Source organism: Nicotiana tabacum, chromosome 15 (assembly GCF_000715075.1).
Source record: "Nicotiana tabacum cultivar K326 chromosome 15, ASM71507v2, whole genome shotgun sequence".
Taxonomy (NCBI): Eukaryota; Viridiplantae; Streptophyta; class Magnoliopsida; order Solanales; family Solanaceae; genus Nicotiana; species Nicotiana tabacum.
In genome coordinates, this window is record NC_134094.1 from 75,772,619 (window position 1) to 75,844,707 (window position 72,089).

The 72,089-nt window shown below is 37.5% G+C and overlaps 2 protein-coding genes across 3 annotated transcripts; both read right to left on the bottom strand.

Annotated features, from left to right (window-relative positions):
* Nucleotides 1–19,523: 19,523 nt before the first annotated feature.
* Nucleotides 19,524–24,701, bottom strand: LOC107828121 (pentatricopeptide repeat-containing protein At3g04130, mitochondrial). 2 transcript variants are annotated; one of them, XR_012699312.1, is made up of 3 exons: nt 23,050–24,701; nt 20,382–22,617; nt 19,524–20,234 (listed from the first exon to the last, which is right to left on the bottom strand). XR_012699312.1 is itself a non-coding variant. In XM_016655378.2 (2 exons), the coding sequence occupies exon 2, from the start codon at nt 22,301–22,303 to the stop codon at nt 20,735–20,737; it is 1,569 nt and encodes a 522-aa protein (XP_016510864.1). In that variant the 5' UTR covers nt 22,304–22,617; nt 23,050–24,696; the 3' UTR covers nt 19,524–20,734. The 2 variants fall into 2 exon arrangements, 1 of the variants encoding a protein (XP_016510864.1); XM_016655378.2 differs by having other exon boundaries at nt 19,524–22,617; nt 23,050–24,696.
* Nucleotides 24,702–27,016: 2,315 nt separating this feature from the next.
* LOC107828122 (glyceraldehyde-3-phosphate dehydrogenase, cytosolic) lies at nt 27,017–29,989 on the bottom strand. The gene is made up of 10 exons (XM_016655379.2): nt 29,798–29,989; nt 29,612–29,712; nt 29,387–29,502; nt 29,196–29,295; nt 28,543–28,750; nt 28,357–28,454; nt 27,698–27,840; nt 27,530–27,613; nt 27,357–27,446; nt 27,017–27,275 (listed from the first exon to the last, which is right to left on the bottom strand). The coding sequence occupies exons 1-10, from the start codon at nt 29,832–29,834 to the stop codon at nt 27,230–27,232; spliced, it is 1,023 nt and encodes a 340-aa protein (XP_016510865.1). The 5' UTR covers nt 29,835–29,989; the 3' UTR covers nt 27,017–27,229.
* Nucleotides 29,990–72,089: the final 42,100 nt, after the last annotated feature.

A 72,089-nucleotide genomic window follows, 5' to 3' on the forward strand; every position in this document is an offset into this window, starting at 1 on the left:
TAATAATATATTGCTTTGGAATGTGTGTTGTAATATGTTCAATGAATTATCAGACCCCCTATATATAGTAGAGAAGTTCTACTTTAGGTACAATTCTATAAAAGGTAAAAAATCTCTTGATTTGCTGATTGCCGGTTCCTTATTGATACGTGCCGAGATTCCCTCCGCAATATCCGACCGGTCACGGATATTTCGGTCTTCTATTGGTCATACTAGCAACGTTTCTTCGAGCTCGATCAGGGCTAAGGTCGACCCTGGGGTTACGGACTTAATGTTCCCGAAGGCAGGCATTCCGACCTTGGGTTCTAGCTCGGTGAGACTCGAGGTTGATCTTCAGTCTCGATTTTGACCGTACACACTCTGATTTAGTGAAAAGACAAGACAAAAAAATCATAATATCAAAAGTAGCATGCATCTTGTACGTAGTTAAGGAATCTATATATATATATATATATATATATATATATATATTGGTAAGGTATAGCCTGTGCAAAAGCACGGGCCCAATATAAATAGTCATAAACTAAACTTCTAACAATTCTTGTACTCTGGTACCTTCTCAAACAACTTTAACATTATGAAATCCAACAAATTCATTGTATCATCAAGAACAATGGGAACATTATGAAATCCAACAAATAACATGAACATGCTCAGCAGAACAATAGCTTAGCCATTAATGTATTGAGGAGCCTTAACCAAAAGTTACAACCTATCACTCTAAAAGGTGTTCTCAACTCCTATCCAAATCTGGAATGCAAGTTGATTTACCGAAAGAGAAAAAGGAGAAAAAAACTAATGCATTCATTGTTCAGACAGAGGCACAATCCAATATAGCAATTCCCACGATTTTTGCATGCTCACCACCATTTAAACATAAGAGGCACAACTCTTGTTCCTGCCTTCGCTATAAGGATTATTCTCAAAGCTTTGGCAGTTGCAGCTTTCACTCCCTACAACAGAGTTAACTTCATTAAAATATGCTACAGAACAAAAACATAAAGAAATCAATAAGGATTTCCAGTAGCAGTGCAACTCACCAGAAAATAGGACCCTAGGCAACCTAAATCTTGGGAACCTCCACTTCCATACTCTCTTCAGCCAAGATCATAGTTGTCTTATGCAGCAGACTTGTATTACTGAAAGTAGAATTTATTTAAGGAATACAGAAAATAAGCTTTGAAACATCTAGCACTTTAATGTTACAGATTTTGATTTGTATAAAAGATACTTCTATTTATAAGGTGAAACGTATAAAGGAACTCTTTCTCAATGTAAGATATCTTAAAAGAAAGTCACAATAGAAGATTATAATACCAATAGAGATACCACTGCAGAATTAACAAATACAAAGAGCTTCTCCAATGAAACAGTGAAGAGCTTTTTGGCCAATTCCACCTTTAAAAGCTTGTTTACCAGGCAAATGTTTGCGAAAGTACCCCAACCATAATGTCATCATTGCCATGACAACTACCATATGAGTTAGTAATAGTTAAAATCACTTTGAATTATTTCATAATAAGTTTCGACAAAAAGATAACAATTCATATAGATGCCTCATACTATAAGATTCTTATAGGCATTTTCTGTGATAACATGCCCTTTTGAATAGCATACTTACTCTTACACCACAGTCATGTATAACAAATCATTATAATGCATTGCCTATCTATATGCATATAACATACTTTCTACGCATTTAACAACTTAGTCATCTTATATTAGCAGAATGATTGCTTTTGGTGTATATACTAATCAAATTTTTTCTTTCATTAATATAAAAACAAACCAAAGTGCCGTATAGTCTAAAATTAAACATCATTTTGAAAGACAGACAAATTTCACCGCAAAATTCTCCCCTTGGCATTAAGAATCAAAAGTACACATGATCAAATACAATGCATTCGCCTTTCAATGTGTTTTGCTTTTCCTTAGTAGACTGAATCAAATATTATCATCGCTGCGGCAATTTCAGAAGATCTGAGCTCCAAGATGCGTACACCTACATTAGATTAAATATTTATATTGTTCTATCATAGGATTAATTAAACACTCTAAAGATTTTTGGACCAAATGTTGCAATAGAAATCGACTCAACATATCCCAAGACTCAATGTAAGGTGAGACATTTTATTATATGATACATAGTAAAGTTGCATCGCATAAATCATGAAACGTGCATGTAGAAAGTAAATTGATACAGATGCATCCTCCTTATCAATCTGTCAACAGAGAAAAGCTAGTTGTTTGGGTCAGATCATCAATCACCTTGGCTGCATCAGTATGCCAAAGGAATCGAGTTACTCTAAAAATCAGAGTTTGTTCATCAATCATACAGAATCATACATCTAGGCATATATTCCAAGCAAGTTTACGTAGATATGCAAAAATTAATATGAAAAATATTATGGCTAAATTTTCTCTTTCACCTTTTAAATGCAGCATAAACATTGTTTACCCAAAAAAATGGATAGAGTTGAATTTATACGTAGTTCTAAGGATATGTGATATAGCTTAATACAAATCGTAAGGATAAAAAGAAATATCAAATATGGACTGCAGAGAATATAAAATAAACAAAGTTGTAAAGAAGACGATATGGTGCTTGAATTACAATGTGAGCTCTATCCCAAAAACTCCCCTTACAGAAATGATAACCCTCCACCTTTATAGTAGAGGGATCTTACTTTAAATATAATTAAAAATACTCAGTTGGAAGTTCACAATTCCTGCCAAGATTCTCTCCTCTAGTGGGATTGCAACGACTTTTGTCTGTGAGCTCGATCTTGATTCGAGCTCTCGATCTTGGCTTAAGCTCGATTCTGACTCAGACCCTTGAATTGATTCAGAGTCAATATAGGTCGGTCTTCGGATCATAAGCTTGATAGCTTTACTTTGCATCATAGTTCGATTTGGATTCGAGCTTGATAATGATATCGAACTCGACATTGATCAGCCCCTCGGGTTCGAAGCTTGTTTGTACCATATTTGGAACCCATCTCGAAGTCTCACTTCGATCGCTTATCTTTCGAACTCGATCAGACGTACGAAGACCAAAATTTATTTCGACCGTATATAGATAGTCCCCTCATTTCTCAGGAAGAATGTGGTGAGAAACGATATGATTTTTCAACGGCTTAATCGGATTATAAACTGACGTTTCCATCGGGCTCGATCATGATGCACGTGATAGCTGTCCCGTCGATTTAGTCTTTCAAGGCATTTAATGCATGTCATATGGTGGTCGACCACCGCTGATACTGAACCGCCATCGCTTAAACCTATAAATAACCCTTCATTTCATCATTTACCACTTTTACATCTCCAATCTTCCAAATTTTCCAAGTTCCTTCTCGTATTCTCTAACTTGCCCGCAAATCTGTGATTTCTCTTTGCAAAACACCCCTCTTCAATTTTACCAAATCTTCATCACTTTCTTCTATTCCTCACATTTGAATTCGAAAATGGCGAAAATATCACAAACCATTCCTCAGAAAGAGAAGGCTTCATTTTCACAGTGTTCCACCGATGAGACACCGGCAGAACCATGACCTGAGGAGTGCGTTCCCGTGGCGTATGTTCTTACTTCTGTTTTTAAGTCAATAAAGGCTCATCAGTCCCTGACCGATGCAAGCCAGTATCGAGGTACATGTGTTCGATAACCGAGAAGCACCTCAATCAGCTAAAGAAAGATTGCAATTGGGATAAAAAAGAAATAATAATTCCTACTTCTGACAAATATATCACCACTTACGTGAAAGGGTTTTTGAATGTGTATACTTGCCCTTTCACGTTAGGTCCCCTCGATTCCATTATTATTGACTTTTGTCGTCAATACCAAATAACCTTAGGCCAGGTCCGTCCTTCTTTTTGGTGGATCATTATCTTGATCCGATACTTTGTGAACAAAATTAAGGGGATGTCGTTCACCCTCGACCATCTTATCCGATTATACCATCCTCGACTTTTTCGAGGAGGGTTAATAAAACTTCAGCGTCGGGCTACCAAGGCTATGTTCTCGAGCATTGATGAGGACAGGGATCGGGGCTGGATGGGCAGGTTCATTCGAGTGAGGACTTCGGACCTGATTCCGACCGAAAAGATGCCCTTTTCCAAGGAGTGAAATATGAAACGTAAGTGTGATCCTGCTGTTACTTCCTTCTATTTTGTTCTTTCATTTCTTTTCTCATCGATACTTTTCTTTTTGTGATGCAGCGGTTCCCTAGATGCCCGGAGCAGTTCCCGATCTCAAGAACTAGGTACGAGCTCTTGTTTCGACCTCCACATACGCCGAGCGCTCATGGCGTGATTTGTCAAAGGGTCGGTGGGAGGGCAAAAATCATGGTAAGCCCCTTTCTCATACTCTTTGATAATTCAAACGAGATACTTTCCAAATATTTTAATAAAATTTTCCATATGCAGGTTTGGGCAAAGATGCGGTTTTGTGGCCCTTGTCCAACGAGGAAGAAACTTTGGCCTCCGTCCCAAAGCCGGTGAAGGAAAATAAAAGGAAAAGAGCCTATGTTCCCGAAAATCCAAAACTAAAGAAGAGGACGGCTCGTAACCCAAACAAGAATGTCATTCCATTGACCGTGGAATCAGTTCTACGTCTAAGGGATGAAGATGAAGAAGAATAAGAAAATGATGGGTCCGCGCTGGCGGCCTGAACGAAGAGAACCACTGATGCCCCATCGGCAGCTAGATCGATGATGCTTCATAAGGCTCCGCCTCTAACTGAGGATATACCGGAGAAAGATTCGGGCGGAATCCCTGAATTATCGGAGATCGAAGACGCATCCCATCGGAGCCAACGAATGGGGAATATGTATGAAGGGGCCCCTCTTGAATCCCTTCGAACCGAAGAGAATGCTCCAACTGATTTATTTGGGGCAGCAACAATCGAAGATTCGCCCACCTTCCCCGCTTTTTCCGCAGGGGTGATTCGGGAAGCCCAAGCTTTAGGGTCCCTCGATCTAGACAGGCCTCATGATGGAGAGGATCCCTTTCGTAACCTGTTTACCGGTATCGAGGACGGTGCTGGTACTAGTGATGAATCAGATCTTTTTCACGGGGGGTAGTAGGCTTTGAATCAGGTAAGCCTTAAAATTATTTTGTCGGTACTACCTTTATGTTTACTTTTCGTTTCTAACTTTGTTTCTTGTTTCTTTGCAGGCAGCGGCAGTTCATCGAGAAGCATGTTCTCGGTCCCAAAACGAATTGCGTCGATACAAGGCCGACCTTCAACGGGTTACTGAGGATAGGAACTCCATAAAACTTCTCTTAGGGCAAAGAGAAGAGGAAATAAAAGACCTCTGAGCTGAGTTGGCCAAGGCTTACCGAGATCAGACCGATCTGTCTGAGCAGGTAATGATACTTTTAAAAACCTAAGGACTTGATACTGGAACGATGGCTAATTTTTTGGTCTCACAGTTGCAGCAAAAAATTGAGATAATCGGGAAGCTTCGTAAGGAGGTCGACGTGATAAAAGCGGAGTCTTTGCAGTGGAAAGGAGGTATGGATCGCTTTGCTGCAGAGAAAGAAACTGCTCGAGCCCAGTTATCATCGGCCGAAACCCAACTTCAGAGAATGAAGGAAAAAGGCCTGGTTCAAGCAAGAAGAATAGAGGAGCTCGAGGCTCGGTTAGCCTCTGTACTTGCTAAGGCCGAATCTGATGCCGAAAAGGCAAAGGCCGATGTGGATGCACTCGTGCCCATCTATCGGGCTGATGCTGAAGCTGCCCAGGTCCAAGCAAGAGTGGCAGTCGAGACCGCCAATACTCGAGCACATTAGGTCGCTGAACTTGCTAAGTGTCGATCTCGCAGGGAAACCCTCGAGGAGATCCATGCTCGTGGTTTCGACCTCGTTGAAGAGATAAAAAAGGCTAAAGAACTCGAAGCCGATGCTGAAGCGTTGGTTTTTGATGCTGATGATAATGATGATAATGATGATAACGATGGGAGTAAGAGCGGATCCGAGATTGGGGGGGAGCCCGATAGAGAAGAGACCGCTCATGGGGATGATCAGGAAGCTTAGTCCTTAATTTTTACGTTGTAATCAATCATGTAAACAATTTTGTATATAAAAATATCCCATTTTTTGCCGACTTGATTCTGTTTTGTTTTCTATCTTGTGAAGACTTTATTCACGCCTTATGAATGTTTTCACAAGGATTTAAACAACTTAATCAAATTTGGACTTCGTAGCCTCTATAACCGAGCGAGCGCTTACTCAAATTTGAAGTGATATAGCCCTTAGGCTTATTAGTTGAGTCAATGATTCGAGCTTGAAGAAATGTAGCCCGTAGGCATAATGGTCGAGTGAGTGCTTGCTCGAACTCGAAATAAAAGTAGCTTGTAGGCTTAGTCGAGTGAATGATACGAACTCAAAGTAATGTAGCATGTAGGCGTAATGGTCGAGTGAGTGCTTGCTCGAACTCGAAATAAAAGTAGCTCATAGGATTAGTAGTCGAGTGAATGATACGAACTCGAAGTAATGTAGCATGTACGTGTAATGGTCGAGTGAGTGCTTGCTCGAACTCGAAATAAAAGTAGCTCATAGGATTAGTAGTCGAGTGAATGATTCGAACTCGAAGTAATGTAGCCCGTAGGCGTAATGGTCGAGTGAGTGTTTGCTCGAACTCGAAATAAAATTAGCCCGTAGGCTTAGTCGAGTGAATGATTCGAACTCGAAGTAATGTAGCACGTAGGCGTAATGGTCGAGTGACTGCTTGCTCGAACTCGAAATAAAAGTAGCCCGTAGGCTTAGTCGAGTGAATGATTCAAACTCGAAGTAATGTAGCCCGTAGGCGTAATGGTCGAGTGAGTGCTTGATCAAACTCGAAATAAAAGTAGCCCGTAGGCTTAGTAGTCGAGTGAATGATTCAAACTCGAAGTAATGTAGCCCGTAGGCGTAATGGTTGAGTGAATGATTGCTCGAACTTGAAATAAAAGTAGCCCGTAGGCTTAGTCGAGTGAATGATTCAAACTCGAAGTAATATAGCCCGTAGGCGTAATAGTCAAGTGAGTATTTGCTCGAACTCGAAATAAAAGTAGCCCGTAGGCTTAGTCGAGTGAATGATTCAAACTCGAAGTAATGTAGCTCATAGGTGTAATGGTCGAGTGAGTGTTTGCTCGAAATCGAAATAAAAGTAGCCTGTAGGGTTAGTGGTCGAGTTTATCTTAATTCTGTTTGCATAATAAATCTCCAAATAGAGGAATTTTTCTTGGATATAAGATATCGGTAAAGAGGAGAACTTTCTTTGCAAGTCATTATACATGTGTTCATGTTTCACGTCTGGGTTCGGGCCAACTACATGAGCATGGTTCGTTTTGACCATTTGGCTCTTACAACATTTCCTATTGGAACCCCGTTGTTGTGAAATGACTTTCTTGCATCAGAACTTGATATATTTGAGGGCTAATGCCCCCCCAGTATTCGAGGTCAATTGTAAAGAGGACTCGGAAACTGTTGTAGGTGCAGCACGATCATTGGTTGCCTCATTAAAAACTTTGCCGAAAAACCCATTTGTGATAAAATCGGTCTTAGGGAAAAAGAGTGCAACGCGTGCTTTCAGACCTAAGGCTTCGTATTGAAGGATCCATCTTAGCTCCTGATCGGACTTCTGCAGGGGTTAGTTTTGAAATGTAAACAAATACGAGAGGGTCGTACCTTAGCAGTAGTATCGTTTTAGATGTGACACATTACAATTGCTTGATAGTTGTTTGCCGTTTATAATGCCGAGTTTGTATGATCCCTTTCCGACGTTCTTGAGAACATGATATGGTCCTTCCAAGTTCGGTCCTAGTTTCCCTTCGTTCGGATTTGGGGTATTGAGGGTGACTCTTCTTAGCACTAAGTCCCCGGGCTTAAAATGGCGGAGCTTGGTTCTTCGATTATAGTATCTTTCGATTCGTTGCTTTTGGGCGGCCAATTGGATGAGAGCAGCTTCTCGTTTTTCGTCCGATAATTCGAGGCTAGTGTTCATAGCCTCGTTATTTTGTAGTTCTATTGTGTATCAAAATTTGGCACTAGTTTCGCCGACTTTGACGGGTATCAAGGCTTCGGACCCATATACTAAGGAGAACGGGGTTGCCCCCATACTAGATTTTGATGTTGTTCGATATGCCCAAAGGACTTCGGGCAGGATTTCTCTCCATTTTTCTTTAGTGTCGTTCAGCCTCTTCTTTAGGTTTTTAATGATAGTTTTGTTCATTGATTCGGCATGTCCGTTCCCACTGGGGTGATACGGTGTTAATAATATCCTTCTTATTTTGTGATCTTCAAAGAATTTCGTCACTTTACTGCCAACAAATTGTTTCCCAGTGTCACACACTATTTCGGCAGGTATCCCGAATCGACATACGATATGATCCCAGATAAAGTCTATAACCTCTCTCTCTCTTACTTTCTTGAACGCATGTGCTTCAACCCATTTAGAAAAATAGTCAGTCATATATAAAATAAATTTAGCTTTACCTGGGGTCGATGGAAGAGGGCCGACGATATCTATTCCCCATTTCATGAATGGTCATGGGGATAGGACTGAGTGAAGTTGCTCCCCGGGTTGATGGATCATTGGTGCAAACCTTTGACATTTGTCACATTTTCGAACAAATTCCTTCGCATCTTTGCCCATATCGATCCAATAATACCCTGCCCTGATTATTTTTCGGACTAGTGGATCTGCACCGGAATGATTCCCACAAGTGCCCTCGTGCACCTCTCGTAGGATGTAATCGGTATCTCCTGGACCCAAGCATACTGCCAATGGTGCATCGAATGTCCTTCGGTATAGCGTTCCATCTGAACCCAATGTGAATCGAGCAACTTTATTCTGTAGTGCCCTTGAATCTTTAGGGTCTGATGGGAGATTTCTGTTCTTTAAGTATTCAATATACTTATTTCTCCAATCCCAGGTTAAGCTCGTAGAATTTATCTCGGCATGACCTTGTTCGATCACGGATCTCGAGAGTTGAACGACAGTCCCCGAGCTCAAGTCACCTTCCTCGACCGATGAACCTAAATTCGCAAGTGCATCGGCCTCACTGTTTTGCTCTCGTGGAACATGCTGTAAAGTCCATTGTTTGAAATGGTGCAAAGTGACATGTAGTTTGTCCAAATACCTTTGCATTCTATCTTCTCGAACTTCGAAGGCTTTGTTTACTTGACTTACCACCAGCAAAAAGTCATATTTGGCTTCAATGACTTCTGCTCCCAAGTTTTCAGCTAGCTCGAGACCTGCAATCATGGCCTCATACCCAGCCTTGTTGTTAGTAAACCTGGTAGTTTTAATAGATTGCCTAATAGTGTTGCCCGTGGGTGGCTTTAAAACTATGCCTAGCTCGGACCCCTTCACGTTCGAAGCCCCGTCCATAAAAAGGGTCCATACCCCCGATGACGTACCCGATTTCAATAGAAGTTCTTTTTTGACTTCGGGTACGAGGGTTGGCATGAAATCGGCCATGAAGTCTACTAAAATGTGAGACTTGATGGCCGTACAGGGTTGATATTCGATATCATACCCACTGAGTTCGACGGCCCATTTGGCCAATCGGCCTGATAGTTCGGGCTTGTGCAAAATATTATGAAGTGGGTAAGTGGTTAATACGCATATGGGGTGACATTGAAAGTACGGTCTTAACTTTTTAGAGGCGTTTATTAGTGCAAGTGCCATTTTTTAGGTGCGGATATCTAGTTTCTGCTTCACCCAAGGTCCGACTTATATAATAAACGGAAAATTGCGTACCTTTTTCTTCTCGAACTAGGACACCGCTTACTGCAATTTCCGATACTGCCAAGTACAAGAAAAAAATTTTGTCTGTCTTTGGAGTATGAAGTAGTGGTGGGCTCGATAAATATCGTTTTAGTTCCTCTAATGCCTGTTGGCATTCCGGGGTACAAGCGAAATCGTTCTTCTTTTTGAGTAGAGAGATAAATTTGTGACTTCGATCTGATGATCTCGAAATGAATCGGCCTAAAGCTGCAATCTGTCTTGTTAGCCTTTATACATCTTTCACGCTGTCCACGATGGTGATGTCTTCGATGGCCTTGATTTTGTCGGGGTAAATCTTGATTCCCCGATTTGACACCATGAAGCAGAGGAACTTGCCCGAACCGACCCCGAAAGCACATTTTTCGGGGTTGAGCTTCATGTTGTATTTCCTCAAAATCTCAAACGTTTCCTGCAAATGGGTCAAATAGTCCTCTACGTGCAGGGACTTAACTAGCATGTCATCAATATAAATTTCCATTGATTTAACTATTTGTTCTTCGAATATTTTATTTACTATGCGTTAGTAAGTAGCCCCTGCATTTTTTAGCCCAAAGGGCATCACATTATAACAATATGTTCCATATTTAGTGACAAATAAAGTTTTTTCCTGGTCCTCCAGGTTCATCTGGATTTGATTATACCCGGAATAGGCATCGAGAAAAGTGAGGATCTCATGGTTGGCCGTGGCATCGATCATGCGATCGATATTGGGCAGCGGAAAGGAATCTTTGGGGCATGCTTTGTTCAAATCCTTATAGTCCACGCACATTCTAAGTTTGTTCCCTTTTTTAGGCACTACAACTAAATTGGCTAACCATTCGGGATATTTCACCTCCCGAATGTACCTTATCTTGAGAAGTTTGGCTACCTCGTCCTTTATGAATGCGTGCTTTTCCTCAGACTGGATCTTCTATTTTGCTTCACTGGTCTGAACCTAGGGTCCAAGCTTAGCCAATGCATCGTTATGTCTGGTGAGATCCCTGTTATATCTAAATGGGAACAGGCAAAGCAATCAATGTTATCGATAAGAAATTGAATAAGTTTCTTCCTGAGTTCGGGGCTCAACCCCGTTCCCAGGTATACCTTCCGTTCGAGCCAGTGCTCGATTAATGTTACTTGTTCCAGTTCCTCAATCGTTGATTTGGTGGCGTCGGAGTCATCGGGAATCACGAAGGATCAAGGGATCCTCTGATCATCATCTTCTTCGATCTTCTGGTTATCTGGTTGGGTCAAAGCCGATGTCTGTGATTGCTATTTGGTATCTCGTTCCCCTTCTGAGCCTGATCCCTTTATTGGCGAAAGTGAGGATATTGGTTTCGCTTCCTCGACGGCGAACATTTCTCTTACAGCCGGTTGTTCTCCGTACACTGTTTTGACCCCTCTCGATGTTGGGAATTTGATGACATGGTGTAGGGTCGAAGGTACAGCTCTCATGTTGTGGATCCATGGCCTTCCGAAAAGGGCGTTTTATCTCATGTCACCTTCGATCACGTGAAACTTCATTTCTTGGATGGTTCCGGCCATATTTATTGGTAGAATTATCTCGCCTTTGGTGGTTTCACATACCATATTGAATCCATTTAGAACCAGGGTTGCGGGTACGATCTGGTCCTGCAGGCCGAGCTGTTCTATGACCTTCAATCTGATGATGTTGGCCGAGCTACCTGGATCAATCAACACACGCTTAACTTTAGTTTTATTTATGAGTACGGATATTACCAGTGCATCGTTATGAGGTTGTATGATTCCTTCTGCATCTTCATCATTGAAGGACAAAGTTCCTATGGGTGTGTAATCTTGAGTTCGAGATCGCTTTTCTCTCACAATCGATGTCTTAATGCATTTAAGCACTGGTCCCTGAGGGATATTGGCGCCACCGATGATTATGTGAATGATGTGTTGTGGTTCTTCTTGTTCGTTTTGCTTGCCAAAATCCCTATTTTTAAAATGGTTCTTCTCCCTATCGCTCAAAAATTCTTGAAGGTGCCCTTTGTTGAATAACCGGGCTACTTCCTCTCTTAGTTGCCTGCAATCTTTCGTTCTGTGGCCGTGGGTGCCATGATATTCGCACATTTGATCAGGATTCCTCTGTGCAAGATCGGTCTGCATGGTTCGAGGCCACTTAGTATCTTTGATGTGTCAGATATCCGAAACGATGGCGGATGCATCAATGCTGAAGTTATATTCCGATAGCCGAGGTGCTTCCTTAGATCTAGCAGGCCTATCGAACCTACTTCTATTCATCAGCCCCCGGGACCCTTGACCTCGATCACTTCTTTTGTTATTTTGCCCGAGGTTATGTCTCGATTCACTAACTCTGTGGCTTCCATTGTACGGTTGGTATCGATCCCCGATCGGACCTCGTTCTCGATTAGTATCCCTTCGAACAGCGGGTTCAGACCCCAATTGATCATCTTCGACCCAAATTTTTGATTGGTACCGATTGTGCACGTCGGCCCACGTGATGGTTGGGTATTCGATCAGGTTATGCTTTAATCGCTGTGAAGCCGTCGAACTTCGTTCGTTCAAATCTTGAGTGAAAGCCTGAACAGTCCAATCATCTGTGACTGGTGGCAAGTCCATTCGTTCCATTTGAAAACGAGATACAAACTCCCTCAACATCTCGTTATCCTTCTGTCTTACCTTGAAGAGGTCCGATTTCCTTGTTGCGACTTTTATGGCACCGACATGTACTTTCACAAAAGAATCTGCTAACATGGCGAACGCGTCGATGGAATTTGGTGGTAGGTTGTGATACCAAATCATTAACCTCTTCGAGAGGGTCTCTCCGAATTTTTTCAACAACACAGATTCGATTTCATCGTCTTCTAAATCATTGCCCTTGATGGCACATGTGTAAGAAGTGACGTGCTCGTTGGGATCGGTCATTCTGTTATATTTGGGAATTTCGGGCATACGAAATTTTATGGGGATTGGTTTCGAGGCTGCGCTCGAGGGAAAAGGTTTTTGCACAAATTTTTCGAATCCAACCCTTTTATCATTTGTGGAACTCCCGGGATCTGATCGACCGTAGAGTTATAAGTTTCTACTTTTTTATCGTTGTGAGTTCCTCGAGCAATTTAGCAATTTCGGGGTTAGTCCCCGATTCTTGCTCATTTGACTTCACTATGGCTGGCCCCGTTCTGTGGGTGATTTCTCGAGGTGGATTGGGCACCGGCCTGCTTTGCAGCTGGGTTTGGCTCTGCAACTGAGCTATTGCTGCCTGTTGGACTTGCAACATTTCGAAAATCATACGCAAGCTAACGTCGTTTTCCTCGACGTTATGGGTATATCTAGCTGCAGACCGAGTACCACCATGGATTCTATTCTCGAGTTCAACATATAGGTTCGCCTCAAAGGCTACATGCGAATTGATATCTATTGGTGCTCCGATTCGAGCTCCAATGGCGTTTACAAGTGCTTTTTCAGTACTGGGTGTCAAGTTGTTATTTTCGTCTTGAAGGCCAGCTCCGTTATCGATTGGTGAAGCCATTTGATTGGTGGTTAGTCGTAGCTAATCCAAAATTCAAGATATTTTCGGAAATAAGCGCAAAACACAATGGCGTGTTTATTCAAATTCGTATCAAATAACCACTGTTATCCTTAGCACCACGGTGGGCGCCAAACTGTTTACCCGAAAAACGGATAGAGTTGAATTTATATGTAGTTCTAAGGATATGTGATATAGCTTAATACAAATCGTAAGGATAAAATAAAATATCAAATATGGACTGTAGAGAATATAAAATAAACAAAGTTGTAAAGAAGACGATTTTTAGGACTAAGCAAGATAGATCAGTTTTTTAGGCTTAAAAGAGTAACTCTTGAATATAAGAGGATATGGTGCTTGAATTACAATATGAGATCTATCCCAAAAACTCCCCTTACAAAAATGATAACCCTCCACATTTATAGTAGAGGGATCTTACTTTAATATAATTAAAAATACTGAGTGGGAAGTCCATGATAAATTAGCTTTTTCACAATTCCTGCTAAGATTCTCTCCTCTAGTGGGATTGCAACGGCTTTTGTCTGTGAGCTCGATCTTGACTCGAGCTCTCGATCTTGGCTTGAGCTCGATCTTGGCTTAAGTTCGATTCTGACTCGGACCCTTGAATTGATTCGGAGTCAATGTTGGTCGGTCTCCGGATCATAAGCTTGATAGCTTTACTTTGCATCATAGTTCGATTTGGATTCGAGCTTGATAATGATATCGAACTCGACACTAATCGGCCCCTCGGGTTCGAAGCTTGTTTGTACCATCTTTGGAACCCATCTCGAAGTCTCACTTCGATCGCTTATCTTTCGAACTCGATCAGACGTACCTGAAATCTATTTCGATCGTATACAGATAGTCCCCTCGTTTCTCAGGAAGAATGTGGTGAGAAATGATATGATTTTTCAACGGCTCGATCGGATTATAAACTGACATTTCCATCGAGCTCGATCATGACGCACGTGATAGTTGTCCCGTCGATTTAGTCTTTCAAGGCATTTAATGTATGTTAGACGATGGTCGGCCACCGCTGATACTGAACCGCCATCACTTAAATCTATAAATAACCCTTCCTTTCATCATTTATCACTTTTACATCTCCAATCTTCCAAATTTTCCAAGTTCCTTTTCGTATTCTCTGATTTGCCCGCAAATCTGTGATTTTTCTTTGCAAAAAGTCCCTCTTCAATTTCACCAAATCTTCGTCACTTTCTTTTATTCCTCACCTTTTGAATTCGAAAATGGCAAAAACATCACAAACCATTCCTCAGAAAGAGAAGGCTTCATCTTCACAGTGTGCCGCCGATGAGACACCGGCAGAACCACGACCTGAGGAGTGCGTTCTCGGGGTGTGTTCTTAATTCTGATTTTAAGGTCGATAAAGGCTCATTGGTCCCTGGCCGATGCGAGCCAGTATCGAGGTACATGTGTTCGATAACCGAGAAGCACCTCAAACAGCTAAAGAAAGATTGCAATTGGGATAAAAAAATAATAATAATTCCTACTTCTGACTAAGATATCACCACTTACATGAAAAGATTTTTGAATGTGTATACTTACCCTTTCACTTTAGGTCCCCTCGATTCCGTTATTATTGACTTCTGTCCTCAATACCAAATAACCCTAGGCCAGGTCCATCCTTCTTTTTGACGGATTGTTATCTTGATCTGATACTTTGTGAACAAAATCGAGGGAATGTCGTTCACCCTCGACCATCTTATCTGATTGTACCGTCCTCGACCTTTTCGAGGGGGGTTAATAAAACTCCAGTGTCAAGCTACCAAGGCTCTGTTCTCGAGCATTGATGAGGACAAGGATCGGGTTCAACATGTAGGTTCGCCTCAATGGCTACATGTGAATTGATATCTATTGGCGCTCCGATTCGAGCTCCAACAGCGTTTACAAGTGGTCTTTCAATACTGGGTGTCAAGTTGTTGTTTTCGTCTTGAAGGCCGGCTCCGATGTCGATTGGTGAAACCATTTGATTGGTGGTTAGTCGTAGCTAATCCGAAATTCAAGATATTTTCGAAAATAAGCACAAAACACAATGGCGTGTTTTTTCAGATTCGTATCAAATAACCACTGTTATCCTTAGCCCCACGGTGGGCGTCAAACTGTTTACCCCAAAAACGGATAGAGTTGAATTTATACGTAGTTCTAAGGATATGTGATATAGCTTAATACAAATCGTAAGGATAAAAGGAAATATCAAATATGGACTGCAGGGAATATAAAATAAACAAAGTTATAAAGAAGACGATTTTTAGGACTAAGCAAGATGGATTAGTTTTTTAGGCTTAAAAGAGTAACTCTTGAATATAAGAGGATATGGTGCTTGAATTACAATGTGAGCTCTATCCCAAAAACTCCCCTTACAGAAATGATAACCCTCCACCCTTATAGTAGATGGATCTTACTTTAAATATAATTAAAAATACTCAGTGGAAAGTCCATGATAAATCAATTTTTTCACAATTCCTGCCAAGATTCTCTCCTCTAGTGGGATTGCAACGGCTTTTGTTTGTGAGCTCGATCTTGACTCGAGCTCTCGATCTTGGCTTAAGCTCGATTCTGACTCGGACCCTTGAATTGATTCAGAGTCAATGTTGGTCGGTCTCCGGATCATAAGCTTGATAGCTTTACTTTGCATCATAGTTTGATTTGGATTCGAGCTTGATAATGATATCGAACTCGACATTGATCGGCCCCTCGGGTTCGAAACTTGTTTGTACCATATTTGGAACCCATCTCGAAGTCTCGCTTCGATCGCTTATCTTTCGAACTCGATCAGACGTACGAAGGCCGAAATCTATTGCGACTATATACAAACATGCAGATTAAGATTGAATATGAGCAAAACTTTTTACAAAAAGAATTAGTTGGAGAGAAGATATAAAGATGCAAGTGAGAGAGAAAGGGAGAGTAATAGAAAGAACAGCGATTGAAGAAGAACTAGAAATAAAAGTGATGTTAAAGTCACATGTTCACATAAATATAAAGCTGCTAAACACGTGGCCCATAATGAAAGTCAAATACCGAAATGGCCATGATAAACAACTATAATACCACATTTACCCTTGGTCGTATAGCTTGTTCGTATAGCTTTAACTCCCGTTTCTATATATTTGTAATCTGAGATCTCAATTTGTAAAGTACACATTTTTATTTGCTGAATGTATTATTTCCAAAGAATCCAATTAAGTATAGTTTTGAATTTTGGCTTTGCCAAATAACTTATTGTTTCCTATTCTAATTAACCCAGTCTTTTATGGAGTACCATTTAGCAGGTCAATTTCATTGTCGGACATCTTCTTGTTTAAATTGAACCTATAGTGGAAGACCAAGGACCCTCAGTTGTTGGGTCTAGTAGGAAACTGGTACGTTCTTTAATCTATAAAATATCGTATAAAATACAAAAGAAGTGGTTATAGGCAATGGTGGAGCCAATCGTGGTCAATTGAATCCTTTTTTGCTCGAAAATTACACTATGAATATAATTTTTATTTGTACATATTAATAGTTGAATCTCATTAATGCTGAAAGATCTTCTAGCGTACGTGGTAACAAAGGGATTCAAAAATCCCCTCACTGATTGTAATAGGCATTGGAATATTCTTAAGCAATAGTTACGTTGTTCCCAAATTATTACTCATTAATGTTGATTGGTGAACGCATTTCTCAAACTTGAGCTAAACGCAATTAAAGCATAAATAGACTTTAGTAGATAGAAATTCGTTTTTCTTAGTGAGAGGACTTCAAGACATGCATTATTTGAAATTGATAGGTAAAAGTAGGAATGAAAAAAACCAGATATTGGGAAAACTACTATTAGATCCCAACGACAAGCAGATATAACCTCTAGAACAGTGGGAAGCCACTTGGTCCCCTTTGTCGAAAAATTGTACCGTGTACATAGGTAAAATATTACGTTTTATAGGTATATAACACATATTGAACACCTTTTGTTAAAAAAAAATTTCACTTCTTTTAAATTTAAACACCCTTGAAAATTCCTAGCTTCGCCATGCTCTAGAATACGACACAAGTATTTCCTTGGATGAAGATATATAGGTAGTGGAAATATATGATATCAGAAAGAATAGGACAGACAGAATATTTTGCTCAATATCCTAAAGAATGCAATATAGAGTCTATCATTTTGCTCAAGGTGCCACGTTATTTACGTTATTAAAAAGTGGCCGGAGGGAACATATCATTTTCCGCCTTGAGTGTCCTTTTGAATGAAATATCAAAAAATAAGTGATTTTTTAATACCAAAAAAAAAAAGTGACTTTATTCATCTATTTTCAATAGTTTATTAATTATTTAAGTAATGAACTCTCATATTCCAAGTTAATTTAGGAATTTGAGCTGCCCCGCACCATAGCTGTAGATTCCAAGGATAAAAAAAAGTGAGTAAGATGGTTTTGAGCAGGGTGTTCAAACCGAATCAAAAAATCGTACAAAACAGAAAAGTCAAATCAAATCGATCAAAAACCCGATTAGGTTTGGTTTGATTTGATTTGGTATTAGGTAAAAAAACTCGAACCAAACCGACATATAAATATATAATTTTTATATATACTATTAAGATTTTATATAGAATTTTATTTAGAAAACGTCTAGAAATATTTGGGATCCTCTCATTGATGTAATATTTAATAGAACTATGTGCATCTATTTTTATTTACTTTAAATAATGGGTTGTATCATCACTTTTTTATCAAATGTTATTCAAATGCGTCAATCTCTTTGTTCTTTCATATTCATATATCAAGATCTGTTAAATTCTTATATCTTTTTCAAATTTAAAATGGTATTTCGATAATTTTAAAACTTAATAGAACATATCATTATTTATGTTTTATATTAATTTTAATATTTAATTATTAAATTTGGTTAACCTTAAAAGCATACGTCAATGAAAAATTATTGTTAGACGACTAAGAAAATAACTATCACGTGTTATAAAAAAAACTCTCATAAGAATATTTTAATAGATCATATATTTGTCAATTTTTGTAATTTTTACTAAACATATATTCACTTATCAAAACTTTATCTAAAACTTTAATAAAGTAAGATTGAAATAATATTCATGTAACAAAAAAATTCGAAAATTCGAAAAAACCGACAAAATCAAATCAATCCAAACCAACATAGTTGGTTTGATTTGGTTTTGATAAAAATCGAACCAACCCGGATCATGCACACCCCTAATTTTGAGCAAGAAGGTTACAAATATTTCCTTTGTATTTTCTTCGACATAAAGACAAGATCATTAGATAAGGATACAACAACGACTATGCCTCAATTTAAAAAATTTGAGGTCTGGTTGTGTGAATTCTCATGTTGCTCCACTAAAAGTTCTCTACCCATGTTCTATAGACATATAAATCTTTGACAAGATTAAAAGATTCCTAGCAAATATTGGGCTTAAAGTATAAACGTACAAACGTGGCTAAAAACTTAACCTACCATTTCTTTTGTTTTTTTCCATTTGCCCTATTCTTCTTTTAAGTGTGCATGAATTCCAAGATGTTTGTAGGTCTTTTATGACAATTTCCCTACATTAGGTTACATGTGATTATACATTTTTACATCTATCAAGCTCCTAACATGGTTTCGGTTCATTTGGAGGTTGACATAGGATATGACCAAATAATCTATAGCGACTCTATCTCATTTTATCCTATGTGTTATCTATACCTTCTGTCGAATCTCAGTATTTGCATTTTTGCAACTGTATATTAGACTTTAAAGACTTTCATTTAAGAACGATTCTCCAAAATGTGCATCAAGCTAGTTCAACTTAATATCATACAAATGGTTATACCAGTTAATCTAAACAAGGAATGGACATTATTATTATTCTTTAGATATGCCACTTGATCTACTGTCAAGCAAAAGCCCCACATATTCACAAGGGATTGTACTGGTTTGGTATGGTATGGTCCCAAAGCTTGTTTTGGATCACGGGAAGCAGGAGGAGCAGATTCACTGACAATTCACTGAACATCTTCTCATCACATGGCACTGCATTCCAACACACATACATGAATCATAAACTGCAGATCTACAAGCAGTGACAATAACTATAAACCACTAAAGGTTGTGCTAGAGTGATATATACCTCTTAATCTTTAATCAGAGATCCTGAATTCGAACCCTTGGAATAGGTCGCCTTTGGTAGAATTAGTTGGCTGCCAACTTCGGATACTAAACACAAAAACTAAGCATGGAGATGACAACATCCACAAAATTGGAAGTTTCAATATAAAGTAATGGAGCAACAACATACTTTAAACAGTAAGTCACCTAGTACAAAATATTAGGATGAAAAGGCATCCATTTAGAAGTCACCGACAAAATATTGGACGGAAAAAGACATTCATTTCTCTATGTTATCCATCAAAAAGAAAGTAACTCTCAAAATTAGTCTATAGTCTAAAGTCTAAACCAAAGCATTGTACATCATTTACATAAAGCCCTTCATCGTCAATACAATAGTATAATTCACCGCTTCTAGGTCTGGCACCATTGGTACGGCCGAGCAGTAAATGAAGTGGATGAAAAATCACGGTAGAATAAGGTTCAAATCTCAAGAGAGACGAATATGCTAGGTAGTTCTGTCCAGCTGCCTTGTGCTGGTTGGAGGTAGGTAACAAAGCTCGATGGAATAGGCAAGGTGCCACCAAGATGGCCCGAAAACCACCATTATCCCAAAAGAAGGTTTGCAATTTCAGGGAATTCCAAGATCATCATCCAAAATATTTTGTGCACAGACACCATATCTTCAACACAGATTGGAAGCCAATTTATCCTTCTCAGGAATGCATAGAGTAGTAAGTATTCCCGTTCTTTTTGCAGCATGAAGAAGAGCAAAGGCTAGCAAAATAACTTTAGTGCAAGTGAGTGCAACTCAAGCGTAGGAGGACCATGGACAATTCACCAATACCCTATCATCTGTAAAAAGGTTAATCTGCCAAGCATCAATTTGGAATTCCAAAAATCTTAAATTAAGTATATATAGTAGTTCTTAACATCACTCTCCTTAACAATCCTACAGGAAAAGGAAAAAAAAAACTTGGATCAAGAGCAACACACTAGAACCTGGAATGGAGCTTTGTAATCTTTTAAAGCATCAGTGTGGACTACTAAGAGTTGCTCCAAGACTAGCCTTGTGAACCGAAAGATAATCATCTCCGTGTATTCAGCAGCCAAGCAACATGATACTACTCTGGCTTAATTAAGCAGCCAGATGTAAGAAATAGTAAGAAAATGTGATCAAGGTACAAGCTTCATACCAAACCAGAGAGAACAGCTGCAGCGCTATTCCCAGATTTCAGTGTTATGCCAAACAAGAAATCTACATTTCAAATTCAACAATCTATTAAAAGCAGGCACTTATGAAGGGAAACTTGTTACTTGATAAACGAAACATCAAATTAGTTTCCAGGAACTATTCAGGAGGTCTTCATTTTCTTCATGAACAATTCAATCCTATCGGCAGCATCATGCATATTCTTTTGTTTGATTTCCTGCAGTAGCACACTGCATGTCTTGTATCGAGGAGTAATCTCTTGGCGGATCATATCCTCAAAAACAAGATAGGCCCATTCACATTTATTTGCTCTGCACAAACCATGGATAAGAAGTGTATAACTTGATAGATCAAGACTTAGATGATGCTTATTAACCATGGCATTCACCAATTTATTCAGGAAATCATCTGTCTTCCCAACTTTAAAGCACAACTTGAGCAGTGGAAAGTATGACTGAACATCAGGTTTACAATATGGTGAACTTTCCAGGTCCCTGAAAAATTCTAGCGCTCTTTCCTCTTGCAAATGATGGCAAAACATGGCAATGATAGTATTGTACGTCGATGTATTAGGTTGAACACCATTTCTGGGCATTTCAACCTTCAAGACACGAGTAGCTTCTTGTAATCGGTGCGCCCTGCCTAATGTATGAATCAGAGCGTTGTAGAAAAGTGTATCAGGTTTACAACCAACTGATTTCATCCTCTCAGCAATCTTAAGGGCTTCCTCAAATGCCCCTGATTTTGTCAAGAAACACATGATAGTGGTGAAAGTGATAACATTTGGTACACATCCCAGTCCTTGCATTTCATCAAGCAGCTCATAGACCCTCTGGAAGTTAAATTGCTGGCAGTAGGACATGATGATGGTTGAGTAGCTGATGACGCAAGGAGAACAACCATTGCCTTTCATCTCCTGAATTGTCCAGTACGCTTCTTCTACCCGATTAACTTTGCACCAACCATGAATAAAAACGTTAAACGTGTTTGCATTTGGTGGGATATGCGACTTGAGCTCGGAAAAAATTTCACGCGCCTGTTGGACTTTATTTTCTTTGCACAAAGTGTCTAGTAACAGATTCATTGATTCTGCATTCTTCTCCAAACCGAATTTTCCCAACTCGTCAAATGTCCTCACTGCTTCTTTCCACTCTCCTGCACCTGCAAACCTTCTCATAACTTTTGCTATTGTGTTAAGAGAAACAAGATGGTTTGCATGCATTTCGTCTATCAATGAGTGCATCTTTTCCATTTTCTTCATCTTTCCCAGTATATCTACCAACTTGTCGTACAATTCTGGTGAGGGATTGTAGCCAGGACGTGATTGTGCCCATCTAAAAGCACCAAGTGCAGACTTCCAGTCATCTTTGAAGCGATAAAGCACCCAATCAACAAAGTTATCAGTGATATGTATGGAATCACAAGCCGGATCAGAAAGCAATGACTGGAGAACCTCAGCCTCACTGCTTCCAGGACTTATTCTAGCAAGTACAACATTAACATCAGAATCTCTTCCCAAGATCATGCATTTCTGTTGCTCGCCTGGAATTCTATCGCCAGCAAACTGGGGACTTACGGAACAAAACACACTAGACAAGGTGGAAAAGTAGCTAAAGCAACTTTTACATGGTACATTAGAAATGTTACAAACCCCAAATGGGAGAGAAACAGATAGGCATCTAAAGGGCAGTTTTCTAGCATAGAACTTCATGAGACTAGTATCAGTATCACACAAGACACGACAACAACAACAACAACAACAACTATTACTCAGGGGAAGACGCAGAGTGTAACATACTGGTTCAACCGACCCAGTAGCTTTGCTCAAATCCTGTAGATTGTTAAGAAATTAACTAAATATGTACGGGTATTAAATTCAGAACTCAGTAACTAGCACTTGAGGTCGCTGTCCTAAAATACCGAACCCATAAATTTAAAATCCAAGATACGCCTCTGCTATGACTTAATCTCAAACTAGTTGGTGTCGGCCAATAATAAACACCACAAAGTAAGTATTTCTTGTTCCTGCATACATATTGAAGAAAATCAGCAACTTAACAGTACAATGCAAAAGTGATAAATTTCAGACAGCAAATAAGATTAGAAGAAAAAAGAAAAGATAGATTTTCTCATGTTTTTTGTATTATAGACTAATAAGAAGCACATTCGGACATCAACTCCAAATAAAATATCCGAATTTAAGACCGAAACGAAGGTTCTTTCGAACAGGGGTTTCAGTAAAATTTCAGCATCTCCATTAGAAACGACTCCAGTGTACCTATGTAAATTCATCACCAGTTCCTGTGATAGTATACCTATGTGTATCTGAATTATAAGAAGGTGTCACTATAAAGAAGAAAACCAGATAGGCACCGAGATAGTTGGTTGATTGGCTGTTTTTCGAAAATCAAACCAAACGTCACCTAATCCTAAGAAGTGATAACAAAGAAAAATTACCTCTTGTCGCCGGACGTTAGCAACTTTGAGCCGGTGGTGGCTTTGCATAGTTTGGGAACGGCGAGAGGTATTACTACCGGGGTAACTAATTGGATCTATTCGGCCCGTCTCTCATATTTTTTTCTTTTTGGACTGGCCCAGACTTTATATGGCCCATTTACATTAAATTAGTTTGAGAGAAATTCATTTGTAGCCACTTGGTGAAAACTAATGACAACTGATAGCCAAAAAATAAGGTATACAATTCATAGCCCAAAAATAATTATAAGGGCTAGCAAGTGAAACTTAAAAAACCAACGAGAGACTCTGGCTCCTCAATGCAACCATAATAGCTGCTAGCCCAACCTCTAGCCTAACATTCTTTTAAAATTAATGTTAGTAGTTAAAAAAATTAAAATCTCGCCAAATCACACCCAAAATCCTTCATATCTAGTGAAATCCCCGTAAAAAAGTATCCTTTCAACCCCAAAATTCCATCAAACCCAACTGTCTTCTCCACAACCACCAAACTTCTTCCTATTATGCACAAATTATAAATTCCCTTTTTAACTTTTACAAAGAATTTTAAATTTTTAGTGATCAAATTTAGGAAAATATAATACTACATAAGCAAAAAATACTCATGAGATAAGAAGAAGAAGAAGAAGAAGAAGAAGAAAAACAAGGTGATGTATAGGTTGTACACGTACTATACGCTTTTTATACATCGTTGAACAATATATTTTTTGTACACTTAAAATACACAACAACTCGAAATACACTAAGAATACATTGTCAAACTCAGGAAATATTGTATATAAAACTTTTATATACTATTTAACTGTAAATATACATCTTCTATACATATATAACGGTTTATATACACTTTTTATACAAAATTATAATTGCATAATATGTATCAATCATGTATAAATTATGTATATAATTTGTATATAGTTTATATAAATATTATGTAGTATACATACATAATATATACACAATGTATACATATTGTGTAGTATATATACACTATAAATGTATAAAAAATTCAATATACGCTTTGGATATACAAACACGTTCAGAATACACTCAATATATACAAAATGCATTGCCAAACCTAGGATACAATGTATATACAACTTTTATACATAGCATAATATATAAATTTGTTATACAAAACTACAATACAAATTATCGTATATGTACAACTCTATATATGTGTGTATAAAATATTTAATACATTGTATAACTATATATATATATATATATATATATATATATATATATATATATATATATATATACACACAAAATTACATATAAGTACCGTCCAACTTTCTTATTAAACCTAGACCCACCATCAACACTCACTGTAAAAGATCTTCACTCACAAAATACCATTATGACAAGAAGAAGAAGGAGGAGGAGGAGGAGGAGGAAGAGGAGGAGGAAGAAGAAGAAGAAGAAGAAGAAGAAGAGGAGAGAAGGAAGAAGAAGAGGAAGAGGAGGAGGAAGATGAGGAGAAGGGGGAGGAGAAAGAGGACGAAGAAGACGAGGAGGAGGAGAAAGAGGATGAAGAAGAAGAGGAAGAATAAGACGAGGAGGAAGAAGAAGATGAGGAAGAAGACGAGGAGGAAGAAGAAGACGGGGAAGAAGAAGAAGAAACTCCCTGTATGAAAAAATAACCCGTCGATCTACCATAAAATCTCATATCCTCACAAAAATTACCATAATCACCAATAAAATACCAACAGAAATACACAGAGCTTGACTAGAAAATTTCACCTCTTCTACTGCCACTCTTAATATCATTACCGTAGTATTAATCGAAGAAATTCTTTTAAAATTTAAATTGAATTTTTGGCAACTTTTCTATCTACTCAAAAGAAGTTTTTCCATATAAAATGTAAAATAAAAGAAAGAAATTTAGATCTGAAGTGAGAAATAGAAAAAGGAGAATGAATAAAGAAGAGAGAGAAATAGACAAAGAAAGAAAATGAAGAAGACAAAAAAAGAAGATGTGAGTAATTTTACAGGTGAGTGGGTTCTAGAAGATAAAAAATTATTCTTGAGAAATGAGATGAAAGAGATAAAGTTAGGTTGGAAAACGTGTATAATAAATAATAAAGTTTTTAGGAGTATGTGATGTTGTTTGGATATGAAAATATGAGAAATTTTAGTTCAGACGATAATAGTTGTGCTAATGGCTATGATTTGATATTAAATTTATTTCACTGGATATTTCGGATAAAGTGCAAAATTTTGGGCTATTAAATTTTTTAGGCAGCCATGCAGTGTTATTTTCTCAATTAGTTTGAAGTGGTTGCCAATCTTTTGATATTGATTTTTAGGCCATGTAGCTGAGTTTCTTCTGTTGTGTGTTGTTTATCTCTCTTTTTCTTTTATTTTCTTTTTAAAAATTATTTCAATCTTTTTTCAGTCAAAGCTCAATTGAAAGAATCAGATGTGTATCAAACCAAATAAACGAGACTAAATGTATTTATTTGGTCACAAAGAATGGTTGAGGTACAAAAGTTTCAACCTTAAAGATCCTATGTTTCAAATTCCTGTTTTTTAAAAACAATTTGCACCCTAAACTTACTTCCTTGCAAAAACATAAGAAAGAATATTTATTTTTGTTACCTATGATGGCAAAATTTAAGACATGTGGTGTATATTGAAGAAGAGATTATCACACGAAAACCACTCAACCATCCTTTGGATGTATCTGTTAGGAATACACCAGAATGCACTTCAAAATATCATATCTGGAAAACAATTTTGAGGAAAAAGGAAGTGAAGGGTGATGTGAAAGCAACGGTGGGATGCCCCCGAGACCTTTGACTTATTCTTCAACAAGAGAACGGTTGAGTTCCCTGATTCAGATTTTTAGTCAAACACTTGAAGGAAAAATGTCTACTCTATATTTCTTATCTCTAATTTCATTCTTCTATATTATTTTATTTTGCTCTTATTATAGTATTATTTCTTAACATGATATAATGTTGTGTTTTTGAGAAATATTTGGTGTTTTATGTGAAAGCAACAGTGGAATTTAAATAATAACAAAATTAATTAATCAATAAATATATTTTTATCGAATTGCTCATAGAACTAAAAATGAGGATGTTGGGTATAATATAAATACTAAATAAGTTAGAAATAAATTTTATTTTCAATTTTAATCTTGAATCATTTAAAAGACTTAGAACAATTCAAAGTGTTTCTCCCTAGATTAATTATCCCCAAATTGTTAATCCCAAAATTAATTATCCAGAAATAGCTAACCCAAAATTCAAAAATAATCCTACATCTAATCTCAGAATTAATATCCCAGTGCTTCCCTTTCAGTTTTGCACATACTTGACTATGGAAAATAACGAGTTAGATGAGTGAAAGCTAAAATAAAATAACTGTGTGCTCACTTTTGGTGTTTCTGAAGTGGAGAAGAAAATCTTATGTCATGTAGTAAAAAACATAGCTCCAGACTGAAAGTGCTAATTTTATTAAGCTTAACTCTGAAAGAGAAATGCTGAGAAATATACTAGTACTCTTTAATACTTTGCTCCCTCCGGAGCCACAATAAGTGACCAATACACCCATTAAAAAAAATACTAAATTCTAGATAAAAATAATTAATATAACTAAACTATCCTTAATTAAATGTTAAAATATTAAAGCATAATTAATATGAGAGACTCATAAGGATAACTTTGAAAAAATAAATTAAATTTTTTTCTTAATTATATAAACAAACACTTATTTTGGACCAAAATAAAAAAGACAAATTAGTCAATTAATGAGGACATTCACCTCTTTAATACTTTTGACAGAGCTTGCCAATTAGAAACTTTAATGCATTCGATGCATTATCAAATGTAATCTTCAATAGGAATAGCACAAACATAGGTAGTGTAATCTTCAATCATTTAAAGCCAGACCAAGACATAAACCAAGGATAACAAAAACGAGGAAACAAAAACTTGTATTGGGAAAAAGTAAAGTTTCATTTCTTCAATCATGACAAGTCAAACGAAAAAAGCCCAACATTCCTCAAAGATAACACAGTTCCTCTCTGGTTATTCCATTACAATTAAACAAGACCACCAAACAAGAAGACCACTCCCAGCCATAGAAAACTAATACCCCTATGATTCATCAATCAAAAACTAAAGAGGCCATTTTACCCAGCATCAAATCCTTAAGCAACAGAAGCCATATGGCAGATCAAATCAATCACACGAGAGCTGCAGAGTCAAGAAACAAATTGTGTTATAAAAGAATGGTGTAAAGATGAGCAAAAAGAAGACCAAGGCAAAGAACATTACCTGTAACCCCATTCATTGTCATACCACGACACGAGTTTCACAAAGTTCTTGCTCAAGGCAATTCCAGCCTTGGCGTCGAAAATGCTTGACCTGCAATTCAATAATTTCACATTAAACAAATGCACTTCAAGAATTAAGGTACCTCTTTTGAGTAAATTGAATCAAGTATATACCTGCTGTCACCAACAAAGTCCGTGGAAACCACATCATCTTCGGTGAATCCCAAGATACCCTTCAACTTACCCTCTGATTCCTCCCTATGAATCCAAGATCATGGAACAAGTTAGTGTGGTTGCACAAGGGACCAATAAGACAACACAAGTGATCAAACAGAAACTTACTTGATTGCGGCTTTGATGTCATCATAAGAAGCCTCTTTCTCTAGTCTTACAGTAAGGTCCACAACAGAAACATCAACAGTTGGAACTCTGAAGGCCATTCCAGTCAATTTTCCATTAAGGGCTGGGAGCACTTTTCCAACAGCCTACATTACGATGAATGCAACTTGATCAAACTAAAAATCTATCAGGTATTACCAGGTGCAATAACCCTAAGTATAACGAAAATAACCAAGACAATAATTGAACCTTCTCATGAATAGCTTGCTCACTTAGTTAAAGTTCCATGTTATGCTTGATAGATTGGATTTGCTTTGGAGTACTTAACAGACTAGACTCTAGAGATGAATATTTTCAAATAAAACTAGGATTTAAGAAGTCCATATAAAATGCGTCTCTGTCATTGCTGAAAGATTGATTTGGAGTGCTTAACAGACTAGACTCGAGATGAATATTTTCAGATAAAACTAGGATTTAAGAAGTCCATATAAAATGCGTCTCTGTCATTGCTGAAAGATTGATTTACCTACTGAGGATCATTTATTAACATTCTTATCTTTTCTTTTTTGAATAGTTTATATGGTATTCTATAGCATAGATGGAACAAACATGGAACAGAGAGCAACTATAAGCAAAGACACCAAAAATACAATAATAATTACCTTGGCAGCACCAGTGCTGCTAGGAATGATGTTGAATGAAGCAGCTCTTCCACCTCTCCAGTCCTTCATGGATGGACCATCAACAGTCTTCTGGGTGGCTGAGTGACAAGACCATTGCATCGCATCAGAACTATATATAAAGTTCATCACAAATCCACAATTTAAAGTAACTAGGAATATACTAACCAGTAAGGGAGTGGACAGTAGTCATGAGACCCTCCACAATTCCAAACCTATCATTGATGACCTTAGCCAAAGGTGCAAGGCAGTTGGTAGTGCAACTAGCATTGGAGACAATGTCATATTCGGGCTTGTATTCCTTCTCGTTGACACCCACAACAAACATGGGGGCATCCTTGCTAGGAGCAGAGATCACAACCTTCTTGGCACCACCCTGTGCAAACACAAATACCCCAATGTCAATTATTATTTGGTTAAATGTATACATAGATATTAAGTTATACATCAGGGTTATTGTTAAATTATTTACACAAACAATCAAGTCAGTTATAAGGTAAGAGCAGATAAATCTCTATAATAAGCACTGACTGGTAATTTAATAAAATCTAACTTGTTGTGACAGTTTAATGTATGTAACTAAGATCCCAATTTTATAATAGTATATGCAGGAATTTGCTTTGTTTTCTCCGCAAAACTAGATCCAGCACAAGCAACAAGATCTAATAACTTTCACATATATATTTAATGAAATGAAATTAAGTATACTAGTGGCTTTAGCTGCGAATTAATGAATGATAGATCAAATCAAAACAGCAGAAATGCAATTGGAAAAAATCAATCAAACCAAAATAGACGTAGAAAAAGCAGATAAATCAAACCTTCAAGTGAGCAGCAGCCTTGTCCTTGTCAGTGAAAACACCAGTGGATTCCACAACGAAATCAGCACCAGCTTCAGCCCATGGAATTTCTTCAGGGTTCCTTTAACAATTACATAAAAATACCAGATATTAGTCAATTTCTTCAGCACCATTAACTAAAACTAAACAAAAGCATAAATCAAGATCAGTACCTGATTCCAAAGACTCTGACGGACTTCTCACCAAAAAGAAGGGTCTTTTCATCCTTGACTTTAAGCTCATGGTGTTTCCATTGTCCATGAACTGAATCATACTTAAACATGTATGTCTGCACCAATCACAGAGATCCATGTCAGGATCCTCCCAGATCTATGCATACAAGTAGATGTACTACAAAAATCAGGTAAACACTAAAGAGATCTAACAACAAACTTTACCATGTAATCAGTAGAGATAAATGGGTCGTTCACTGCAACTAGTTCAACATCATCTCTCTGCAGAGCAACTCTTGCCACCAAACGACCAATCCTTCCAAATCCTGTTTCAAATTAAACCATAAAATTAAAATCAACATCGCAAAAAACATGGGCAGATACATACGGAAGAATCAAAAGGGTGTTTACCATTGATTCCGATCTTGATCTTCTTGTCAGATGCCATGGCTTAGACAAAAAAAAGGGGGGTTTAAAGAAATGTAGGAGAGAAAATTGCTTAGTGAAAAGAAAGAATAGTAGTGAATGTAGCAAAAAGTGTAGGGTTGTAGTCTGAAATATAAAGGGGTGCGAGGAGGAGAGGCACGTGAGGGGTGTCACGTGACTACTGCTTTGTCTTGGTGAAAAAGAAAGAAGAAGCCGAGTCAGCAAGCATGGTTTGAACCGTCGGAAACTTCTAGAATGAGTTGTAGTTTTCAAACCTCGAACAGCCGGTTGATTTGGAATTTCTGGAAATCTATGGTAATTTTCTTGAGAGCCCACGGTAATTATTATTGTCTCACAGATTTACTGTCCAAAATGGAAGAAAGAAAACAATTTTTTACACCATTTATTTTTATTTTATTAAAAATGTCAATTCGAGTATAGTGTTTGGTTTTACATAAAATTTACCTATTGAAGAACTGATGTAAGAATAGTAGGAATTGTTAAGAAATAAGAGCAAAATAGAACAATATAGTAATGGAGACAAGTTATATAGGAGGAGAATGTAGAAATTAGCTTATAATGTTTCTTGTGTGTACTTCTATGGACAAAGAATATTCTATTTATAGTATACAAGATTTACTTGAGAGTTACAAGATATTAAATGAATATAATAAACATATTCATGTATATCTAAAATGGTTCATGGATGAGTTGTTGGACATTCACAAATTCAATGTATTCATAACACTCCCCTTGAATGTCCATAGATAATGTGCCTCATTAAAACCTTACTAGGAAAACCCAGTGGAAAAAAGCCTAGTGAAGGAAAAAAAAGTACACATATCTTGTAATACGCATTGAGTGTTGCCTCATTAAAAACCTTACCAGGAAAACCCAATTGGGACAAAACCTTGGTTAAGGGAAAAAGAGTACAGCGCGTATTATACTCCCCCTGATGAAAGCTTTATTTGCTATCTCGGAGACGACGCATTCCAATCTTATGTCTTAGCTTCTCAAATGTTGATGTTGGCAATGCCTTAGTGAATAAATCTGCTAGATTGTCACTTGAACGGATTTGTTGAACATCTATCTCACCATTTTGCTGAAGATCGTGTGTGAAAAAGAACTTTGGTGAAATGTGCTTTGTTCTGTCTCCTTTGATATATCCTCCTTTAAGTTGAGCTATACAAGCAACATTGTCTTCATACAATATCGTTGGAATCTTCGTTTTTAAAGAAAGACCACACAATTATTGAATATGTTGGGTCATTGATCTCAACCATACACATTCTCGACTAGCTTCATGAATAGCTATTATCGCTGCATGATTGGAAGATATAGCAGCTAAAGTTTGTTTTGTTGAACACCATGGAATAGTTGTACCCCCACAAGTAAATAGATAGCCTGTTTGAGATCGAGCTTTATGTGGGTCAGACAAATAGCATGCATCTGCATAACCAATCAACTGTGAATCAGATTCATAAAAATAAAATAATCCCATATCAATAGTCCCTCGGAGGTATCTAAAAATATGCTTAACACCATTGCAGTGTCTTGTTGTTGGAAAGGAATTAAATCTTGCTAATAAACTTACTGCAAAAGTTATATCTGGTCGAGTATTATTTGCAAGATACATTAGTGCCCCAATTGCACTAAGATATGGAGTTTCATTACCAAGAAGCTCTCCATCATTTTTATGAGGTCAAAATGGATCTTTATTTATATCAAGTGATCTCACAACCATCGGGGTACTCAATGGATGTGCTTTATCCATATAAAAACGCTTTAGGATTTTTTCGGTATAAGTTGATTGGTGGACAAAAATTCCATCTTTCATATGCTTAATTTGTAGACCAAGACAAAATTTTGTCTTTCCAAGATCTTTCATTTCAACCTCTTTCTTCAAACAGTCTACTGCTTTTGGAAGTTCCCCAGGAGTTCCAATGATATTTAAATCATCAACATACACACCGATTATAACAAATTCAGATCCAGACCTTCTTATAAACATACGAGGACAAATTGGATCATTCTTATACCCTTCTTTCAGCAAATACTCACTCAGGCGATTATACCACATTCGCCCTGATTGTTTCAATCCATATAAGGATTTTTGAAGGTTTATTGAACAAGTTTTCCGAAAACTTTATTAGTTTCAGGAACTTTGAGCCCTTCAGTGATTTTCATATAAATTTCGTTGTCTAATGTGCCATACAAATAGGCTGTGACAACATCCATTAGGCGCATATCAAGTTTTTCATGGGCTGCCAAATTTATAAGATACCTGAAAGTGATTGCATCCACCACAGGAGAATATGTCTCCATATAATCAATGTCAGGTCTTTGCGAAAATCCTTGTGCCACAAGTCGTGCTTTATATCTAACGACTTCATTTTTATCATTTCGCTTTCGCACAAAAACCCATTTGTATCCCACTGACTTTATTCCTTCAGGTGTTCGGACTATACGTCCGAATACTTCACGTTTTTCAAGTGACGCTAATTCTGCCTGGATAGCGTCTTTCCATTTTTGCCAATCATTTCTCTGTCTACATTCATCGACAGATCTTGGTTCAAGATCCTCATCTTGTTGCATTATTTCAACAGCAACATTATAAGCAAAAATGTTGTCGACAATAATATTATTTCGGTTCCACCTTTTTGCCGTAAAGATATAACTTATTGAGATCTCTTCATTCTTATTATTTTCACTTACCTGGACCTCCTCTGAGGTCTTATCATTTGTTATATCACAAGGCTCTTTTTAAGCAATTACATCCATATTATTATCTCCTAGATCATTTGCTCATTTTCGCTTTCGAGGATTTTTATCTTTGGAACCAATTGGTCTACCACAGTTCAAGTGTGGCTTAAACTCTTTTGCATTTATAGATTATCCAACCGGGACATCAATTCGAATAGGAGCATTACCATCTGGAATATGTGACTTAGTCACCCTTGGTAGGTTAGTGAATGCATCAGGTAGTTGATTTGTAATATTTTGTAAATAAATTATTTTTTGAACCTCGTGTTCACATTGATTTGTTCGAGGATCTAAATGAGATAGTGATAATGCATTCCAATCTATCTCATTTTGCAGCTGCTTATTTTCTCTCCCTAATATTGGGTATACTGATTCATCAAAATGACAATTAGCAAATTTTGCCGTAAATAAATCTCCAGTTATAGGTTCCAAATATTTTATAATAGAAGGAGATTCATACCCAACATATATCCCCAATCTTCTTTGGGGTCCCATCTTTGTACGTTGTGGTGGAGCAATTGGAACATATACTGCACATCCAAATATTCTAAGATGGAAAATATTTGGCTCCTGACCAAAAGCCAATTGTATTGAGGAGACTTTATAATAACTTGTGAGTCTGATCCGCACAAGAGCTGCTGCATGCAAAATAGCATGGCCCTATGCCGAAATGGAAAGTTTTGTTCTCATAAGCATTGGTCTAGCAATTAATTGGAAGCGCTTGATCAATGATTCCGCTAGACCATTTTGAGTATGAACATGAGCAACTGGATGTTCAATTGTTATCCCAGTTGATATGCAATAATCATTAAAGGCCTGGGACGTAAATTCACCAGCATTATCAAGACGAAGTGTCTTAATTGCATAATCTGAAAACTGTGCTCTTAATCTTATTAATTGAGCTAGTAACCTCGTAAAGGCCAAATTGCTAGTTGATAACAAGCACACATGTGACCATCTTGTAGATGCATCTATCAAAACCATATAATATTTTAATGGTCTATATGGAGGGTGTATGGCCCACATATATCACCCCATATACGTTCCAAAAATGTAGGAGATTCAACTCCAACTTTAATTACTGATGGTCTAATAATCAGTTTTTCCTTGAGAACATGCAACACAAGAGAATTCTTTAGTTTGAAAAATCTTCTAGTTCTTCAATGAATGACCATGTGAATTCTCAATTATTTTGAGCATCATATTATAACCGAGATGGACCAACCGGTCATGCCAAATAATAAAATCATTAGTAAACTCCTTGTCTACTATGGCATGTGATTCAACTACACTAATATTAGTGTAGTATAATTCAGAGGAAAATGCGGGAAGCTTTTCAAGCACGTACTTCTTTTTCGCTTTTATTGTAGTAATATAAAGGTATTCAACCTTTCCTTCATTGGTGGTCTCAACATGATAGCCATTTTGGCGAATATCTTTGAAACTCAATAAATTTCTTTGAGACTTACTATAATATAATGTATCATTAACAACCAATATAGTTTCTCCTGGTAGTAATACAGTTGCTCTTTCAGAGCCCTCAATTAATTTTGTACTACTAGATATTGTTATGATATTGGCTTCTTTCATAATTGAATAAGAGATATATCTCTTATCTTTTAATATGGTGTGTGTCGTAGCACTATCCATAAGACATATTTCTTCTTTATTATTCATACGGCCAACTGAAGACTGAGAAGTATTCATATTCTTCAAGAAAAAAAATACATCATAAGTAATATTGAAAAATTTAAGAACAAAAGAAACTACATTTATGAAATTAAATACTGACAACATAAAAAGTTTTATTCAAAATATGAACTTCATAAAAATAAATACATTTATTCTTATAATTTTTTCCAATATTAAGTCTTCAGTTATGATGCTCAAAGAAGTCTCCAGCTTCTAAATGAGTAATATCTGCAAGGCCTTCAAAAATATCATCTTTATAGGCAAGGTTTGCTTCAACTTTATCATGATTATTCATAGGGCCGGCCTCAACATCATTTTAAAAAGTCAAGTGAGTCTCAACTTTATTTTATTTCCCTTTTATAGATGCTTGATAAAGTTTGACAAAATATTCAGGTGTACGACATATTCGTGCCCAATGATTTCTCATACCACATCGGTGGCAAACATTACCTTTGTCTTTTGAAGGATTATTCTGAGAATCCTTATTGTTCTCTTGTTTATAACGACCACCACCATGATGATTATTATTTTGCCCCTTGCCACGCCCACGTATATCTATACGACAACAATAATTATTTTGTCTTTTTTCAGACTTTGGATCTATCGTTCCCAGATTCGCTTATGGAAATGGAGCTGATCCAGTGGGGCAGGTTTCATGATTTTTTATTAAAAGGGCATTATGCTGTTTACCTACCAAAAGGCATGAAATTAACTCAGAATATTTCTTAAAGCCCTTTTCACGGTATTGCTGCTGTAACACCATATTTGAGGCATGAAAAGTGGAAAGAGTCTTTTCGAACATTCCCTCATCATTCATAGGTTCCCCACATAATTTTAGTTGGAAAATTATTCTATATACATCAAAATTATATTCACTTATGGTCTTATAATCTTGTAGCCTTAAGTGCATCCACTCACGATGAGCTCTTGGCAATACCGTAGCTTTTAGGTGGTCATATCATTCCTTCAAACTAGTCCATAATTAAAATGAATCTTTTAAGATTAAATATTTACTTTTTAACCCTTCATCGAGATGATGGCGAAGGAAAATCATGGCTTTCGCCTTATCCTGACTTAATGCTTCATTTCCTTCTTTAATACTGTCACCAAGACCTTTAGCGTCAAGGTGAATTTCAGCATCAAGTACCCATGGCAAATAGTTATTCCCAGAGATGTCAAGTGCCATAAATTCAAGCTTTGACAAATTCGACATAGTGAAAACTATCATAGAAATAAGTGAATTAGAATGACAAGAATTATTATCAATTCAGTGCAGTACATAATCGTGTATTAATATTCTATATATAAAATTATCAAACAAATAATTATGTGCAGTGCGATGATAAATTAGTGGATGTGGGCCTAATTAGTCTAATTATTGTAATTTAATTTTAATACTTATTTATTTATGTGTAGGATTAAACTTCTTCGTAGTTTATATAATGAAATAAAAATTTAACCGAAACTTATTATTTTTATACCAATGCAATTATTATAATCATATTCAAAACAAGTTATGCATATGGTAATTAAATTGCAGGTTAAAGAAGATCCTAATAGAAATGTTATAAATATAGGAATGTATACCTGAATCGGAAAAGAAACTGACTATCTCTTTTAGAAAGAAGATAAAATTCGGATGAAGCAGATAACATCAGTTGGTTAGAACCTCGTACTGATAACGTGTTAAGAAATGAGAGCAAAATAGGACAATATAGTAATAGAGACAAGATATATAAGAGGAGAATGTAGAAATTATCTTATAGTGTGTTTCTTGTGTGTACTTCCATGGACAAAGAATGTCCTATTTATAGTATACAAGATAACACCTAAAGTTTATTAGATACATCTTAAGAATTAATAGGTACATCTATCTAAGTAGTACATTGAATAATATGTATAGATGGATTAAATGAACATCCATATACATTCACTTTATTTCATAACAAGAATAATACTTTTAATTATTAAATGTAGTTAAAATGTAGCATCAAAGAGTTTGGTTGTGGTCAATGAAGTGTAAAAATGAAAATCATGAGAGTTCAGACTTTAATTACGGCAGAAATGACGAGGATGAGAAGAGGGCGAATAGGGAGCATTATAAGTTTCCTAAGAAAGAGGCTAAGATAGCAGTTACAACGGCCAAGAGTGCAGCTTTTAGTCGTCTGCATAAGGAACTCGAGGGCCGAGGTGGGGATAAGAGGTTATTCAGGTTAGCCAAGGCGCGATAAAGAAAGGCGTGTGACTTGGACTAAGTGAAGAGCATCAATCATCAAGAAGGTAGAGTTTCGTTGGATGAGGGGCTTATCCGTCGGAGATGGCAGACCTACTTCCATAGTCTCTTGAATAAGGAAGGGGACAAGAACATTGTACTAGGTGATTGTAACTCTCCGGGAGTCGTTGTGACTTTGGGTATTGTAGGCAGATTAGAGTTAATGAAGTTGAGGGTGCTATGAGTAAGATGAGAAGGGGCAAAGCGATCGGGCCGGATGAAATTCCGGTGGAGTTTTGAAAGAGTGTGGGTAAGATGGGCTTGGAGTGTCATTTTTAGAACGAAGAAGATGCCCGAAGAGTGGAGGTGGAGCACGATGGTTCCTATATACAAGAACAAGGGTGATATCCAAAATTGTAATAATTATCGGGGTATCAAGCTGCTTAGCCATACTATGAAAGTCTAGGAGAGAGTGGTAGAGCTAAGGGCGAGAAGGAGTATGACTATTTCCGAGAACCAATTTGGGTTTATGCCGGGGCGTTCGACTACAAAAACCATCCACCTTATTATGAGATTGATGGAGCAGTATAGGGAGAGAAAGAAAGACTTGCATATGGTGTTTATCGACTTAGAAAAGGCTTACGATAAAGTTCTGAGGGAGGTTTTGTGGAGATATTTGAAGGTTAGATGTGTACATGTTACCTATGTTAGGTTGATTAAGGACATGTATGATGGATTAAAGACTCAAGTGAAGATTGGGGGGGGGGGGACCATTTTCCGGTTATGATGGAGTTACATTAGGGGTCAGCACTCAGCCCGTTTTTGTTTGCTCTGGTGATGGACGTACTGACGCGCCACATCTAAGGGGAGGTGTCATGGTGCATACTATTTACAGATGATATTGTATTGATTGACAAGATGTGAGACGGTATGAACACGCAATTAGAGGTATGGAGGAAGACCCTAGAATCTAAAGGTTTCAAGTTGAGCAGGACCAAGACAGAATACTTGGAGTGTAAGTTCAGTGGCAAGACTCTAGGAGGGGAAGGAGAGGTGAGGCTGGACTCTCAGGTCATCCTTAGGAGAGGGAGTTTTCAGTACCTCGGGTCTATTATTCAGGGGGATGGGGAGATTGATGAAGATGCCGCACATCGTATTGGGGCGGGATGGATGAAATGGAGACTCGCTTTCAGCATTTTGCGTGGCAAGAAGGTGCCACCGAAAATTAAGAGTAAGTTCTACAGAGTGGTGGTCAGACCAATGATGTTGTATGAGGCTGAGTGTTGGCCAATCAAGATTGCTCATGTCCAGAAGATGAAGGTAGCAGAGATGAGGATGTTGAGATAGATGTGCGGGCACACCAAGTTAGATAGGATCAGAAATGAGATTATTCACGATAAGGTGAGTGTGGCCTCTATTGAGGACAAGATGCGGGAAGAGCGGCTTAGGTGGTTTGGTCATGTGAGGAGAAGGAGGAGCACAGACGCCCCGGTGAGGAGGTGTGAGAGGTTGACATTGCAGGGCCTATGGAGAGGTAGAGGTAGGCCAAAGAAGAGGCGGGGAGAGGTGATTAGGTAAGACATGGCGCAACTTCAGCTGACCGAGGACATGACCCTTGATAGGAAAGATTGGAGGTCGAAAATTAGGGTAGTAGAATAGGTAGTGTAGAGTGTTCATAACATTAGTATTGGTACGCAATCTAGTTTTCTGTTGGTAGTAAGTTTTTATGACTAACCGTTATTTTCTTTCATTGTTGATCACTTTACTGTCTTATTGTTTTATTCTGCTTTTATATGGCTTTTTGATACTGTCCCTTTTTGCCTATATTTTTATTAATGTGGTACTTATAATATCTTGAGCCGAGGGTCTATTGGAAACAACATTTCTATCCTCATAAGGAAGGGGTAAAGTCTGTGTACACACTACCCTCCCCAAACCCCACGGTGTGAGATAATATTGGGTATGTTGTTGTTGATATTTCTTGCAATATGCATAAGTTTGGTGAGCAAAGCGGTTCAATGCTTGTGAATGGTCGAAGGTAATGAATATCCAGATAGAATTGAATAGTTAACATATGCGCAAAACAAACTAAATCGAGCCACAATTCTAAAATATTAAAAAATATATAAACGAATTATATTTGAATGAAAATAGTTATTTGTCTATGTACATAATAAGTGTCAATCTTTTTTAAGAACAAATAGAAGGATGTATTATTTTATTTTATTTTTGCATCTTTTATAACTATTTCTTTAAATTACACATTTGCAAAACAATTGTACCTTTTTACATTAATTAACAGATAAAGAGGGTATATTTTTGTTTTTGGTAATAAACGGGAAAGAGATTTTTACATGGTAAATCATGTTTCAAAACCTTTTTATATAAATAACATGACTCTTGGTTTATTTCAAAAGTAGCAGATTTATTTACTTTTATAGCATATTTAATTAAATATGATTGTTCAAAATAAATAATAAAACACAAATTAAGGACCAGTTACCTAATTTACCAAAAAATAAGAGTTAGAAACCCTTTCTCTTCCAATTCTCTCTTTCTATTCCCCAAACCCCTCCCCTATGCCCCATCCGTCCGGTTTCATAACCATTTTCCATCACTTTTCCAAACATAGATTCAATACACATATGTATTAAGACTTCTTGTTTAAAATTTATTTTTCATTTTTCAAATTATGCACTCATTTTAAAGGGTTGTTTGACATTTTTCGTTTGAGAAGTCTCTCGAAGTTGCAAATAAAATACCTGATATTTTATGACTATATATTTTTTATGAATTATATGTAATTTATATTGTATAATCACCATATATATCCCTAAATTAATATACCTGTTTACCCGAAAAATCGGATAACGTTGAATTTATGTATGGTTCTAAGGGTACGTGAAATCTTTTGATACAAAAACAACAATACGAGAATTTTGACTATGAGAGCAGGAAAGATGAACAGGAAAAATCTTTTTATTGGATGGCCTAAACACAGGCTTAAGTAGATCTCTTTGTTTGTATGAGTCCCGATCTTTTTTTGTCTACAAGGATGCCCTTTTTATAAGAGAGGGTCATTGCTCTATCTACAACAAAATATAAAATAATACATATAGTGGAGGACCCATGATGATTTTTCTCCTCCTTGATTCCCGTTAAGATTCTCTACCTTGGTGCGGTTGCAATGACTTTTGTTCGAGAGCTCGATACTGGTTCGAGCTCGATACTGGACCGAGCCATCGGCCTTGGTCGAGGCTCGATTCTGACCTGAGGATCTCGGTGTTTGGCGTGCAAGTTGGTCGGTCTCCGTATCCTCGATGATCTCTACCTTGCTTCGTAATCTGATTTGGGTATGAGCCCGATAATGATATCTAGCTACCATAGTTGTTCTCGATGCTCGATAAAGATATCGAACAGGTCATTGACCGGTCTTGAAGCTCGGAGCTCGACGTCCCTATTTCGTACTTTGACCGGGCATGTTATGCAGATGTTCTTTGATCGATACACCATTATCTTCGACCAGCCCATATGAATGACTAAAAATCGGTTTTAACCGTATACAGATAGTCCCCTCGTTTCTCGGAGAAGAATTTAATGAGAAACTATATGATTTCCCAACATCTCGATTAAATATATACTGACGTTTTCATCGATATCGACCATGATGTAAATGATAGCTATCCCGTCGGTTTGGTTTTACCGAGGCATTTAATGTGTCAGGCGGCGGTCGGTCACATCTGATACTGAACCGTTATCGCTTCAATATATAAATGGCCTTTTCTTCCACCATTCGTCATTTTCATGTCTTCAAACTTCCCAATTTTTCAAGTTCCCCAGAATTCTTCCTTAGAGCACCAAAATACCTTCATTCTTTGTCTACGACATTTTCAAATGGCAAAAACGTCTAAGTCTGTTCCGCAAAAAGAGACTGCTTCTTCTTCTCGACCTTCTGGTGGTGAGGATGTGGGAGAGCCCCGCCTTGAGGAATTCGTTCTGATTGGGTGTTCGACTGTAGGTGATTTTAAGATTGAAAAGCCTTCTCTGATACCGGGTCAGTGTGAGCCGATGTCGAGGTACCAATGTTTGATTACCGAAAAAGTTCTTGATAAAGTTATACACGAATGTAATTGGGATAATAAACTCGTGGTAATCCCATAGCCCGATGAATCAATTATTACCTACGTCGAAGGGTTCTTAAGTGTTTATACTTATCCTTTCACGTTGGGACCCCTGGACCCTGTCGTCGTTGCCTTTTGTAAGAGGTACGACATGACACTCGGCCAAATTCACCCTTCCTTTTGGAGGATAGTGATTCTTCTTCGATTTTTCTCGAGCAAGATCGAGGGGCGTATCTTCACTCTCGACCATCTTATGCGCCTTTACAGTCCCCGACTTTATCGAGGAGGGTTGATCAAGCTTGCTCGCCGAGCAACCAAAGCGCCATTCTCAAGTATTGACGAGACTCGGGATCGGGGTTGGATGTGCCACTTTGTTCGGGTCAGAACCTCGGATCTGATACCAGCCGATGACTTGCCGTTTCCTGAGAAATGGAATATGAGCCGTGAGCAAAAGTTTTTATTTGCATGTTTTGATTTTGCTGATTGCCTTCTATTTTGTTGATCCATTTTTCGTTCCTAATCGCAACCATAGCTCGAGTACCGGAACCGATCCCGGACCTTAGGCAATGGGTTGAAAGCCTGGTGTTGCAGAGACCATACTTCGAGCGTGCTTGGGTAGAATTATCAAAGGGTCGATGGGAGGGCCGTAGTCATGGTAAATCCTTTTTAGACTTGCTTTTCCATCGATTCGTATGGTAAATCCCCATTTTCCTTTTTGTAGGACTTGGGAAAGATGTAGTCATGAGGCCCCCATCTGGTGACGAAAACGTTCCTGTCTTGAAGCAGGTAAAGGAAAAGAAGAGAAAAGACGTACCTAGTCCCCCGATCTCGGAGAAGAGGAAACCGGCTAAAAGATCTCGAAATCCGAAGGGGGGCTACGGTGTTGTGCTTCCGGAAGCGGTCTGCCATTCAAGGGGCGAGCCTGAAGAAGGAGAGGAGAAATTTGCCTGCGTACAGGCTAGTGTTGTGATTCAACAGTCTTCCGATTCGGTGGAAGCAAATCAGGGAAACCTGGCCATAATCCTCGAACAAAATGAAGCCGAAATTATTCCATCTCGAACCAAGCTGATAGAGAGGAAAGCCGAGGGTGGATCTTCTCGGGCAGTAGAGGATATTTTAAGAGAGGAGTTCGGGACAGTTGACACTGACGGATCCCCTCAGATTTCGGATGCCATGATTCGAGACGCCGTCTTGTTGGAGGATCGGTCCTATGAGGGTATTCAAGAGTCGACCTATATCCATGGTTTTCTGGAGGGGCTCGAATCAGGTGCCTCGGAGAAGGTCACTGGTATTGGTGGAATGGCGGTTCCCAAAAAAGCATCATGGTCGGGTTCTATCGAGCCTCCGTTGGTTTATAAACTGGTGGACCGATTTCCGGCCCCAAGTATCGATCTTGACCTGCGGCCCATAATGACCGAAGAGGATCAATCAGTGATAAATGCTGTGGGGCCTGCTTGTCTCTTCAACGAGGCCCAACATGCTTTGAATCGGGTAAATCTAATGGTAATTAGGTTTACATTAAAGTTTGTTGGTAATTTTAATGCTTCTTCTTTTGTTCGCAGGCTTCAGTGTTGCATCACGAATCCTTTCTTCGCATCCGGGAGGAGCATGATGCCAAGGTTCGGAGCCTTAATGAGAAAAGTGACTCGTACAGACACCTTAGTGAAAATCTTCGAGCGGACTTGTTAGCGGCTCGGGAAGGACATGAGGAGATGGCCGAGCAGGTATTCCGAATGTTTCATGATAGTGAAGATGAAGAAGAGATAACTACTAATGATCCGGTTCTGCAGGTTCGGCAGCGGATCGAGCAGGTTGGACGGCTTAACTCGCAGGTAGAAGCGCTACTGGCCGAGGCAGCTGAATTCGAAAAGTGTATGGATATACTTGCCTCGAAAAAGGAAGCCGTTGAAGCTCAGTTGGAGCTGTCCGATGCCCAACTTCGATCGGCGAAAGATAACGCCTCGGGGTTGATCGAAAAGGTGAAAGATCTTCAGCACCGATTGGATTTGGCCACTTCTGACAAGGCAAATTCGGCCAAGGAACTTGAGGTGGCTAGATCTGAGGCGATCGAGGCCAATAAAAGAGCTGATGCCAAAGTGGCTCAGTTCCGGATTGATGTTGAGGTTAACCAAACCAAAGCTGAGAGCATGGTCGAACATGCAAGATGGCAAGCTTGGAGAGAGGCTCTCGAGGAGGTAAGAGTTCAGGGCTTCGATGTTGGGATCGAGATTGAAGTTGCCAGGGCGGAAGAGAACAAAGCTCGGAGGTTGGCCTTTCCCGAAGAGGCCTCCGATGATTCGGGGGAGTCTAAAGATGAGGACGATGCTGCAAATACAGCCTCCAGTGAAAATTAAGTCACTTAAGTGCTTAGGTCGTCTGCGTTCTTTTGGTATCATTTTTTGGTTTTCACATAAAGAACCATTTGGCTGAGTAGATGTCTCTGTAAATATAAATTTCTCTTCTTTTGAAGCAAAATAGCCTCACGGGCTAAGTAGATAGCTTGAATTTTAATCTCTGTTGCCTTGTGGGAAGTCCCCTTTGTTTTGAACGGCTCGAATATCCTTCAGTTTTTTTTTAAATAGTCAGTTATTCGTTTGAATTCAGAGATATGAGTATCTTCACTTGAAATAATGTGGCTCGTAGGTGTAATGGTCGAGTGAGTGCTGATCTTGAGGTTAAAGCAGCCCGTAGGCTTTGCAGTCGAGTGAAGGATTCGAACTTGATGCAATGTAGCCCATGGGCATAATAGTCGAGTGAGCGCTTTGCATGAACTCAAAATAAAAATAGCCCGTAGGCTTGGTGGTCGAGTGAATGCTTGTTCGAACTCGATACAAAATAGTCTGTAGGCATGGTGGTCGAGTGAATGCTTGTTCGAACTCGATACAAAATAGCCCGTAGGCATAATAGTCGAGTGAGCGTTTTGCTCGAACTCGAAAATAAAAAGAGCCCGTAGGCTTGGTGGTCGAGTGAATGCTTGTTCGAACTCGATACAAAATAGCCCGTAGGCATAATAGTCGAGTGAGCGTTTTGCTCGAACTCAAAAATAAAAAGAGCCCGTATGCTTGGTGGTCGAGTGAATGCTTGTTCGAACTCGATACAAAATAGCCCGTAGGCATAATAGTTGAGTGAGCGTTTTGCTTGAACTCGAAAATAAAAAGAGCCCGTAGGCTTGGTGGTCGAGTGAATGCTTGTTTGAACTCGATACAAAATAGCCCGAAGGCATAATTAATCGTAAAATATCGATAAAGAAGATTGATCACTCAAGTCATTACACATGTGTTCATGTTTTGCATCAGGCTCGGGCCAACTATATAAGCATTGTTTGTTTTGTTGAGACACTGTTTGTCGTGAAATAACGAAGTAACATCCTTGCTCTGAACTTTGATAATCATCACAGATGTGTTTAGTGGTAAAGCCCCCCATGCGAGGTTGATTTTAAAAAGGCCTCGGATACTTAGCAATAGCATTGTTTCCGCTATATGGCTGGTATCGATCTCCGGCCGATTTTTGTTCGGTAGTTCTTTTTGTAACTGACCTGGACATCGACTGGTCATCTTCGACTCTTATTTTGGCTTGATATCGATTGTGCACATCGGTCCAAGTAATAGCTGGGTACTCAATCATATTTTGTTTCAGCCGTCGTGACGCCATTGAGCCCCACTCGTTTAGACCTTGAGTGAAAGCTTGAACAGCCCAATCGTCTGTGACCGGTGGCAGATCCATTCGTTCCCTTTGAAAACGAGATACGAACTCCCTTAGCAACTCGTTATCCTTTTGGGTTACCTTGAACAGGTCCGACTTTCTGGTTTCGACTTTAATGGCTCCGGCGTGCGCTTTTACGAAGCAATCTGCAAGCATAGCAAAAGAGTCAATAGAGTTAGATGGTAAATTATGATACCATACCATAGCCCCTTTTGACAGGGTTTCACCGAATTTTTTCAATAACACTGATTCGATCTCATCATCTTCCAAATCATTGCCCTTGACGGCAAACGTGTAAGAAGTGACGTGCTCGTTGGGGTCGGTCGTTCCGTTATATTTGGGTATTTCGGGCATACGAAATCTCTTGGGGATTGGCTTTGGGGCTGCACTCGAAGGGAAAGGCTTTTGAATGAATTTTTTCGAATCTAGCCCTTTCATCATTGGTGGAGCTCCCGGGATTTGATCGATCCTCGAATTGTATGTTTCTACGAATTTTTCGTTGGCCTCGACTCGTTTAGTGAGTTCTTCGAACATCTTGGTAAATTCGGGAGTAGTCCCCGATTCCTGTTCATTCGACTTCTCTATGGCTGGTTCCGTTCTCGGGGTGATTTCTCGAAGTGGGTTGAATTCCGGTGTGCTACGTATGTGATTTTGGCTCTGTAGCTGGGTTATCGCTGCTTGTTGGGCTTGTAACATCTCGAAGATCATTCGTAAGCTGGCTCCGATCTCCTCCCCGTTATGGGTGTCTCGAGCTATAGATCGAGTGTCGCCCTGAGCGCTTTTTTCCGGTTCGGAATGTTTGTTTGCCTCAAGAGCCACTTGTGAATTGACATCTGACTGTACTTCGACTTGAGCTTTGGTGACATCGTTAATTTGCCTTCCGGCCCTAGGTGTCAAGTTATTGATTTCATCTTGAAGGCCAGCGTCAAGGTTGATAGGCATAGCCATTGTTGACTTTCAAGTTGCAAGCTGGAGTGTACTGTGGATTTATATCAAACAATTACTGTTATCCTTAGCCCCACGGTGGGCGCCAAACTGTTTACTCGAAAAATCGGATAACGTTGAATTTATGTATGGTTCTAAGGGTACGTGAAATCTTTTGATACAAAAACAACAATACGAGAATTTTGACTATGAGAGCAGGAAAGATGAACAGGAAAAATCTTTTTATTGGATGGCCTAAACACAGGCTTAAGTAGATCTCTTTGTTTGTATGAGTCCCGGTCTTTTTTTGTCTACAAGGATGCCCTTTTTATAAGAGAGGATCATTGCTCTATCTACAACAAAATATAAAATAATACATATAGTGGAGGACCCATGATGATTTGTCTCCTCCTTGATTTCCGTTAAGATTCTCTACCTTGGTGCGGTTGCAACGACTTTTGTTCGCGAGCTCGATACTGGTTCGAGCTCGATACTGGACCGAGCCATCGGCCTTGGTCGAGGCTCGATTCTGACCTGGGGATCTCGGTGTTTGGCGTGCAAGTTGGTCGGTCTCCGTATCCTCGATGATCTCTACCTTGCTTCGTAATCTGATTTGGGTATGAGCCCGATAATGATATCGAGCTACCATAGTTGTTCTCGATGCTCGATAAAGATATCAAACAAGTCATTGACCGGTCTTGAAGCTCGGAGCTCGACGTCCTTATTTCGTACTTTGACCGGACATGTTATGCAGATGTCCTTTGATCGATACACCATTATCTTCGACCAGCCCGTATGAATGACTAAAAATCGGTTTTAACCGTATACAATACCACATATATAAATATTTTATATTTATAATATATCACTATTATACTTGAATTATACCATGTACAAAGGTTAAGGAAGAAAATACCATGTATAATAGCTACAAATATTTTACAAAAAAACATGTCTAAAATATGAATACAATTATTATACCAGTATTAAGAAATATATAAATATATAAGACCTATAAATAACTGAAACAAAATACGTGAAATATCAAAATATCATTATTAAACAAGTTTCAAACAAAGTTACTTATCATACAAAGTATAAGATATACTTATGAAATGTAGTATAACGAATAGAAATATCCGTTTAAGAAATGGAGTTACATTTATGAGCGAAAAAACCGGAAGGCAATATTCTCGTCTGGGCCAGCTAGATTCCTATCGCTAATTGGTATTTAATATGGTATGTAAATATCTAGTTGCTGCCAAATGTTAAATGATATATACTGCTAAGGTTTTGTCATATTTTTTTTTAAATATGGCACAATTATGCTTTTTCCTCAAAGGGAAAGGACTCAAATATGTCATTGAACTTAAAAAAATGCCTATTTATGTCACTTAATAGTTGGACATAAACATGCCATCGACGTTATCATTTTAGGCCATATATGCTATTACTCACTAACGAAACTCTACTACAGTACTACTGAATTTAGACACGTAACATTATATAAATCCTTTATTATTTACCAGCACCCATCCCCTCTCACCCCTTTTACGAATGGCACATGTAAACCATTTCGTTAAGTTAAGTGGTATTTTGAGCTATTTCGTTAAGTTCAGCGACATGTTTGAGCCATTTTCATATTCCTTATAATACTTAACTCTCTTGAGTAACATAACTAACTTATGTTATTTTTATGTTTATCATTTGATGCGCGAACATTCTAGAATAATATTCCTATATAAACCTCCATCTTTTTTTCTTTTTTTTTTTATAATAAACTTATAATTTAATCTACAAGAGGGGAAGTTTGTTCCTTATACTATAATATTACTATTTTATATGAAAAAACTATACTCTCTTATTTAATCGTATTATGAATCTAATCCTATTTACATCATTCAAAATTTTCGCGTACCTTCTGACTCTTAAAAAGATTTTAAAAAAATAATAAAAATAGAAAAAAGATGTTTCCATTTCATCTGAATTAGAAGCTTTTTCTACATATATATGATTTTGCCTTCCTTATTTTTCAATCTGAATTTGCATGTATTTCGCATGACTATTTCGAGTGATCGATGATATCCGCATTTGCCAATGAATGTGTATAAAACTCTTCCATTATATCTTCCTATTCCCTTTTGCACCTATGGCCTAACTAAAATCAAATTACTCGTCAAGGGCCCAAACGTGAACCTTGACTTACGCATCTAGCCAGCAAAAGAAGACGTAAGATTTAGGCAGATTTATTATAACATTAGAGATAAGGTTTATATAAGAAAAAAATAATGGACTTAAAAAGAGAATACACTAATGAGGTGTAGTTGGGTATAAAAAGTACATATGAGTGCGTGAATTAAGAGTATGTATGTGTTTCCATTGTGAAATTTAGGATGTTATAGTTGTATTGAAATGTGGCGATGGCGTGGGAAAAGGACATAAAATTTGTTTTAAAAAAAAATTAGATGGGCTTAAAAGAGAGTACAATAATAAAGTGTAGCTGGGTATAAAAAGTATATATAAATGTGTGAATTAAGTGTATGTATATATTTTCATGGAAAACTTGAGGTGTTACCGTGGTTTGCGACGTGGCGGCGGCTTGGGAAATAGCTCAAACATGCCACTGGACTTAACAAAATGGCTCAAACATACTATTGAATTTGATGAAATGGCTCAAATATACCCCTAGTAGAAAGGGGTGAGAGGCAACGGGGACTGATAAATAATGAAAGATTTATATAACGCCATGTGGCAAAATCTGTTAGTAGGATTCCATTAGTGGGTAATAACATATATGGCTAAAATAATAATACCGATTTTAACCGATTATCATAGATAGACCATTTCATTAAGTAATGAAAGGTTTATATAATGCCACGTGGCAAAATATGGTAATTGCGTTAGTGGGTAATGACATATGTGACTAAAATAATAATATTGATAGCATATTTTTGTCCAACTATTAAGGAGTGTCATAGATATATAGACCATTTCATTAATTAAGTTCGATAACATATTGATCAAATTGAATTTACAATGCATAGAAGGCTGCTGGACTCAAACTTATGATAATTTGTCCCTGAGTTATGATCTCTTATTATTTCAATTGATAAATTTAAGGAGAAATTTTGAATGATTTTCTTGCGTAAAATGTTTGGTCCTAATCATTTTTGCTTGAGGAGGACTAAAATGAAGTAGATGTTTAATTTAAGTGTAGTTGGCTAAAAGGCAAGAGTCTTGATGTGAATATTTGGTAGGTGCATATTCTGTGGTATATTCTGTAGACTTTTGATAGAGGCTTGTGACGAGTTTGAATTCGATTGGAGCACATCTCAAAGTTCAAATTCTATTTTACTTTTGGTACTATTTCTTGTTATTATAATTATAAAACAATAATTGAAGACAATTGACGTGTTTCCTGGATTTCTGATGTAAAATGTATTGATTTATGTTAATTTGTAGTGTTTTTATATATAGGAATCATTCGGAGGCAATAAGAGACGAAATGTGTGAGATTAGAGCCAAAAAGGAGAAAAAGTTGAAAATGGCGATTTCCAGAGCCACAGGCAGCGGGGGGACATGTGGCCCAATTTCTAGAATGTTTATTTTCCCAGCGCTCTACGCTACCCTGGGCGCTGGTGACGGGAAACTTCTCCAACTTTGCTTGGGACAAGATTATTTCGGCCCAAGACCTCCCCAAACACGTATAAAAGCAAGACTAAGCCTATTCTGAGTGGGGAGACGCCATTTTGAAGGAAAAATACACACGAGGAACATTGGGGAGCGAGGATATCTCAGTTTTCTTCATCTTTTCTTAATATTTTCAATTATTCAACACTTGTGAATTTTTTTTGATACTATCATGAGTGGCTAAAACCCATCGTTCTAGGGTTGTGATTTAGCCATGAATATTATCGTTTAAAGTTGACTTAACCTTGATTAAATTCAACAATATATGATTATTTCTTCAATTATGTGATTAATTGCTTAATTGTCTGGCCAATAGTTAGGTTTTATTTACTATCTATGCTATGCTTGGAAAAGCCATGTTTAGACTGGAGAAGAATTGAAAAGAGCATGATCTTAACTCTTGGAGGGGGGGAGGGGCGGATTTGTAGTTAGGATAGGAATATACCTAGTCACCATGCTTAATTAAATATCGTAATCTTAATGCGTTCTTAATGGATTGATTCCATGTGAATATAGGCGTTAATCTATTTTGAATAGACGAGTAGTACTTCGGGAGAAGACTACGAGAGCAATTGTTCGATTAATTAGCAACTATGAGTGAATTGTATGAAAGGGAGAGTTAACTAGAGCACAATAGAATTGATGAATCGATCACAATCCTGGAATATTTGTCTCTACCGAATACACAACAACTATTTTGCTGCTTGATAATTTAGTTACTAGTTAGAATTATTGTTTAGTACAATCACACTTTTGAATTCGGATTGACGCGACTGAATAACAATCTTGGTGAATTTAGTGGGTAGTTAACACAAGTCTATGTGGGTTCGACACTCCACTTATCATTTATTACTTGTACGACAACGTATACTTGCGTGTGCGTTCGAGAGCAACAACTTTGCTGACCTAATTTATTCTGCATTGTTTTAATCTAAGAAGAAAAGAAAATCCAGAAATCTATCCTAATTTTACAGACTAGCATGCCATTTATGAATTTGGAAATTAAAGATTTGGCATTTCCTATTACAAGGAAGAAGTATTAAATACTTTGTACATTAATAGAGGTAGAAAAATTAGGGATTTGAAAATTGGGAGAGCCAATTTGCCCTACAACTTATTTCACTTTATTTTAATTAAGCAAACCTCATTTTGTTAGTACGAACGTTAAGTAATTAAATAACAAATTTGGTTTAAAGAACTAATCACTTATTTTTTTCAATAAGTGTTGATTAATCTTGAAAACATATTCGGCTTTCAGTCATGTACATTGCATGTCAGAGTGAACTCATTATTCTAAATTTAATAATCAATAATTGGGGTAAAAGCTAATGATTAATCAAGTCTAATAAAAGTCATTTGGTGGGCATCTATATCTTTTTTTGATCTTTTAATGCCGACAACGACAAGAACTCGTCCCGTCCAAAAACAAATATAGAAGATCTTAAGTCATGCTTTTTCAAAAAATATAAAAGATATTTCAAATTTCATGTAGGGAGATAAAATTTGACAAAAGAAGCTGAATTTATTTTAGTTTTACTCTAAATTAGACCTGGAGGTGACAAAATGTTTAATTTTTTTTTTATTGTTTTGTAGATCAGTCTATTTAAGAATAACTAAAAATTCAGACTGACAGTAAAAACAATATTCACAAACAAGAACAATAAGTGAAACTAGATCTAAAAATGAGAAAAGAGATCTGATCTAGATCTTATAGCTGAATAAACAGTTTCTGTATTCATCAGACACTCAGACACACACACACTAGGAGTGAGTAAAGCTCAAAGAAGTTGACTTCAAAAGGAGGCCCAAAAAAAGAGAGAGAAAGAAATAAAGAAATAAAGGACTAGACATGATTAGGTTCTTATTGTAAATAATTCTCTATAACTCATATATGACATATAACATCTCTTTTATAGACTAAAGAGAGCCATTTTTGGCCCCTTTTTCTCTTCCAATTTTATAATCAGAAGTATAAATTCTTACTTTTCTTTCTTTAATGGGATGGCTTGTGGCATGATAGTAGACGTCATTCGTTGTGTTTTCTTTGGTTTCTAGTTGTGTTCGCTATTTGTATTAGAGTCCGATTAAATTTGAATTTGCGTCGGAAAGTTACATATTGGGGTAAAATGCTCTATTATAAAAACGATTTCATACTCAAAGCTCGAACCCCAGACTTCAGCTTAAAGATCAAAAAGTACTTACCACTTTATCACACGTCAATGAGTGTGTTACATCTCACTTTGATGAAAATAGACAACAATTCAACTATATAATTCCTCTTGTTCAATTTATGTGAACATATTTGATTGAACACAAAGTTTAAGAAAAAATAAAGACTTTTGGAATTTGTGGTCCCAAACAAGTCAAAAAGGGTCCCAGAATATTTGTGTGGTTATAAAAGCTTCTCATTAAGAGTAGAATCGTAAGTTTAAGCAAAATTGTTTCAAAATTTAGAAACGAATCATTCTTTTTTAAACGAACCAAAAATGAAATAAGTTCACAGGAACGGAGGGAGTACAATTTTTTCTTCATTCAACTATACACTATTCAATTGCGTTGTCCTTTTCTGGGGTAGGGGTAGGGGTAGGGTGGGGTTGGGTGTTGGGGGGAGGGGGGAGGGGAAGAGGAAGTCAAGCAACATATTTCTCTCATTGGCAAGGTAGGTTCATCCTCTTTGATGTCCTCAATAGCCACCAACTACCTTTTGCTCTTTTCCGGTTTTTCTTTTAAAAAATCATTTCTATAATAGACCTTCTTTTTTACAAAAATAAAAAAGTCAGATTTATTTTTTCATTTATAAACGAAAGTTTTAAAATTTAGCTCTCTTTTAAGTCAAAGAAAGAGACGTGCAGAAGAGTTCACTCAATGGGCATTTTATTTAGAATCTAATAAGCATGCTAAGCATTCCAATGTTTTGAAGACCGAATGTCTAAAACAAAATATACACACACAAAAAGAAAAAGGATAGACATTGCAAATTCATATATCTAAGAACTAGCATCCCAATGTTTTGAATATTGAATGCTTAAAAAAGGAAAAGGAAAGACATCACAATTCATTTATTTAAGAACTAGAATTCCAGACAGATGCTCAAAGGGAAGGGGAAAAAAAAAAGGTAAACACAGACCTAGACGAAAATGAGGTTAGATAATTAAAAAAAAATCAAATACCCTATATCGTGGATGTCCATTATTAGTCATACACCTTTCTAAAGAAGTTTGTAATCAACCAAGTAGCTTGCAAGTAGCTCATGCGGGCAATTTGCAAGTAGCTCAAGCAGACAACTTGCCGCAACTTCCTGAAAAGTCTTGCATCAGCTTCGATAAGCAAGCACCTTGCAAGTAACTTATGCAAGGGCTTATAAGTAGCTTTAGAACAACCTTGCAACAACTTCCTGAAAAGTCTCGCAACAACTTATTTTCTTCTATAAATAGGGAGTCTAAATAATTCATTTGTACATCACTTTAAAGTTAAATAATATAGCTGTCACGATCTAAAATTTTATTAACAGTCGTGATGGCACCTAACCTCCATCTCTAGGTAAGCCAATACCTAAATATAGATCAAACTAAGCATAACAAAATATAACATAACTATCATAGCATAAGTACGCGGAATGAATCCTTCAACAACAGTAAATATTGAAATACTATGGCAACATTTTCTCTCAAAACCAAGTAGTGCTGAGTCATGAGCTCTAAAATAAGATACAATGGGATCTATTAATAATATAAATATTGTCTGATATATAAATAACATTATGATAATAGAAGGAATGGGACTCCAAGGGTAGACATGTGATCATACATCACTACCTCAAGTCTCCTATATCAATTACTGGGAACTCCCCTGAGGTCCACTCGAGCCAGTGTCAGAATCTACACTAAAATATACAGAAGTGTAGTATGAGTACGAGACAACTTATATTCAGTAAATATCAAGACTAACCTCAGTGAAGTAACGACGAGGTTCAAATCATGTGATACTAACAAATAAACCTGTAAAATTCATATCTATACACAACAAGATTATGAAAAGAGATACGATATCATAAAAGAATATATCATGAGATATCAACTCAACATGGATAGTTCTATCTCATCTATCAAGTCAAAAGCATATAACAGAGGCATCAAATAATATGTTAACGGATAAACAAAGAAAATATATAGTATGCATGATATGGTATAAAGGATTCACTTGAAAACTTCTACCCTTATGCTTAAAACTCACCACATCGGACCATCAACCAAAAATAAGTTGTTTTTTGTTTTGAATCTTTTTGGCAACTATATTACAACCCTAATTGTTAGTAGTTTTTCTTTATAGGAATAAAAAATCTTATGTTTTCGCACTAATTGGAGATAATTTTTCTCGACTTTGTTGTGCATTGAGAGCGGTGAGTGCCTTAGTTGTGATGCCTAGGCTCATATCTTGATTTGTATTATAGTGCTTTAAAATATTTGATATTGCTTAATTGCTTTAATTAGAGAATCGAGATAGATCCGGTCCTAAGTGAGTTGTGTGCCGAAATGTATCCTACCTGTCCCGCAACCTACATTACAACCAAATTAAGTCCTACTTGATCCTTGACTGAGTAAACTCGATTAGTGGAGTATTACACCACGGGCAAGTCTATGGTACATTTTTTGTGACACATGGATTTTATTTCTGAGAGTGAGTGATTTATTTCTATTTTTGAGTCCCTAATTATTTTTAAATTTTATTATGTATGTGACTACTACTCTCTATTGTTTGTGTGAGGGTACATGACTTGTGAAGAAAATGTAATGTCTTTGCTTTTGTGTTAGAGTAGTAAGCGGATTTTGAAACATTGGTGATTTTTGAGTCGAGTCGTGAGGTTAGGATGTTATAAATGGTGCTTTATTTGATTTAAATATTCTTGACATGATGAGGTAGGAGAGTTGCTTGAAAAGTCCTCTATATTTAAAGTGTAGTTTGTATTTCTCGAGGACGAGCAATAATCTAAGTGTGGGGTGTTGATCGTAGGCTAATAACTCACAATTTTAGCTATATTTTGCACGTAAATTACTGCAATTTAATCGTGTTTGAGCCTAATTGTTAATATTTTGTACTTATTATGTGTGTTATACTATGTAGGATGTGATTCTGCGTTAGGAAGCAATTTTGGAGCTAAAGTGGACGATTGGATCTATGAAGTCTTAGAATAATCCCAAAGAATTAAATCAGAATCGTGTTAGGGGTTCGAGGACCAAGTCTGGATATTAAACACTAATAAAAAATTCGAAGTGCAAAAAACTGCACGTGCGCACCACGTGAGGCGCCGCATGGCATGGCACAACAGTGCATTTTGACGCCTATCTGACAAAATATTTCCCTCTAAACTTCCTCACATGCGCGGCATATGGTGTGCTGCGCCTGTGTATTCCAGCAGTCCAATTTTCTCTCTTCGGCTTAGAAAGGGTAGTTTCGTTCTGCCCGGTTCCTACAAGATATAAATACATAAAAACTATAATTTTGAGGGGAATTTTGACCTACAGTAGATTGGAAGAGCATTGGAGACTCTAAAGCACAAGAGTTCACCATCCATTCATCAATTCGACACTCAAGTTTGGATTGAATTCATGTTTTCTTATTTACCCCTATCTTTGATGATTTCTCTAATTGTTATGGAGTAATTATCCATTATGGGTTTGACAGACATGGTGTACTGATTATCTATTTACGGATTCAATTTTTGATATTTGGTTGAATTAATTGACGGAGTTTTAATTTTTGTTTTGGAGTTTTTGATATTTTGCTTAATCGAAAGAGGAGTATTTATATTGAATTTCTTTGCATATTATGCTCTAGTTTAAATTCATGATTCTTCTAGATAATCGAAAGAGCCTCTTGAATTGTTAGTTGAACTAGACTAAAGCGAAACATTCGTGAGAAATTACCCTTTAGACTAAAACCATTGTTACATTCATAGCAACTATTCACAACACTTTCAATTCAGTTATTTTTGGGGATTGAAGTTTAATCGAAAGAGGAGCTTTAACTTTGAGTGTAATCCGTTTATCTAGTTATACATGAGAATCAATAGTATTTAGAAGTGAACCAAAACAAGAATTAGATTCCGATATAGTAATCTTGCACCTGTCTAATCAGTTGCCCTTATTTCTCGTGTTAATAATTTTTTGTGTTGCTCAACTCATGTCTTTCCTCAATCAGTTGTTACTTACTTTCAATTTAGTTGTTAGTTGTAGTCATTAATCATTCCTAAATCAAAGTGTGATTCATCCTGAATAGCGATAAACCATAAGTTATTTGAATATTTTTTAAATTAATCCCTATGGAGATGGTAGTTAAACTATACTATCTTTGGCTTGCGAGCTTCAATTTTAATACACCGATTTTGCACTCATCAAGAGGGTGATCCTAGGGGGATGAATCCATATCCACACGATCATCAGATCGTGACCATCATGTGTAATATACGACAAAGATCTTGTGCCAAAATAATATCATATCACAATCATCGCACGATAGAAATCTCGTGCCATATCCATATCAATCAGCTTAATATGTCAAAAGGTGCCACAACCATAACAATCTGAAATAATATCTCATCTCCAAAGATTAGGGGTGTTTGTTGGTCGGTACGGTACGATATTTAGATATTTCGATTCGGTATTTTCGGTATTCGGTTTCTTAAAATGCTATACAAATACTGTACCTAATTAAATTCGGTATGGTTCAATTTTTCTCCTTTCGGTTTCGGTTTATTCGGTTCGGTAACTTCGGTTTATTCGGTTTGAATACTAACTAGTGCGTAGAGCCATAGACTGTAATATTCTTAATTAAAGCACTCAAAAGTACAAAACTAAAAACGTTTGTTGACAAAAATTTTGTCCAAAACCAGCAAATATCAACCCAGAGAGAGAAAATTATACATAAAGGAATAAATTTGATCATTAGAAATGTCTTGTTACTTGCTTAGAGTTAATTGATGAACTTATAAAATAAAGAAAAGTAAAATTTTAGATTTTTTATATTTATGTTATAATTAATAATATGTGTATTGTGTAATATAATATATATTTTGGTACGGTATCAGTATTTCGGTATTTAATTTTTAAATACCAAATACCATACCTAATACCAAATTATTTTTAAAACTTAAACCAAATACCATACCGAATACCAAAATATCGAATACTAAATACCAAAATTTTCGATTTCGGTACGGTAATTCGGTATTTACCAAATTATGCACAGCCATACCAAGGATGCATATGCTCACAAATAATCAATAACATGCACAGGAGCATAATAAATAAAGGTGCGGATGTGTGCTCATGAGAAACAATATGACTACGGCTAAAACATGTATATTAACAATTTCACGAATATCCCATCACGGAGAACTACGATGTAGTAATCCTAAATATGATTACTAGCATAAAATAATAAGTTCAAGTAGTCATACAATTAATTAAAAAATAAATCCTAGAAGGCAAACAACCAAACAAAGCATAATAAAAGTCTAAAGTCTAACTTGGACATGAATAACCCATGTCACCCGCATATACACTCGTCACCTCGCATATACATTACTCCCCACATATTTCAATTAAGCAAACAAGTTCCTAAGGGTTATTCCCTCAAACCAAGATTAGGCAAGATACTTACCTTCGTAAGCCAAATCACCCCTCCAAAGCTGCCTTTTTCTTTTGAAATCACCTCCAACTGGTTCAAATCTAACCAAATAATTATCAATAAGATCAAATAAAATCATAAAAATTAATTTCAAACAATAAAGTTTCAATTTTTAATCAATTCTCAAAAAGTCAACAAAAGACAACTCGGGCCAACATGGTCAAAACTCGAGTCTAGGGGTACATTCCATGTACCAATAATCCCACGAGTCCATATATATGATCATATTTCAAATACGAGTCCAAATATTCAAAAAACTCAAAATACACTCTCTTAATTTGTAGACAAAAATTCAAATTTCACTTAATCTCATAGTTTAGGTGTAAAAATTCATAGGGCATCAAGATATACGATCAAAATCAAGTAGAAATTACTTACTCTCAAGATTTAAATGAAATCCTTCTTCAAAATCTCCTCTTCACGTTCTCCAAAACTCAAAAATGTTGAAAAGAGTTAAGTCCCGAAATTAGGACTTAAATTACCCCTGCCAGCTTTATCCATCGTGATCGCAACCTCAGTCCACGCGATCGCTAAGCAATAGTCAACACCCTCTGAAAACTCTTCATCGCAATCGTGACCAAACCTCACGTGATCTCGAAGCTCTGCCAGCCCAACCTATGCGATCACGAACCATCCTACGCGATCGCGAAGCACAAGCTATTGGCCTCCTCAAACTTCCTTTATGCGATGGCACACCAGCCCACCCAAACGCATAACATATGCAGGAAACACATCATAAATCGCGTACCTCATTCACGTGATTGCAAAGAGTAAAAGGCACCTTCCACCATCCTTCTATGCAATCGCTGAACATGCCACGCGATCGCGAAGAACACCCTTGACACTAGAAACCAACAATTTCAACTTGGCTCTAAATTATCTAATACCACCCGAAATTCACCCGAGCCCTTCGAGACCCTGTCCAATCATCCTAACAAGTTCATAAACCTTATTTAAACTTATCCAAAGGTTCAAACATCACAAACAATATAAAAAATAATAATCACACATTAAACCAAAATCTTCAAACTTTCAACTTTTAACTACAAGCACCGAATCAACCCCGGGCCACCCGAGGCCCAAACTATACATACTGCAAGTTTAAAATTTTATACAAATCTATTGGAACCTTCAAATCATCAATCTAGAGTTGTTTACACAAAAGTCAAGCCTTGGTCAATTCTTCCAACTTCAAGCCTCAAACTAGGAACTAAGTGTTCTATATCACTCTCGAACCCCATGAAAACCAAACAACCCATCTCCCGAAGTCATTTAACATCAAATAAACCTACGGGAAATATCAAATAGGAGAACATGGTTCTAGAACTCAGAAAGATCGATCGGGTCATTATATTCTTTACCTCTTAAATAAATATTTATCCTCGAACGGGTTTAAAAATGTACCCGAACTACTGAAAAGATATGGATATCTACTCTGCATATATGACTCGATCTCCCAAGTATCCTCCTTGTATGGTTGACCTCTCCTAAGCACCTTCACCAACATGATTTATAGACCTAAGCTTTTGAACTTGTCTATCCAAAATGGCCGCTGGCTCTTCTTCATAAGCTAGGTTCTCATCTATCTGCACCGTGCTAAAGTCTAAAACATGTGACTTGTATTCATGATAATTTTAGAGCATAAATACATGAAATACCGGATAAACTTTAGAAAGACCAGGTGCCAAGACAATCCTGTATGCCACCTCACTAACTCGCTCTAACACCTGAAATGGTCCGATATACCTAGGGCTCAACTTGCTCTTCTTCTCAAATATCATCACACTTGTTATAATTGAAATCTTCAAAAGTACCTACTTACCCTCCATATATGCCACATCACGAACCGTCTTATCAACATAACTCTTCTGCCTGGACTGAGTTGTACGAAGTCGCTCTTGAATCAACTTCACCTTATCCAATGAATCATGAACCAAGTTTGCACCCAACAACCTTGATTCACCAGACTCAAACCAACCAATAGGGGTTGACACCGCCTACCATACAAAGCCTCATACAGAGCCATCTGAATACTTGACTAGTAACTATTATTATATGCAAACTCTGCCAATGGTAGAAACTGGTTCCAATGACCCCCAAAAGTCAACCACACAAGCTCCCAACATATCCTCAAGAATCCAAATAGTCCGCTAGGACTGATATTTTGTCTGTGGGTGAAAAATGTACTAAGCTCTACTTATGTACCCAAATCCAGCTGAACAACTCTCTAAAAGTGAGATGTGAACTAAGTACCCTGGTCCAAAATGATAGAAACAGGTACACCACGCAAATGAAAAATCTCTTTGATGTATATCTAGGCTAACCTTTGCGAAGTATAAGTAGTAAATTCCGGTATTAAATGCGCGAACTTGGTCAACATATCCACATTGACCCAAATAGCATCATACTTCCTCAAAGTACGTGGTAAGCCTACCACAAAGTCCATAGTGATACGCTCCCACTTTTACTCCGGTATAACTATATTCTGAAGCAAACCACTTGATTTCTGATGTTCATACTTTACTTGATGGAAATTCAAACACCATAAAACATGCCCAACAATGTGCCTCTTCATCCCCTGCCAGCAATAATGCTACTTCAAATCACGATACATCTTTGTAGCACCTAGATGAATAGAATACCACGAATTATGACCCTCCTGAAGTATCAACTCCCTCGAGCCATCAAAATTAGGAACACAAAGCCAACCTTGAAGCCGCATAACATCATTATCTCTAATAACTACCTTCTTAGAACCACCTCGCTGCACCGTGTCCTTAAGCACCAAGAAATGTAGATCATTATATTGGCGAGCCTTGATGTGCTCAAACAAGGATAGCCACGCAAAAATGCAAGCAAGAACTCTCATAAAACAACTCTCTAAAAGTGAGATATGAACTAAGTACCCTGGTCCGAAATGATAGAAATAGGTACACCACGCAAATGAAAAATCTCTTAGATGTATATCTAGGCTAACCTTTCCGAAGTATAAGTAGTAAATTCCAGTATTAAATGCGCGAAATTGGTCAACATATCCACAATGACCCAAATAACATCATACTTCCTCAAAGTACGTGGTAAGCCTACCACAAAGTCCATAGTGATACGCTCCCACTTCTACTCCGGTATAACTATATTCTGAAGCAAACCACCTGATTTTTGATGTTCATACTTCACTTGATGGAAATTCAAACACCATAAAACATGCCCAACAATGTGCTTCTTCATCCTCCGCCAGCAGTAATGCTGCTTCAAGTCGTGATACATCTTTGTAGCACCTAGATAAATAGAATACCATGAATTGTGAGCCTCCTGAAGTATCAACCTCACAAATCTATTGGCCAATGCCTGAATATCCATAGCCAAAGGTCTCTTCTCAGCTGGAATAAATGCCAAGCTCCCAAGATAGTATGCTACGGGGATAGCTAATCCATGCAAAGAATCACTTCAAAATCAACCATGTCCAACAATAAAAGATCAATAATAGTATCATACCCGTTAATAGTAACTACACAAAATCGATAGACACAACTCACCATAATAGAATCTCTGATAGGTGTAGCCACATAAACAATAATATCTAAAGAACCATGAGATACACCCAGTTATGATGCGAAGTAAGATGTCACATATAAATAAGTAAAACCGGATTAAATAATATTGAATCATATCTGTGGCAGACTGAAATAATATATATAATAACTACATCATATGCAACAACCTCAGGCCTACCAGAGAAAGCATAACAATGAGCCTGACCTCCACTTCTAGGACGACCTCTACCTGCCTGACCTCTACCTCTAGCTGGCTGTACAAGTGGTGTAGCAACTGGTGCAGTAATCATGGCATGGGTACCCTGTTGAGGTAAACCCATATGAAGCCTAGTGAATTACCTTCTCATATGCCTTGAATCCCCACACTCAAAGCAAACTCTTTACTGACGTGATTGCTAGGACTGAGCCTACCTCGGACGACTGAAATAATCACTGTAAGAACCCTGCCCTAGAAATACATTGTAAGAACCACATGAGGGAGGTGCACTAAATAATGAATGCCCCGGACGAGTGCTTTGAATCCCATGGCTAAGTGGAGCACCACAAGAAGCCTGAAGTGCTGAGTAAGCTGCCCTGCTAGCATAGCCTCTACAATGGTAAACCTTGCCTCCAGAGTAGGCACCAACAAATACTCCAGTACCACGAGGATTCTTGGCCTCTCTATCCTCCCTTTCTTGCCTGCGAATATGCTCCAACCTCCTAGAAAGTTTTACAGCCTAGTGAAAGGTAGTCTCAGTCCCAACCTCTCATGCTATCCCGTACCTAAGACCTTCAATGAACCTCCATACCCTCTCCTTCTTAGTTGGAATTAGGAAAGCTGCATAGTATGACAACTCTGTGAATCTCATCTCATACTGAGTAACTGTCATACCATCCTACTGCAAGTGCTCAAACTGGTTTTGCAACTTATCTCTCCCGGTGAGTGGGATGAACTTTCTTCTCTAAAAAGAGAGTCGAAAACTGAGTCCACGAGAGAGCAAAGGACCCTGTTGGTCTGCCTTGCTCATAAATCTGCCACCACTTTTTGGCTAGCCCTCTTAACTGAAAAGTAGTGAAATCAAATCCATTGGACTCCAAGTCCTAAATTGTGCAGAATCTCATGACACCTATCCAAGAACTCCTAAACATCAAATGTAGGATCACTATCAAAACGTGAAGGATCTAACTTCTGGAACCAATCCATCATCTTCTGCTCTTCAAGGGATATAACAAGTGTAACCTCGGGCCTGACTGTAGCAACAGGCTAAAACGTCCCAACTGGTGGAACAATAGTTAGAAATATAGCAGTGGCTTTCTCTAGAGTGTGAATAGATGGGGTTTGTTCCCCCTCCAGTCTTAGAAGTAGATGGAATCATAGGAATCATACCGGCTTGTGCCAAGCCATCAAAATAACTCAAGATTCGGACAACAGTGTCCTAAAGCAGTGGGGTAGTAATAAAACCCTAAGGAACCTGAGCCGAACCCGGTGGAACAATATGAGCTGTAGCTTGATCCACTACTGAAGCTACATGTGGCTCCTTAGAAACTAATTTAGCACTAGCACGAGTGATTTTAGATGCTCCACCTATCACAGGTACGACTGTACGTGATCTAGCCTGAACTCTAGCTCTACCCGGCCCCTACCTCTCCCAACTCTGGCCTGGGGTACTAGCTCCTTCTTACTTACTATGGATGAACGTGTTCTCACCATCTATGAGAGAATAAAAGAGTAAATATTCAAGCTTTAGGATAAAATAAAGTCGCATGATAGAGAAAGGAAGAACGTGAAGTTTCCTATTTGTCCTATAGCCTCTCGAAGATATATAGATGTCTCCATACCGATCCAGAAGAATCTAATGGACATGCTCATGACTCGTAGAACTCATAAAACTAGAGCTCTGATACTAACTTTGTCACGAATCCAAAATCCCACCAACGGTCATGATGTCACCTAATCCCCATCGCTAGGTAAGCCAATATCCAAACATAGATCAAACTAAGAATAATAAGATATAATATAACTGTCTCGTTTTGTTGCATCCACTTACAACAAGAAACAACCATAGCATAAATACGCGGAATGAATCCTTTAACAATAATAAAAACAAAAATATTACGACATACTTCCCCCCAAAACCTAGTAATACGGAGTTATAAGCGCTAAAATAAGATATAATTGAATCTCTCAATAATACAAATGCTGTCTAAAATGTAAATAATAGTATGATAATAGAAGGAAGGGGACTCCAAGGGTCTGCGAGTGATTATGCATCACTACCTCAAGTCTCCTATATCAGCTACTGGGCACCCTCCTGAGGTCCACTCGAGCCAATGCCAAAATCTGTACAAAAATATACAGAAGTGTAGTATGAGTACGAAATAATGTTTAGTCATTAAATATCAAGACTAACTTCAGTAAAGTAGTGACGAGGTTCAAGTCTTGTGATACTCACTAACAAACAAACCTGTACAATTCTTATCTATACACATCAATATTATGAAAAGAGATACGATATCATAAAAGAATATATCATGAGATATCAACTTAACATGGATAGTTCTATCTCATCTATAAAGTCCAAAGCATATAATAGAGACATCAAGTAGCATATTAGAAGATAAACATAAAAAGCATATAGTATGCATGATATGTCATAAAGGATTCACTTGCATGGTCAAAGCTTTCACCCTTATGCTCAAACTCACTACATCGGACCCCACATAACAATCAACCAAAAATTCTATCATTTTCTCACAACCTGCATGTATGCCATTAAGAGTGAAACATAAGATTCAACCCTAGGGGGATCGATCCATATCAACACACTGAACAGATTGCATCTAACACGTCCAATGTACGACAAAGACTTCGTGCTAAAATAGTATTACATCATAATCATCATATAATAGAAATCTTGTTCCATACCCATATCAACCATATTAACAATTCCAAATGTTCCACAACCATAATAATACGAAATAATATCTCATCTCCAAGGATGCATATGCTCAAATAACTAATAAGATACACAAGGACATAATAAATAAATGTACGGATGCGTGCTCATGAGATAAAACATGACTATCAATTTCATGAATATCCTATCATGGCCAACTAAGATGTAGTAATCCTAAATATGGTTACTAGCATAAAAGAATAAGCTCACGTAGTCATACAATTGATTAAAACATAAATCGTGGAAGATATACAACCAAAAAGGCATAATAAAATCCTAAAGTCTAACCTAGTCATGAATAACTCGTATCATGCTTGCCACCTCGCATATACGTTTTTCTCCACATATTTCAATTAACCAAACAAGGTCATATCCTAAGGGTTATTCCCTAAACCAAGATTAAGCAAGATACTTACCTTCACAATCCAAATCAACCCTCCAAAATAGTATTTCATTTATAAATAACCTCTAACTGACTCAAATCTTACCAAATAATACTCAATAAGGTCAAACAAAGTCATAAGAATCAATTCCAAATAATAAAGCTTCAATCTTTAATCAATTCTCAAAAAGTTAAGAAAAGTCAACCCGAGCTCGCATGATTGAAACCCGAGTTTAGGGGTAGATCATGTTTACCTATAACCCCATAGGTCCATATATATGATTAATTCTGAATCCGAGTCCAAACCGGTATTCAAAACCTCAAAATAGTCTCTCTTAAGTTATAGACAAAAACCTCAAATTTCACTTCAATATTTCATTTTTTACCCAACCGGTTGTTTTGAGATTTATCATGTCCATTTGGTGGTTTGAAACTTTGAGTAGCTTCATATGATACATTTTTACTTGTGTATATGTTTGGTTTTGTTATTCAAGAGGTTCGAGATTGATTTGGAAAAATGATTCTCAATTTAGAAGATTTAAATTGGAAGAGTTGACTAAGGTTTGAATTCTTAGTAAATGATCTCGAATAGGAGTTTTGATGATTTCGATAGATCTATAAGGTGATTTTGGACTTGAGCGTATGCCTGGATTTGATTTCTGAGGTTCCTAGGTGATTTTGAGGATAACTGCCAAAAGTTAGTATTTTGAAGGTGTTGGAATTGACTAAGTTTGATTTACAGTGGAATTTGATGGTAACAGATCCCGTTTAGTATTCCGAGGCTAGGGACAAATTAGTGTTGTCATATTGGACCTGTGTGTGAAATTTGGTTCCATTCCAAGATGTTTAAGAGTGAATCAGGTGCTTGAGTTGCTGACTAGTTAAATTTAAGAATTAGAGTTGACCACAGTCAAATAGTTGACTTAACGAGCTCAAATTAATGATTTAGAAGTTTCAACAGGTTACTAGGATGATTTTGGGCTTGCCCGTGAGGTTTGGTTCGATTCCGATGAGTTTCAGATGGGTTTGGGTTGTGTCGCGCTCTTTGATGTTTCGACGCAATTTCTTTGGAGAAAGGGGTACCATATTGAGAAAACGAGCTCCAAAATGTATTTTTGATTGAACCATTAGATCCCTATCATTATTCCGGAACCATATCAACAATAATTATTGAATTCCAAGGTTGTATGAGAGAGTTATACCCATCTCAGTGTCGGGAAAGATTATTGGTTTCTGGTACGAACTTTTGTTCTTCGCGAATGCGGGGAGAGTTCCGCGAACGCGAAGAAGGAATTCTGGGTTGACTGGTCAATGCAAAAACTTGCTCTTCGCGAGGGCAAAGGCTTCCTGTGAAATTGATGAATAAAAATCACCTGGAAAGTGTTTTAAATTAACGGATCGAACGTTTTAGTATTTTGAGCATATTTTGACTTTTAGAGCTCGGTTTGAGGTGATTATCATACCGTTCTTTTCTCTTTTGAAAGGGGGTAAGTATATAACCTTTATTTTGATATTTTCCCATAATTACTTTTGTAGGTTATTATTTTTATCCGTGTTTGGGTTGTAGAAATCGGCATTTTGTGCCCCAAAGTCGAGAAATCTTAAATGCTTGATTTGAGGATCATGGACGAAATTGAATAATTTTCTGGATATAGACTATATAAGTTATGGGTAGACTTATTCTTTAATTAATTTTGGAATAAAATAGCATGTGCCCAATTGCCTTTTGTTGACTTTTCGTGCAGGGTTGGAAATTGCTTAAAAAGAGCAGCCCCATGCACTAAGTTCTCGTTATGTGCGAGGTCCGGGGAAGGGCCGGACAACAAGGGTCTATTGTATGCAACCTTCCCTGCATTTCTGCAAGAGGCAAAAATGATAAATTATAGGTTGGGAATTGCTTCTAATTGATAAATTATGGGTCCTTGAGTATATTTTGACTAGTTTGCGTGTTGTTTTGGCTAGTTTCAGATTATTAAGCATTGATTTAAGGTGTTAGAGCAGTGTTGAAGTCGGTTATTGAATTTCGGAGCGAGATAAGTCTCTTGCCTAATCTTATAAGAGGGATCTCATCCTCGTAGGTATTCTATTTGTTATATGCTATGTGTTATGGTAGCTATGTAAGTACAATGTGATGAATGTCCATGCATATGCTAGATTTTTTACATGCCTGGGTAGACTTAGATTTATACCATGCTTTAATTGTACTACTTGAGTTAATATTGCTTGTTTAAATGATTTAATTCATATATTAGCCTGAGACAAGACTTGCATAGATTACCAAGCTTGCTATCCCAGAGACTTGGCACGCTACTTGATTAGTCGCAAAAATTATAACTTCTCTTATAAATTTACTCCCGTATCATACTTATTAGTTCGAAAGTTTTCTTTTCCTTAGAGGTACGGTGTTGCGAGGTGGCTAAAGAGATGGTCCTTAGTGATAACGGTATGTTGCAACTTTAAGGTCAAAATTGTGTTTCCAGGGTTGATGGTCCGAATGATCCTTGGGGGGGGGGCTCATAGTTTGTGGTATTCTATCATATGGGTGATACAGAGATGGATTGGTAATTGAGGCAATATTATTGGTAGCGGAGGATGAAAAAAGACATTGTGGGACATGTCTCATGGTGGTTGAATTATTAGCAGGTCAAGTATGAGCAGTAGAGACCGGGTGGTTTGCTTCGGAAGATGGCTATACCGGAGTAGAAGTAGGAGCATATCGTTATGGATTTTGTGGTAGGGTAGCCACAAGCTTTGAGGAATCTTGGTGCGATTTGAGTCAGTATAGACAAATAACTAAGTATGTGCATTTCATTCTAGTGATGTCTTCTTACATTCTAAGAGTTCAGAGGTGATAAGGGGGTTGCTTGAGCTACTAAGGGAATATGAATGCTTGATTATCATCTTTGTATGCAATATAGTCTTTAGTTTTGGATGTGTTGATGGATCGTTTAGTTGTTCATTGGTGGATTAAAACAGATCCTGCAGCTTCTGGATGGGTGTAGACTCGGAGGATTCATTGATTACATAGTGGGAGTACCCATTACAAAGTCATAGAAAGACGTAGACATGAGGCTACGCAGGTGGACTATCTCCTGTGAGAAGGTTAGAGGTTGTATGATTTCTTATGAGGTTCCTATGAAGAGTTTTACCTTCTATCCAATGGGATGCATGTACTACAATTTGGGTCTAGATCGCTTGAGGAAGATGGTGCACTTGTCATGAGATCGAGTGTGCATTTGGGGTTGATAATTTTGGATGTGTTATGATTAGTGCAACATGAGCTTGTGAGAAATTTAGCTTAGTAACAATGTGAGATTATAACGTCTTAAGAGAAAGAGTCATTGTGGGTTCTTGGGTTATGTGATTGTGGCTTGAACCCTAGTGGGGGAGTTTACCATCGATGATCGGATCGCATGGTCGTGTGTTGTTGTAATTTCTGAATTGAGGTGTGTTGTGGATTTGTTATGAATTCGAGGATGATTCGAGTAAGGAATTTGCTGGGTGCATTCTACATTTCACCTTATTGATATGTGGAGGTTGTTGAATAGCTCAGATTTGATCTTCCTTTGTGGATGTGGTATGTAAGGGAAAGGATTCACTCGCTTGCTTCTTTTGAAGTATTCATGTGCTAACAGAGCACTAGTTATTCAGATTGTTTGGCTATGTGTTTGGGATTAGGTCAGAGTGGGTGACTCTCAAAAATGGTTCTAGTGGGTTCAAGATCCAAGATATGGTATCTATGGATTTCTAGATTGTGAGAGTCTAAGGATTGTGATTTGCATCGAATTGTAAAGGATACTTGGGTATTTCTGAATCATCATCAGTTCTGCGATACAATGTTTCAGAGATAAAAGAAACAACTTTAGATTCATAGAAGGTTTTTCAAAGTGGGCATTCCGGTTTGAGGTACTATTGAGTGCATGAGAGGGAATAAAGTGGCTTATGAGTCTTAGGATGACGAGGTTTCATGTTGGGATCACTTGGGATGAGTGTTGATTGAGGTCCATAGTGTGTTGGGAAGGGGAAGTGTTATCTTGAAGGCAAGTCAAGAGTAATCTGAAGAAGTTGGGTCAGTTTAGCAGTGGCTCGGATCATCATGGTGATGGATATGATCGGTTCCTTTGGTATGATAGGGTTTTACATGTGTTTTTGTGGTAATACTTTTGGTTTTGGCAGCCTGCGTGACTTGGTTGATTTATGGGAATTCAGTTCTGATGTCTTAGTTATGTGCAAAGGGTTTTCGGGGAGTTTATGATGGTTTCAACCACGACTTGAGGTTGATGTCTTCTACGAGTATGAAAAGTTTATTGCGTGTTGTGATTTTTATTCCCTGAAATAAGTTAAGTGGAAGGTTTCTGGTTGATGGAGTGCTTATTCTTCTTAGGATTCAAAATTTATAACGAGATTCTCATATTTACATATTATAGCATGATAGATATAGTGAGCCGTGAGGCATTGAGATTTAATTGACAAGTCACGGTTTAGTTTCGGAAAGAAGGTCATGAGTTCTAGACAACATGAGAGATTTGAGATGTTTAAGAGAATTCTAGCACTATCTTATATCGCCTGAGAATGGTGAGCATTATAGAAGACACATTATGTATTGATATGCAAATACTTGACCCGTACTAAAGTGATCAGGTGGTTGACAATAGTTGATGTTCAAGCTTTGCTACTTGACGCAGAATATTTTATCGGAGTGTTTCTACGAGGTGATTGTGTATGCGTGATGTACCAATCATTTAAGTAGTAGAGCTAGAGGTCAGGTATGGAGATTCATGTATTCTTATGGTTTAGAGACTACTTGATTATTCACACGCATGTGGTGGCCCTGTTTTGGCCTTGTGGGGATATACGAGCAAGATGGCCCTTGAGATGTTGATTTGCCTATTGCACAGTAGTTGCGCTTGTCTTTTATTTTTTTGTAGCGCATTATGCTATACGTGTTTCCATGGTTATGTTTATTCACTTTGCATGCTTGTTGTTAATACACATATGTTTGATAAGTATGAGGTTTATGGCTCGATAGGAATCCCATGAGGATGTTATGGGATCAGATTGCATGCTTCAATGGTGATATGTTGGATACAATTCCTTGTACTTATTTCATGTGTTTTTCTTCTCCTTTGAGGGATGGATTCATAGTGTTATGTTTTTTTGTTATATCTGTTACACGTGTTAGATAGTTCTCATACTTGGGTTCCCTTTCTATTTTTGGTTATATTTGAGCTGTTGCTTCTTTGGCGCACAAATTGCGTCGTATGAGATTCTAGATGGTATTTGATATGTCTTGTAGGTCGATCTGCTTGTACTGGGTGAGATAAGGTTATTGGACCTAGAATTAATATAATCGGATTTGGATAAGGTATGTTTGGAATAAGGTTACCATTAGTTAGCGTAGAATTTGGTAATGGTTCTTGTCGGGTGAGAGAACTCCATGACTTGTGATTATGAGTTTTTACCTGTTTCTTTCATCATTAGCAGTGTTGCGAAGGCTTGGAATAGTATTCTATGTAATATGAGGTATGTTATTAATACCGAATTCAGTAATGAGTAGTTATTAGGGGCAAAAGTTATGGTTATAGGCATATGAGTTACGGGGCACATCGTGTGGCTACATCTTGGGAGTACATTTATGACTTGATGCAGCTTGTGGGGATTGATACATTGAATACATACTAGAATCATATCTTATAGGGAATTGCGAATATTGATATTTGGTTCTAAGGCTTGTGGTCTAAGGTTGAAGGAAGAATATTCAGTCGAAAGTATTTTAATGAAATTATATGGACATGGGTGTGTGTATGAGGAGCTTATATAGTTATTTGATGGCTTTGTAATGACTCTTGGCACGTTCGAGGATGAACGTTTGTTTAAGTGAGGAATAATGTCTAATCCGACCTGTCATTTTGAACTTTAGCATTCTCATTCTGCGGTTGGAGACTTTGAGTAGCTTCATATGATGCATTATGATTTGCACTTATGGTTGGTTTCAATGTTTGAGAGGTTTAGGATTGATTTAGAAGAGTGATTCTCATCTTGGAAGCTTTAAGTTGGAAGAGTTAACTAAGGTTTGACTTCTGAGTAAATGGCCCCGAATTAAAGTTTTGATGGTTCTGATAGATTCGAAAGGTGATTTTGGACTTGAGCGTATGCCCGGATTTGATTTTTGAGGTTCCTCGGTGATTTTGAGGATAATTGCCGAAAGTTCGCTTTTTGAAGGTGTTAGAATTGGCTAAGTTTGACTTAGAGTGAACTTTGGTGGTATCGAATCCCGTTTGTTATTCAGAGCCTAGGGACATGTTGATGTTATAATATTGGACTTGTGTGTGAAATTTGGTTCCATTCCAAGGTGTTTAAGAGTGATTCGAACACTTGAGTTGCTAACTAGTTAAGTTTAAGAATTTGAGTAGATCACGGTTGAATGGTAAACTTAACAAGCTCAGATTTATGATTTAAAAGTTTTAACAGTTTTGTATGATGATTTTGGACTGTCCACAAGTTTTGGTTATATTTCAATGAGTTTCAGATGGATTTGGGTTGTGTCGCGTTCTTTGATGTTTTGATGTCATTTCTTTGGGTAAAGGGGTGCCATATTGAGAAAATGAGATCTAAATTGTACTTTTGATTGAACCATTAGATATGTATCGTGATTTCGGAACCATAGCAACAAGAATCGTCAAACTTCAAGGTCGTACGAGAGAGTTATGCCCATTTTAGTGTCGGGAAAGGTGGTTGGTTTCTGGTGCAAACCTTTGTTCTTCGCGAACACGAGAAGGGTCCGGAGAATGCAAAGAAATTCTGGGTTAACCGGTCAACGCAAAAATTTCTCTTCACGAATGTAAAGCTTTCCTGCAAAGGCGATGAATAAAAATCACTTGGAAAGTGTTTAAAATTGACAAATCAAATATTTTAGTATTTTGAGCATATTTTGAGTTCTAAGGCTCAGTTTGAGGTGATTTTTGCGCTGTTCTTCTCATTTTCAATAAAGGGTAAGTAACGAACCTTTATTTTGATGTTTCCCATGATTATTTCCATTGGTTATCATTTTTATCCGTGTTTTGGTTGCAAAAATTGGGGGTTTGAGCCGAAAAAGTTAAGAAATAGTAAATCCTTGATTTGATGGTCAATTCATAGAGAAAATTAGATATTTTTCTGGATATAGACTATATAAGTTATGGGTAAACTTATTATTTAATTAATTTTGGAATCCGGCCGCGTGGGCTTGGGATTGACTTTTGTTGACTTTTTTGTGTGGGGTTAGGAATTGCTTCTAATTTATAAATTGTGGGTTTTTGAGTATGTTTTGACCAGTTTGCACATTCTTTGGGTAATTATATATTCTTCGGCATTGGTTTGAAGTGTTAGAGCGGTGTTGGAGTCGGTTATTGGATTCTGGAGAGAGGTAAGTCTCTTGATTAATCTTGTAAGAGGAAACTTATCATTGTAGGTATTCTATTTGCTATATTCTATGTGCTACGGGATCTACGTACGTACGAAGTGACGAGCGTTCGTGCGTATGTTAGATTTTTGATACGCCGGGGTAGATTTAGACTTATACTATACTTCAATTGTACTACTTGAGTTAATCTTGCTTGTTTAAATGATTTAATTCATGTATTAGCCTGAGTCTAGACTTGTGCAGATTACCGAGCTTGTGATTCTAGAGACTTGGCATGCTACTTGATTAGCTGCGGAAATTATACCTTCTCTTACGGATTTACTCCTGTGTCGTACTTATTTATTCGGAAGTTTCATGATTCCTTAACTCGTACGTATATTCGCGAGTTGGGCTAGTGACCCGTCAGAAGTTTTAATGTTCATATGGAATCGGACTATTCACCTCAGCAATACTCTTACGAAAATACCTCAACACCACTCTTATGAGGATCAGGCTGTTCGCCTCAGCAGAATTATGTAAAATTATTCTTATGGGATTGGGCTGATCACCTCAGCACTGCTTTTACGGGATCGGGCCGTTCACCTTAGGAGGATTATGTAAAACCACTCTTATGGGATTGGGCCGTTCGCCTCGATAGGAATATGTAAAATTACTTTTATAGGATTGGGCTGCTCGCCTCAGCAGGAATATGTAAAATTACTCTTATGGGATCGGGTCTTTTGCCTCCAATATATAAAATTACTCTTATGGGATCAAGTCGTTCGCCTTGGCAAGAATATTTAAAATTAGTCTTAGACTATTGTTCATGATTGTATTATTGTCCTGATATTCAGGCTTATATGTTGATCATGTTTTAAATTTTGATGACGAGGCTAGTATTTTACCATGATTTTGGAACGAATTCCACTCATTCATCTTGCTAATTGTTTTTAAAAGTGTTATGAACTACTTGTCATAGTGTTGAGTTAAAGTTGGCTTGTTTAACATCAGAGTTGGTCGCCATCATGCCTATGGTTGGAATTGGGTCGTGACAAAATTTTAAGTGTAGAAATCCCTGGAGAATCAAGATATATGATCAAAATCAGATAGAAATTACTTATCCTCAAGATTGTAGTGAAATTCCTCTTCACGTTCTCTAAAACTCAAAAATAGTAAAAAATGACCTAAGTCTCGAAATTTAGACTTAAAATACCACTGCCAGCTTTGCCTATCA

Coding starts and splice junctions, on each gene's coding strand:
- LOC107828121 (XM_016655378.2), bottom strand. CDS start 22,303: ATGAAGTTCTATGCTAGAAAACTGCCCTTTAGATGCCTATCTGTTTCT.
- LOC107828122 (XM_016655379.2), bottom strand. CDS start 29,834: ATGGCATCTGACAAGAAGATCAAGATCGGAATCAATG. Junction 27,841..28,356: donor GCAGCACTGGTGCTGCCAAG/GTAATTATTATT, acceptor ATCGTAATGTAG/GCTGTTGGAAAAGTGCTCCC. Junction 27,614..27,697: donor GACATCAAAGCCGCAATCAA/GTAAGTTTCTGT, acceptor TTGGATTCATAG/GGAGGAATCAGAGGGTAAGT.